The sequence below is a fragment of the Callospermophilus lateralis genome, chromosome 19 (genome assembly GCF_048772815.1).
Source record: "Callospermophilus lateralis isolate mCalLat2 chromosome 19, mCalLat2.hap1, whole genome shotgun sequence".
In the NCBI taxonomy this organism is placed as follows: domain Eukaryota; kingdom Metazoa; phylum Chordata; class Mammalia; order Rodentia; family Sciuridae; genus Callospermophilus; species Callospermophilus lateralis.
The window spans coordinates 22,848,039-22,918,779 of NC_135323.1; the positions used below are offsets into that span (position 1 = coordinate 22,848,039).

General features: G+C 45.5%; 1 protein-coding gene and 1 long non-coding RNA gene across 5 annotated transcripts; one reads left to right on the top strand and one right to left on the bottom strand.

The window, feature by feature from the left end:
* Nucleotides 1–808: 808 nt before the first annotated feature.
* LOC143638342 (uncharacterized) lies at nucleotides 809–2,118 on the bottom strand. Its single transcript, XR_013154592.1, has 2 exons — nucleotides 1,831–2,118; nucleotides 809–1,500 (listed from the first exon to the last, which is right to left on the bottom strand). It is a non-coding gene; the product is annotated as an uncharacterized LOC143638342 (long non-coding RNA).
* A 94-nt stretch (nucleotides 2,119–2,212) lies between these two features.
* Nucleotides 2,213–60,597, top strand: Rabgef1 (RAB guanine nucleotide exchange factor 1). Of its 4 annotated transcripts, none has more exons than XM_077106130.1 (10): nucleotides 2,213–2,279; nucleotides 26,603–26,785; nucleotides 29,451–29,617; nucleotides 42,700–42,869; nucleotides 49,135–49,216; nucleotides 49,887–50,019; nucleotides 51,026–51,117; nucleotides 57,430–57,504; nucleotides 57,899–58,155; nucleotides 60,017–60,597. In XM_077106130.1, exons 2-10 carry the CDS (start codon nucleotides 26,607–26,609, stop codon nucleotides 60,413–60,415), a joined length of 1,554 nt encoding a protein of 517 aa, XP_076962245.1. In that variant the 5' UTR covers nucleotides 2,213–2,279; nucleotides 26,603–26,606; the 3' UTR covers nucleotides 60,416–60,597. The 4 variants fall into 4 exon arrangements, with proteins under 4 accessions (XP_076962245.1, XP_076962246.1, XP_076962247.1 ...); XM_077106131.1 differs by having other exon boundaries at nucleotides 42,703–42,869; XM_077106132.1 differs by lacking the exon at nucleotides 57,430–57,504.
* Nucleotides 60,598–70,741: the final 10,144 nt, after the last annotated feature.

The following is a 70,741-nucleotide window of genomic DNA, read 5'->3' on the forward strand; positions in this document are numbered from 1 at the left end:
AGAAACAAAAAGAACTGGCCAGGGAGACAGAACAACGGAAAAATAACCAACTGCTCAGCACCAAACTACTTTAGTGCTAGGACGGGACCCAGGGCCTCAGGCATGCTGGGCAAGTGCTCTGCCACCAAACTTTTAAAAGTTTATATTTTGAGCTGGGTGTGGTGGCACATGCTTGTAATCCCAGTGGCTTGGGAGGCAGAGGCAGGAGGACCACAAGCTCAAAACCAGCTTCAGCAACTTGGTGAGGCCTTAAGCAACTCAGTGAGACCCTGTCTCTAAATGTCTCAATGGTTGTGTGCCCCTGGGTTCAATCCCCATACTAAACATACATAAATAAATAAATTTACATTTTTAGACAGGTCTAAGTTGCTGAGGTTGGCCTCAAGAACCTGTGATCCTCCTGCTTCAGCCTTCCAAGTAGCTGGGTTTGCAGACATGTGCCACTGGATTCAGAAATTTTTTTTAAAATAAGGATTAAAACAGAAGGAACTTCATTATTATGCCAACTGAAAATGGCCTGTTTGGGAAATTTGTTACTTCTTTCTCCTGCTTTCTCAGGTCAGATAATTTCAGTTTGGTGTCATGAACTTTAATATGCATGATCTCATTTTGATTTTAGTCAGGTATGTTGGTGAAACCAGAGTTTTGATATGAAATTGGATTCTCTGTTCCACTGGCAGTTGGGGCATGCACAGCTGCAGCTTTTAATGGTGAACCATGCCCTCCAGTACTGCAGCTGACCCCATCAACTTCTTTCTGGGTTCTTGTCTGGTGAATTTGGAGAATGAAATCCCTACCCCAGGATAAGTGAGTTTAAGAACAGGGTTTATTAAGATTAGAAATAGATAAGTACATGTAGGAAGACATGAATGATGTGAAAATACTTGTATACAATCAGTGACTTGAAAAATTGTGCTCTATATGTGTAATATGAAACGAATTGCATTCTGCCACCGTGTATAACAAATTAGAGTAAAATAATCGAATAAAAAACAACTTTGAAAAGTTAAAAAAAAATTAGAAACAGGAACTCAACTCTTGTAATGGAAGAGGGCACCAGATAGCAGGTGTCCTCCATCCAAGTGTAGAGTCTAGGGGTTTACCTAGCACTTGCTTCACTGCTGTTGGTCCAAATTTATGCTAATGAAGGTTTGGAAATGTACCAACGCTATTAGTCAATTCTTGAGTCTCAACTTTCATTCAAGTCTGCTTTACCTCAATTTGGGGGGACACGGGTCAGAAATTGGGAGGTTAAGGTCATCAGATGCTTCTGCGGTGGGCATCCCGGCGAGTACCCAGGCAGGGCGCCTGGATGACCTCTGTGTACACCATGCCTGCTGGGAGCCCCACGTGGCGGCTGGCCAGTGCGGGACACTACGTGGCCATCACTTTGCTGCCGCTCCTTGGCAGGGACCACTACGCCGGCTTCCGGTCCAAGAGCTTCACTAGCAGGCAGACAAAGGCCAAAGCCACCGCTCGTGGGTTCTACTCAACATCCTGCTGCAAGGTGACAGGGCAACAACCCCAGTGAGGCAGCAGCACCACTGCCCTTTCTCACTGCTAGAAACCGGCCACGGCAGCTCCGCAGGGTGCCACCCGGGCGGGTCTGCTAGACGCGGCGGCAGACAGCCTTCCGTGCCTGCTTTCCCAATACCTATCAGCGGGGAGGCGTGGGCGTAAGCTCTCCGTTATCCCTGGGATGGTCCCTTCCCCTCCCTGCCACGCACTGGGGTCCCACTAGGACACGCGGACGCGGGTGCAGCCCCGGAGGTGAGGAGGGGACGGGCAAGGTGCTGCCGGACGCCGTCACGACCCTAAGGAGAGCCCTACCTGGACCACGGAGCTCTCCGTGCCGGACAGCGGGGTCCTAACGGACCTCAAGTGAGGACGAGCACCGAGCCCCACCCCGAGTGGAGCCGGGAAGGCCGGCTCCGCAGGGCGCTCTCCGCCCACGGTCGCCAACCACCGCTCCGGCGCGGCACCGCCCCCTGGTCCTTCGCCCGCCCTGCCCGTCGCCCGGGACCCTCGCCCGGTTCCGCCGCAGCCTCGCGCCGGCCGGCGCCGAAACCCGGACTGCGGTCAGTCGCAACCGGGAGGGCAGCGCCGCACCCGTCCCAGCCGGGGCGTCGCCGGAAGTGACGCGCGTGCGTGGCGTGTGCGCCGGGAGGGCGGGGCCGGCGGCCGGGGCCGGCGGCCGGGGGCGGGGCATGCGCGGGCCGAGCGCACCTCCGGGAGCAGCGCGGGCGGCGGCGGTGCGGACGGCGGCGGCCGCCGAGTAGGTAGGAGCGGGTCGCGGCCGTCGGTTCGCGCCGCGGGTGGGTTGCCCGGGCCGGGCCGTGGGTTCCGTCCCGCCGCTCGGGGCTCGGCCGGGGCGCCGCTGCCGGGTCGAGGCGGGCCCGGGCCTCGCCGCCTCCGGAGCGCTGCTCGGCGCCGGCGACCGAGGCCCGAGCGGCGGGGCTGCGGAGGGGGCGCGCGGCGCCCGGGCGGGCTGCGTCCACCGGCCTCCGTTTATCGGCCTCCGCTGGCCCCCGCCGGTCCCCCGGGGCCGCTCGGAGTCCCTCCCGGAGTCGCGGAGCCGCCCAAGTTTGCGGGCAGCGGCTGGTCCTGCGCCGCCCTGCCTGACGCCGCCGCGGCGCCGGGCGACCGTGCGGCTGCCCCCGGGGACCGGCGTTGGCAGGCCTGGGCAGGCTCTCGGTCGGCCGGTCCCCCGTGCGGGTGTCGCCAGCTCCTCTCCAAGTTCCGCAAACGGGGACGGGCCTCGCCGCCCTCCCCGCTCTCTGAGCCCCGTCCTCGCCGGGCTTCGTGAGGGTCCGTGGAGCGCGGCCGACTAGGGGGCGGGACGGCGCCGCGGCCGGGGCAGTGTTCAGTGGGAAAAGTGGAAGAAAGGGAGAGGGACAGTGAGGGAGAGGGAGAGAGGGATAGAGAGAGGGTCTGGGAGAGAGGGGGACAGAGAAGGAGAGGGACAGAGAGAGAGGGAGAGAGAGAGGGAGTGAGATGGAGAGAGGGACAGAGGAGAGGGAGTGAGATGGAGAGAGGGACAGAGGAGAGGGACAGAGAGGGAGAGGGAGAGAGATGGACAGAGGGACAGAGAGGGAGAGGGAGAGAGGAATGGAGAGAGGGAGGGAGAGAGAGGGACAGAGAGGGAGAGGGAGGGAGGAGGACAGAGAGGGAGAGGGACCGAGAGAGATGGATAGGGAGAGAGATGGAGAGAAGGACAGAGAGGGAGGGAGAGGGACAGAGAGAGATGAAGAGAGGGAGGGAGAGAGGGACAGAGATGGAGAGAGCCAGAGAGGGAGATGGAGAGAGGGAAATGGGTAGGGAGAAGGAGGGAGAGAGGGAGGGAGGGAGAGAGATGGAGAAAAAGGAGATGGAGAGGAAAGGGAGATGGAGGGGGAGAGGGAGGGAGGGAGAGGGAAAGAGATGGAGAGGAAGAGGGAGAGAGAGGGGAGAGTGAAGGAGATGGAGGGAGGAAAGAGGGAGGGAGGGGGAGGGAGAGAGATGGAGAGGGAGGGGGAGACAGAGAGAGAAAGAGGGAGAGGGAGATGGAAGGGGGAGAGAGAGGGAAGGAGGGGGTAGAGAGGGAGGGAGGGAGAGATGGATGAAAGGAGGGAGCGGGAGAGAGAGAGGGAGATGGGGGGAAAGATGAAGAGAGAGGGAGATGGAGAGAAAGAGAGAGGGAGGGAGAGGGACAAGGGGCACAGGGTAGGGAGAGAAGGAGAGAGAGAGATGGTCCTGGGGATCAGATCCAGGGCTTGGCTGGCAAGTGCTCTACCACTTAGTTAAGTCAGTTGCCCGATCTAGTTTCCAGCTTGTGATGTTCCTGCTTCAGCTTCCTAGGTAGTTGGAATTACAGGTCTGAGAAAAGTTTTCAATCAATATGAAGAGCTAAGATCCTATCTTCATTTATGTATGTCAGTCTTTGGCTATAGACGTAGAATTGCAGTCTTCACTGGGTGAGTTTAATTTCTGGCACATGTGTTTTTATTGGCTGTAAAATAAGCATCTCCAGCAGAGATGATCCATTCCTAGGATGTAGGGGAGCTACCTATGTAACCTAACACTGGTGACTCAGAGTACAAATGCTACTAAGTGGGTTTTAGATGGTCAATAAAGTTGTCACACAAAAAACAAGGCTTTCACGGTGGAGACCAAGCATTTTGCAAGTCTTATTAGATGCTCATCTGTAGCATGAAGCACTTCAGAAAATTATGTGGTATTTCACATGGCTGAAACACCCTGAATAATCTAGACCGCTGTTAAATATGAGAAGCAACAAGAGCTGACCTGTCTTTATCCCTCAGAATATTATTTAACTAGTGTTTTGTTTGATGTTTGGACAAAGCTCCTAAAATGCTTTTTAAAAAAAGGCTTGTACTTTTATGATGCTGTTTCACCTTCTCTGTGAGATTCCTGGTTGGTTGGTTTTGATATCTGGGATTGAACTCAAGGGCACTTAGTCACTGAACCACATCCCTGGTCCTTTTTAAATATTTTATTTTGAGATAGGGTCTCACTAAGTTGCTTAGGGCTTCACTGAATTCTGAGGCTGGCTTGAACTCACAGTCCTCCTGCCTTAATCTCCCAAGCTGCTGGGATTATAGGCATGTGCCACCATGCCTGGTGAGATTCCTGTTTTCGATGACGATGAAGTTACTGCCAAAGTAAATTTATAATAGAACACTTTTTACTTATTTCTGGTAGCACAGTTCGCTCATTTGTGGTCACTAGGAGGACCAGTGACCATGATTATGATCAACTAATAACTTGTAGCTAAAGGTCAGGAGTTTTAATCAGAATGACAAGCATATGTACATTCATGAATAGATAAAATATTACATACTGAAGGAATCTTGCGTTTTTTTCTTTAAAAAAAAGTTGTGTGTGTGTATGGAACTGGGGATGGAACTCAGGGTCTTTCAAATGCCACACAAGTGCTCTACCTCTGAGCTGCATCTCCAGCTCTGCATCTTAAGCTTTTTAAAATTTACTCCAAATGGCTGTAAGGAGATTGTTGAATCCCTGAGCCTGGACTCTAAATTTTGTGCTGCCTCACTCACTAAGGGTGGTAGCATCCTCTGTGCTAGGTATGGGCAAAGCAGAAGAAGTTGTACAAACATTTTATGAGGGCTAGGGTTGTATAGCTCAGTGGTAGAGCACTGGCCTAGCATGTGTAAGACACTGGGTTTGATCCTCAGCACCATACAAAAATAAAGGTATTGTGTCTATCTACAATTAAAAAATATCTTATTTACTTATATTATTTTTTGTGACAAGGTATCATTCTGTTGCCCAGGCTGACCTTAAACTTGTGATTTTCCTGCCTTAGCCTCCTGAATAGCTGGGATTACAGGAAATGCTGCAGCACCTTGCTTTATAAACCACTTCTTTTTTTCTTTTAAATTGGTACCAGGGATTGAACCCCTGGGGGTGCTTAACCACTGAGCCACATCATCAGTCCTTTTTATTTTTTGTTTTGAGGAAGGGTCTCACTGTGTTGCTTAGGGCCTCAGTAAATTGTTGAGACTGGCTTTGACCTTGTACCTCCTGCCTCAGCCTCCTGAGCCGATGGGATTACAGGCATATACCACCATGCCAGGTTTATGAACCACATTTGAAGCTAGCTTGTTCCATTCTCATTCAAAATAAGTACTCAATTTTAATTACATTTATGATGATTTTTGTCTATTTAAAAGTTAAGAATGGTTTTGGGGGCATTTTTACGTAAGGATGTAGCTACAGTTTTTTGTGTATTAAGTTAAAATGCCTAATGTGAGGGCTGGGGTTGTGACTCAGTGGTAGAGTGCTTACCTAGCACACTTGAGGCACTGGGTTCAATTCCCTGCACCACATAAAAATAAATAAACAAACAAACAAAATAAAGGTATAAAAAATGACACCATGTTTTATTTATTTATTTTTCTGATTTTATACAAAGTATATTCACACTAATTTGTGTCTTCATACATGTACTTTGGATAATGATGTCCATCACATTTCACCATCATTTAAAAAAATGCATAATGTGAAAGTTTTTATTTTTGTAGTTTATAATAGTTGTTCATTTTCTAATTTTAGACATAACATTTGCTAAAGTAGTTTTTTTTTCTTTAGAAAGCACTTTGGAGCACATTTAAAAAATGCCTTTAGAACTCATGAAATGCTTATTGATGGAAAACAATGTCTTCTTGTGCTATAATTTTTCTATCACTTCTACAACATCTTGTTCCAGAAAGGATTCAGAATGACTACAAGGGTATATACAGCATACTGTTGGTGATGGACAGACAGCGGGGTGATACATTCAAGGCTGAGGGGAAGGTATGGTGGAGTGGAGAGTGAGCTCTGCATCCAAGGTACTGGGACTGAAACCCTGCTTCCTAATAACAGTTCACAGAGAAACAGTCATTAAGTGGTTCAGTGACCAAGAGGGAAGAGATGCCCATTTCTCCTTCGGGTTCCCAAAGGAGAATAGCCCGGAAACTCCTTAGCTGCATTCTCAGCAATGTAGCCCGTGTCCCCAAGGGCTGTGTTGCATTTTAGTAAATTCTGCTTTACCTCATTGTCCGTGTTGGTGACATGATATCAAAATGTAATTCAGTGAGAACAGTTCTGTGTGGCAAAATAATGGGATCCATGTGTTTAGATCTAGAGATTGCTGAAGGATCTGGTTTAGATTACCTAGATAACTCTTTTCAGACTACTGTCCATAAATATATAGTTTCCCAGTGGAGCTTCTATCATGAATTTATCAGCAGTGGGGCCTGAGTTGGTGCTTCCTGACAGTTCCTTGAGTATGTCTTTTTACTTTGTTAGTGGATCATAAAGCCATGGTTTATTATGCATTATCACCAGGGTTGTGGGGGGTGGAATGGAAGAGGCTGAAAGAATGTGTTTTTGAATGGAAACCATCTCAAGTCCAGAGAGATGGGCTGAGGAAGTACTCAACAAGAGACCTAAAACTCATTTCTAGAAATAGGCCTGGGGATGTTAGCTCTAGCACAGAGCGCATTGGCGTGGAAAGCCTATGGACCTATCATTAAAATGAGAACAGATTTATCCATCTTAAAGGAAACACAAGGCATTGGGTTTGTGTTTGTTCTGACTGAGGAGCTAGCTGCCTTTCAGGTGAGGATAGTTCAAGTTTGTAGAATGCTGGCTTCACTCATTCTTACTCAGTGAACAGCGGGGTGGGACGGTCCCTGCCTAAACCTAGCTATGGAACCTTGTGATTCCTTAATTGCATTTCCATAGAGCTCTTAATATTTTTTTTTTAAATGTGTTCCTGAAAAAGAGCTGGGCTTGTGACCAAAGTTTTGAATAGGATCTTATAAGGAGAACACAGATAAAAATTACCAAAAGAGGGCTGGGGATGTGGCTTAAGCAGTAGTGTGCTCGCCTGGCATACGCGGGTCGCTGGGTTCAATCCTCAGCACCACATAAAAATAATATAAAAATGTTATGTCCACCAAAAACTAAAAAATAAATATTAAAAAATTCTCTCTCTCTCTTAAAAAAAATTATCAAAAGAAAAAAAAATTAAAATCAAAATTGTCTGCTAAGGAAATAGGTTGACTACAATTCTTCATAGGGACTGGGGTGTAGCTCACTGGTAAATTGGGTGCTTAGCATGCACAGAGCCCTGAGTTTGATCCCCAGCATCACATAAAAAGAAAAAGAAAAACAAAATTCATCGTAATCGGTGTCTCAGGGTATAATATGTCAGGCTTCTGCTTAGCAGATTGGGTTGTGTTTTTACTTTTGTAAATATGTTAGCCATGGTAGTTGAATAAATGTGTAGGTTTTATCTAGAGCATCAAATGTACAGTCTTAATACTGTGAGAAATAAATGGCCGAGTGCTTTCACACCCACGTGTTAATTGTTGATGTTCCTTCCCCCTGGAAATAGAATGTTTATCACAGAGGCAGTATTGACATTGCCTTTTTGGTTTTTTTGTGGGATTGAACTCATGGGCACTGGACCACTGAGCCACATCCCCAGTCCTATTTTGTGTTTTGTTTAGAGACGGGGTCTCACTGAGTTGCCTAGTACCTTGCTTTTGCTGAAGCTGGCATTGAATTCCTGTCTCAGCCTCTCCAGCCACTGGGGTTATGGGCATGTGCCATCATGCCCTGCTTTGACATTGCCTTTTAAAGTCTTTTTAATATCATCTGTATTAAGTAGATACAACTTTTTCCCATGAACCTGCTTTTATTCTTCTACGTATTTGGAAAGAAATTAATTTTTTGGTACTCATAAGTGTATCTGTAGGGTGTAGGCTGTTGCCTTAAAGAGTTTTTGCCTTGTCAATACTCTAATTAAAAATACATGTATTTCTCAAACAATGTTATATATACTATAAACATGAGTATACAGTGTATGTCTAGACCCGTGTATTTACATACACGTAAACAACCTTGCTTGAGAAATAGGTTTAGATTTTTGAAGTTAAGGTTCTCAGATTTTGATAGAAAAACTAATCAGCAGGTTGAATTTCAAGTCTAACCAGTTGTAGCCCCAAACATAAGCCAATAATGGTAATGAGTAGTGATTTTGCCATTTAGGTCAGGGGACACGTCAGTTTTAGTGCTTTAGCTGTACAACGCATGCGAGGCTAGCGTTCTACCACAAGCTATGTCCCAGCCTCCCAGTAGAATATATGCTGCATTCAAGGTGGATAGTTCTTTTCTTTTTGGGATAGGGAGTACTGGGGATTGAATTCAGTCAAGTACTACTGAGCCACATCCCCAGCCCTTTTTGTATTTTATTTAAAGACAGGGTCCCACTGAGTTGCAAGCACCTTGCTGAGGCTGCCTTTGAACTTGCAATCCTCCTGACTCAGCCTCTCAAACCACTGGGATTACTGGTGTGCTCCATTGCGCCTGGCTCCACCCCATTTTTATTTTAGGCAGGGTCTTGCAAAGTTACAAAGGTTGGCCTTGAATTTGCCACCTTCCTGCCTCAGCTTCCTGAGTTGCTGCAATTATGAGAGGACACTTCCCCCTAAACTCCTGAATATTGTGTTAGTTTTTCTCTTTCCTTTAGTTTGGATACAATTTAATGACTCCTGTTCCAGTTACTAAATCTCTCTTTTGCTATATCTGGTCTGCTGTAAGTGTGCCCTTCGAATTAAAAAAACAATAATTTTTTTTAACTTCTATGGATTAAACCCAGGGTCTCAAGCATGCTAGGTAGATGCACTACCACTGAGCCAGCCCTGAATTCTTCATTTTAGTTCTTGTTTTTAGATCTAGAATTTCAGCTTGATTTTTGTGAATTCCAGTTCTCAGTTGAAATCCTTAGGACTTTTCCCCTATTTATTTGCAAGTTATACTAATCACTGTGGTTTAAAAGTCTTTGTGTCTGTGGTAGATTGAGCATTTTTCCTTTGGGTTTTCATTGTATGGATGCTGGACACTGGGGTACAGTGAGGCTCTAGATGATGCCATTTCTTTTTCAGAGAGGAAACGACCTTTCCTCTTGCCAGCCAGACAGTGAGGTTGATGGTGATAGTACTGTTGGGGACTGAGCTGAGGTTGAGTTGTCGTGGATCTGATCGGGCATTCACTCTGGTTTTCCCTTACCACCTAGCGAGTACCCCTCCACTTCAGCTGGCAGTTGGTGGGTTCACAAGGAGACTTCCCTTGGTGGCCTTGGTACTGTAGCTAATCTTTGTTTCCTGAGAATCTGAGATTGCTGGAGATTTCACTCTTGGTTTTCAGACTTTCAGTTTGGTTTTGAAGCCTTCCCTGTAGAGCTACAGAATTTGGGTAAGTGCTTTCAGGGGAAAACCAGCTTGTATTAGGGTCAGGTATTCTATTTCTCTTTCCATTGGGTCTTGAACTCCTGAAGTCTTGATTTTTCTCTTCTAAAAGCTTTAGTCTGGATTCTCAGGTTTTGCCCTGGAGTCAGTAGTCATCCTTAGGGTGGGGAAGTGGCTGCAGAGTGTCATCTGGTTTCTTTGCAGCCCCTGTCTTTCTGGAATCCAGACCCCTCTGCTTTGGTGGTTTCCGTAGCACTCTGGTGCCCTTAAACACAGGTTTCTAAAGTGTATCTAGTTCCCTAGTTCTCAGCAGGAGTGCAGGTCTGCACAGCTCCTATCATTTGCAGAAAAGGGAGTCTCCTAGAAATGAAGTCATGAGAAGAATCAAAGTTTGTCTTAATGTTGGTGCTTTCTTTTTAGCAGTGATTTTTATCGGTGATTCCCAGTAGCATCCCCTGGAAACTTGTTAAATTCAAATCCTCAGATCCACTGAATTAGAACTGGGGTTGGACGAAGGGCTGTTTAAACAGGTCTTCCAGGTGTCAGTGATAATGGTAAAGTTTGAGAAACCACTGCTTTATGAGTTCATTGCTAGAAAACATATTGAGTGCCCACTCTTCCTGGCACCTCTGAGTGCCTGTGAACACAGTCGACCTGTGAGCGGGTGATGGTGGTGGCGCATGAGTGTTATAACAGCTGTGTTCATAAGCACTGTAGGAACCAGAGTGAAGTATTCTGCCAGCGAGGAGAACAGCTAGATGTTATTGAACAGGGTGGGGTTTGCAGGTGGACAAACAGAAAGATATTCAAGGTGTATTCGTAAGTAAGATGGCCATGCAGTTTATTATCTAAAGGAGGTCACTTTGGAGGCTCAAAGGAGGGATAGCTTTAATTGGGAGATATGATGGCCTCATTGTGAAGATTAAGTGATGCTGTGAATCCATAGTTGTATGGAAAATTGTGGAAGACTTGTTTATTTTAATTATTATTATTATTCTAATATTTTTAGTTGTAGGTGGCCACAATACCTTTATTTTATTTGTTTATTTATATGTGGTGCTGAGGATTGAACCCAGGACCGCACACATGCGAGGCAAGCACTCTACCACTGAGCAACATCCTAGTCCTCTTAATTATTGTAGAGTCCACAGTTCCTATTGGATGGTGTATTATCTTCCTAGCATTACCATAACAGGTTACCATAAACTGGTAGACTTAAAACAATAAATTTATTATTTCATAGTTCTGAGGGTTAGAAATCTAAAATTGAGGTGTTAACAGGGCCATGCTGCCTCTAACAGTGCTGGAGAATTGGTTTCACCACAGTCTCTGCCAGCAGGGACACATGACCTTCTCCTCTCTGCGTCTGTGTGCCTCTTGCGGCCTTCCTATAAGGATATCAGTCATTAGAATTGGGGCCCACCCTTATGCAGGAAGGCCTTACTCATAGGTTCCTAGGGTTAGGACTTAAGCTTGTCTTTTGGGGGGACATAATTCAACCACAACAGATGGGATAGATTTAGCAGCTCTTGATGGTTTCTGCAACTTAATTGGTGTTAAGTCTTCATAACTTTCTTCATAGCATTTAAGGAAGTTTTTTTTTTTTTAAAGAGAGAGGGAGAGGGAGAGAGAGAGAGAGAAAGAATTTTTAATATTTATTTTTTAGTTTTCGGCGGACACAACATCTTTGTTTGTATGTGGTGTTGAGGATCGAACCTGGGCCACACGCATGCCAGGTGAGCGCGCTACCGCTTGAGCCACATCCCCAGCCCTAAGGAAGTTTATTTTACTGACTGACTTGTGTATTTAATATTCAGAAAAGTACATTTCTTGATCATTAATCAAAATGTCAACATTTAATATAGATTACTTTTTCAGTTTTAGTTTTGATTGTATCATTTTGTATTGGCATGTTTAAGTCCAATTTCTCAAATAGTATATCAAACTTGGTTTTTTTCATGTGTAGTAATTAGTAGTTCATAATTCATAAATAAGGTGGTAAGTATGGATTGTAGTGGGGCTTTTTTTGTGTGTGTTGTTACTGGGCATTGTAGGCAGGCATTTACCACTGAGCTATAACCCCAGTCTATCTTGCTATTTCCCAGGCTGGTCTCAAACTTGGGATCTTCCTGCTTCAGCCTCCTGAGTAGCTGGGATTACAGACATGCACCACTGAGCTAGCTCTTGATTTTCGTTTTGTGGTAGCCCTTTTGTAGCATGGTTGCCAGTCCAGCTTAGAAGAATGTCATTTTGCCGTCTGTATTTTGTGTATTAGATACAAGGCTGTTCTCAGCAGCTTAACACACAATATGCATATTTATTTGATTGTGCCTTCTAATGAATCTGAATAAGTTCATTTCGAGTCCAGGGCGTTTTGTACGTGTGTGAGATCTGTATCACTTCACTGAGCCATAAGGGTGCTTGTAATGGTGGAAACCCCTTCATGCATCCCAGTTTGTTGTTACTGTGGGTGGGGTTGAGAGTCCTGCTCTGAGCTGTTCTGCCTGGTACTTGGTGTGCTCAGCTTGTAGCCAGCCTGCTCAGCTGAAGAGGGCGTGGCTTAGCACCCTGGGAGACTCTGGTCTGGAACTCTTCAAGAATGCTGTGTGCTGGCTCAGCTCCTTCCAACAGCAGTGAACTCTGCAGCAGGTTCATTATCACTGGAAATTATTGGGGTGGACTAGTATTTGGATACTTTGTTTTGTTGTATTTAATGTTGAAACTCTAACAGGATTCTCCTTGTGATAATCAATGTAGTTTTGGAAGCAGTGCCTTCAGTGCTATGAAAGTGGGTAAACTTGGATACAGATTTGAAACACCAAGTCTCTTAAAACAATAAATTAAAAAATTCATGATATAGAAAAATGAGCAAAGAGTATGAACAGTTAATTTATTTGAAGAAAGGTACTGGCTCTAATAAATATCAATAAAAGTTGCTAACCTTTGTAGGAAAGTGCACATTGGAGCAGTTGGCGGTGGTGGGATGCAGCTCAGTAGCAGAGCACTTTCTCTGGATTTAGTCCCAGCACCCACAGGACAGAGGGAGCCCAGGAACAGGACTACTCGGAACCCAGGAGCCAGTCAGACCCTGTCTCTTTAACACAAAAGCAGCCAGGTGTGGTGGAGCAGGCCTGTAATCCCAGCAGCCCCTGCAGCTCTGGAGGCTGAGGCAAGAAGATCATGAGTTCAAAGCCAGCCTCAGCAAAAGCCAGACACTAAGCAACTCAGTGAGACCCTGTTTCTAAAATAAAATACAAAATAGGGCTGGGGGTGTGGCTCAGTGGTCCAGTGTCCCTGAGTTTAATCCCTAGTATCAAAAAAGAAATAAGAAATTATATATATTTATATACATATATATTTTTGCTTGTCACAGTGGCCCACAATTAAATTTAATAAAGCTACATTTAGAAGATTGTAGGAAAGTGTACATTGTCTCCTATACTGTCTGATTCACTATTTGTGGGAAAGTAATTTTGTCAGACCAATTTGGTGATGTATATCAAAATTCTAAATGTACATTCTCTTTACACTTCATTTCTATTTCTAGGAAGTTATTCAAGTTTTGTGACTGGTTTGTTCATATCTTTGTCCTGCATCACTGTCAGAGATTTATAAGTTATTTTGTTAGCATTATTTCTACATATAATTAGATGACTTATCCTATTTGTGTGTGTGTTTTGTTGCTAGTCTCCTTTGCCTTTATTTTTGGTTACAGGTGGGGCCTTTTTAAAATTAGACATTTCAGCTTATGTATTCAAATTTCATTTCCTTCTTGATTTTCCTGCAGCATGTAAGTGTAGATAATCTCACTCTTAGGAAGTTTTATGAATATGTAATTATAGTTCTTTCCATCATTTTGTTTGTCTTTAAAAATTTTTCTTCCTTACGAAAACTGCAATTAATTTTGGGAGTATCAGTTTGCTGAGCAGTTAGGCCCAATTTGTTTTTTTTTTTTTTTTTTTTTCCTGGTTTTGGGGTTAGAACCTAGGGGCACTTAACAAAGCCACATCCCCAGCCCTTTTTATTTTTTATTTTGATACAGGGTCTTGCTGAGTTGCAGAGGCTGACCTTGAACTTGCACTCCTCCTATCACAGCCTCTGGAGTAGCTTCCGTTACAGGCTGTTGCAGCCAGATCTGGCTGATCTTGAATTTTTGATCCCACTGCCTCAGCCTACCAAATGACTGTGATTACAGGCATGAGCCACTGCCACTAGCTAGCATGCCAGACTGTTTATTGAAAGTTTCCCCTTTTCCTCCTTCCTTTAATATTATATTGCATATTACAGTACATTAGGATTCATTTTGGGGTAATCTGTCCAGTAGTGATTTCCCAGGTCTGTTCCTAAGTTCGCACTATTTAACTAGTTTGCAGAAAATAAAAATTCAGGGGTAGAGAGGAAGAGCATGAGAAGAAGATTACCACTAAATAAGGAAGAGAAGTGGGAGGGAAAGGGAGGGAGAAGGGGAATTGCACCAAAGATGGAAGGAGACCCTCATCGTTATACAGAATACATGTATGAACACTGTGAGGGGGGAAAAAAAAAGAAGTGTATCATATTAGATTGGGTAGAGAGAAGTGATGGGAGGGGAAGGGAAGGGAGGGGAAGGGGGGAAAGGAAGGACAGCAGAATAAAATAGACATTATTATTGCTATATGTATATGCGTGACTGTATGACCAATGTGATTCTGCAACCTGTACACTCAGAAAAATGAGAAATTATACCCCATCTGATTCAAATGTATGATATGTCAAGATCATTGTACTGTCATGTGTATCTAATTAAAACAAATAAAAAAATTAAAAAAGAAAAAGAAAATAAAAATTCAGAAAATAAAATTAACTGAGAAAATTTCTTTAATCTGTTTTTATTGCTGATGAAACATGGAGTCATTTTGTCAAGTTCCAAAAATTCTGTGGGATTTTCATTTTTATTGTCATTTGTAGTACTCTACATTTTGGATTTGTCTTTTTTTTTTTTTTTTAATGTTTATTTTTTAGCTTTTGGCGGACACAACATCTTTGTTTGTATGTGGTGCTGAGGATCGAACCCGGGCCGCACACATGCCAGAGGAGCGTGCTACCGCTTGAGCCACATCCCCAGCCCTGTCATTTTTTTTATAACAGTTTTTTCAGACTATTATGGTATATCTTACCATTTATTCAAGTCTTCTTTATATCAATATTTTTAATGTAGAGCACAAAATTTCCTCATATTTCTTGGGGCTGCATGCAGTGACACATGCCTTTAATCCCAGCAGCTCTGGAGACTGAGGCAGGAGGATCCCAAATTCAAAGCCAGCCTCAGCAACTTAGCAAGGCCCTGTATCAAAATGGGGCGGGGGGGAGAGCTGGGAATGAGGCTCAGTGGTAAAAGCACTCCTGGTTAAATCCCTGGTATTGAGAAATTAATTAATGAATTCTTGGGTGTTTATAGATGCTAGAGTGAATGAGATCTCTATATATTCTCACTTGCTATCCGACTATTTAAAAAATCCCATAGATTTCATGTACACATGTAGTATATTTCTCATAAACATGAATTCATGACATTTAGCAATTTTAAAATTAGCTCCTCTTTGCTAATTTTTAATAGTGTTTCTTTTTTCTGGCCTTCTAGAGTCATATCCCCAGTACTGGACAGCAAGCTCACAAGGATTGAAACTTGTGTGTGTGTGTCCCAGCTGCTGCCCTGTAGTAGTAAGTTAGTGCACAGACATTTGTGGAAGAACATGGGGGCCAGTGTTAATAGTGATTGTCTTTTTTTTTTTTTTTTTAATTTTAATATTTATTTATTGGCGGACACAACATCTTTGTTTGTATGTGGTGCTGAGGATCGAACCCGGGCCGCACGCAGGCCAGGCGAGCGCACTACCACTTGAGCCACATCCCCAGCCCCAGTGATTGTCTTCAATTTTTCTGTATTTCTCAGGTTTTTTTAATAGTGTCATTTTTTACTTATATAACTGGAAAAAAATAAATTTAAGGAAAAAACTTTTTTTCATTTCTTAACTGAGATCAAAGGATGATTTATCATGTTGCTAGAGTTGATTGGATGTTTTCTGTAAAACCCAAATGAACTGCCCAGAGGAATGACTGTGACCATCTGGTAGTGAGCCCTGGAACAGGAAGCAGGACTCACCTGGAAGGAAGGACGGTGGGAAGCTACAGAAACCCACTGCTTCTTTTGTTTTTGTTTTTGTTTTTTAATCATAGCCTGTCTATTGGAGAGTGTGCCAAACTGGAACTGGATGTAGCCTCTGTGGCCTCCTTTTTGGAAGCAGCAATATTAGTAGTTTACTTTGGATTGTGATCCTCTGACTAGATCTACCTGCCCAGAAAATGAAGTTGACTCATCTGGTTGATCCCAGTGTTTTTTCTCTGGCTTGACTTGGTCAAAGACAGAAGCAATACTGTGTTTCTTTTTGAAGAAGTGGGTATGCTGTGTATCAGCTCTGAGCTGGGTGTCCTGACTGTCTGCTCTTCCCCACCACAGCTGAGCTGACACCACCACTGCACAGCCTTTCAAACGGTGGCATGCACTTTTGCTGGTAGCCTTGCTCTCTTTGTTTTCCATACTTTGAAGCAACAGAGTGATTGAGTGGTATCACTGGTCCAAATATTGGTATCTACCTACTATCTATCTACTTATCTATCTATCAATCAATCATGGTGCTGGGGATTGAATCCAGGGCCTTGTACATGTGAGGCAAGCACTGTACCAACTGAGCTATATCCCCATACCCCTTTATTAAGGAAAAAAAAAAAAGTTTTCAGTGGGATTAAAAAAAAAAAAAACTTGCAAGTTTAGGATAATTGCAGATTCATTGGAAGTTGCAAAGATCAGAGAGAGTTCCTGTGTACTCTTTGACCTAGTTTCCCCCTAGGGGTCAAATCTTACATAACTGTAATACAGTACCAAAACCTAGAAGTTGAACCTTGTGCAATAGATGTATAGTTTCTTGCACATTTTTTCACATGCAGATTCTGTAGCTACCACCATTGTCAAGATATAGAACCGTTTCAATACCGCAAAGACCCCTTTTGCCTTCATACCCCATGGTGTTGTTGCCCAGACTGAAGTTCTCACAGATTGTTCCGTTCCTGGCTGTGGTTTGTTGCAGCGAGAGGATTCAAAGGACCGACAATGAGCAGTGTGCACTGAGCAGTCTGGAGGATGCCCATCATGAGATTCATAGTCTCCCCCAGTGGAGGAACCCAGGGCTTATGCACTTTCCACTGGGGAAGCTCAAGTCCACTTTTATTAGAGGTTATGCCTTTTAGGACAGATAATAGACTCCACTGGAACTAGCTTAAGAAAAAATGAAATGGTAGGGGTTTAGAACTAGGGATTGAAACCACTCAGGTCCTGCAAAGTTGTTTCCTTCTGCCATTTTTTTTCTGTTTCTTGGCATGTGTCTCTTCACTCTGCAGACCAGCTATACTGTTACTCAGTTGTTTGGTGGAAGATGGTCATACTACACAACACTCCCATCACTCAGGAGAATAGCTGCCACTTAGTCACACTGCTAAAACTCCAAGGGAATAACTACCCTAGTTTGACTCAAGTGTCCACTTCTGTTGTATTAAGCTGTTGCCCTGAAGTGCGGGCTGGGTGCCTCACACAGACATGCCTGCTGGTGGCTTATCTTTGCAGATTAGAGAACAGTTTCCTGGTAAAAGGGAGGTTGTTGGCACATGTGCTAAGCAGATTCTCCCAGATGTGTCCATTTTAGTGACATAGACCTGTGCCATGGTATATGTAGTATAAAATTTAAAACTTTTTTTTTAAAAGGTAACCTTTTTAAGTTGTCAATGGACCTTTTTTTAAATGCAGTGCTGAAGATCGAATCCAGTGCCTCACACGTGCTAGGCAAGTGCTCTACCAGTGAGCTACAACCCCAGCCTAAAATTTAAAACTTAACGGTATAAGAGAAAAATAGATACTACCTCTGCCCATTCTTTTTGGAAGGGAAAAATGGGACCACAGGATGACAGTGGTGAGATTTGCTCAGACTTTCAAAATGCTTTGATGGAACTGAAGGCTTAGTATCCTAAGTTTAAGTTTTAGTGATATCTCTGCAACTTACTACTTTGGGGGTTGGATAAGCCATGACTTTTCAGTGTCAGTGTCTTCCATCAGTTATCATATAGGATAAAGTGGATTTTTTTTGAGGGTCATGAATCCAGGGCCTTGTGCATGCTAGGCAAGAGCTCTAGCCCTGAGCTACATACCCATTCCTTTTAATTTATATTTACTGTGAGACAAGGGTCTCTCTAGGTTGCTCAGGCTGACCTCTAACTTGCCATTCTCCTCTCGTAGCCTCCAGAGTACCTGGGATTATAGACCTCCACCAACCACCATACCTGACTAAGTAAATGGTCTTTTAAGTTTCTTCAGCTTAACCTAGTTCTCTATTCCATTTTCTTTCTTTCTGCCTCAACTTAATCTATATGTGACTTGTGTGTTAGGTCTAAATCCTGTCCTTGGAGAGCTTTAACCTCCCAAGTATTTGTAAACTTGAATATTCCCCCTAATGAAAGGAAAAGAAAGGTGTGTGGGAGAATCTTGTGAAAATTGAAGGGATATCAGTAGAACAGAGGGAAGGAAAGGAGAAATACTGGGGAATGTTATTGGTCAAATTATATTATTAAATTGTGCATGTGTATGAATATGTAGCAACAAATCTCACCACTGTGTACATATGTAATGCACCAATAAAAAGTGTGTGAGGGAAAAATCACTGGTGCATTGTATAGAGCATGCATATATCAGTAGAACTGTTATCAATAAAACTGTTCAAATAAAATCTAGAAAAAGTTCTCCGTTGTGCCGGGCACATTGGCCCATGCCTGTAATCCCAGCGTCTTGGGAGGCTGAAGCAGGAGGATCATGAGTTTAAAGCCAGCCTCAGCAAAAGTGAGGTGTTAAGCAACTCTTTGAGACCCTGTGAGTTCAATCCCCAGTACCAAAAAAAAAAAAAAAAAAAAAAAAACTCCTTTGCTCTGCCATGTCTCATTAGCTAATTTACGGATCCTACCTCCAGAGTGGGTTTCCATTCCTCCATTTCCATGCCTAATTGTATTACCTCTCTTGGTTACAGTTGCTTATTAATCAGCATCCCTGTTTCTTGTTTGATACATCTCTCCAATCCAGAAATAGCCAACCAAGGTTTTTAAAAAATTATAGTATAAAATTGATTTGGGGGACATATATAGTCTATCAATTTTTAAAGAATGTTCTTTTTTAAAATATTGTTTTAGTTGTGAGTGGACCTTTACTTTATTTACTTATACACGGTGCCAAAAATCGAACCTGGTGCCTCACACATACTAAGCAAGTGCTCTTCCACTGAGCTATCACCACAGTCCAGTCTTATCAATTTTAAAGTACAGATTTATGTAAACACTTCCACGATAGATACAGAACAGTTCCATCATCCCAAAAGACTTTTTGTACAGATTAGTCACATCTTCCTCCAATCTTAGTTCCTAAATGGAGTTGTAAAGTATGCAAACTGTTTTTCTTTTTAGTAGAAGAGATTGAACCCAGGGGAGCTCTACCACTGAGTCACATCCTCAGTTCCTTTTTTAATTAATTAATTAATTAATTTTTGAGACAGAGTCTCACTAAATTGCTGAGGTTCTTGCTAAGTTGCAGAGATGGTCCTTGAACTCTTGTGATCCTCCTGCCTCAGCCTCTGAGTCTCTGGAATTACAAGCAGGTGCCACCAAGTCCATTAGTATATAAATTTTTAAAACTGGCTGCTATGGTCTGAATTTTTTTTCATTTTTAAAATTTTAATTATAAACAATTTTTTGTAGTTGTGCACAATATATTTATTGTTTATTTTTTATGGTGCTGAGGATTGAACCCAAGGTCTTGCAGGTGCGAGGTGCGCGCTCTACCGCTGAGCCATAACTCCAGCCCCTTAATTTGTTATATATGACAGCAGAATGCATTACAATTCACGTTACACATATAGAGCACACATTTTCATATCTATGGTTGTATACAAAGTAGAGTCACACCGATCGTGGCTTCTACATGTACTTCGGGTAATGATGTCCATCTCATTCCAGTGTCTCTCCTACCCCCGGGCCCCCTCCCTCCTTCCTCCTCCCTCCCCTTTTCCCCTTTGCCCTATCTAGAGTTGATCTAATCCTCCCATGCCCCACTATTATGAATCAGCATCCTTAAATCAGAGAAAACATTCAGAGTCCTAATCCTTAAGGTGATAATAGGAGGTCTTTGAGAGAGAATTAGTTCTCAAGGGCCAAATCCTCAGAATTAGGTTACCTTTGTGAGACCCCTAAGAGGTAGCTGGTGTCCTGTCTGCTATGCAGGGGCACATTCAGAAGCTCCTTCAGTGAGCAGACAGTGAATGTGCAGTGCAGCATCGTGACCTCGGCCTTCCTGGCTTCTACTATAGAAGTAAGTTCAGTTAGTTATGAGCTCCCAGTTAGTGGTGTTTGTTATAGCAGTCCAAGTCTCAGTGTAAAGCCTTGAGATTCTTTCAAATTGTTGAGTGCATTGTTGTTCTTCATTTTATGAGCAGCATTCTATTGTATGGATGTTTACAGTTTATCCTTTGAAGGATATTTTGGTTTCTTCTATTTTTTATGATCATAAATAATGCTACTATAAACATTTATGCACAAAATTTTACTTTTATTTATTTTCTTGAGGAAATAGTAACGGGATTGCTTAGTCTTATGATAAGTGCATGTTTTCCATAGTAGCTATAATATTTTACCTCCACTAGGAATGTGTGAAAGTTCTAGTAGCTCTTTATCTGTGTCACCACTTGGTATTGTCAGTATTTTTTGTTTTAGCCATTCTAATAGGTGTGAGTGAGACCTTGATTTTTACTTTTTTAATTATTTTTTGTGTTCTTTGTACCGGACCTAGGGCCTTACACTTGCTGGGTGAGGGCTCTACCACTCCCCAGCCCCATGATGGGTTTAATTTATTTCTCTGATCACTCATAATGTTGAGTATCTGCCGTCCATATTGTAAAGAACAAGGAAGGGCTGGAGTTTATCCCTGCTTACCAGGAAGGGGTTGGCCTGCCAGTGTTGAGATGCTGGGAGAGACTGCTGGTCAGGGACATAGGGCTTTATCACCCACAGGACGTCAGAACCAGCTTCTGTGTACAGACCCATGTGGGCAGTGTCACAGCTACGCAGCCTTAGGGAACCCTCATCTCATAGTGCAGGGCAGATGGACCCCCAGACTCTGGCCTGAAGACCCTGCGTTTGCTGTGCTGCAAGCAAGCGCCCTCTGCCCTGGAAGGAGATGCCTGGGTCTTGTAGGGAGGCTGGAGGAGAAGCTCTGTACAAAGGTCTCTCTCACAGAAATGCAGCAGGAAGGAAACCAATACGTATATTTATTTGGTAAAGTATCTAATTTAAGTCTTTTTTGCTCATTTTTTAATTTAGTGGCTTGTTTTCTTACAATTGGAGTTTGAGGGTTTTTTCCTTTTGGTGGTGCTGGGGATAGAATCCAGAGCCTCCACATGCTAGGCAAGCCCTACCAGTGACTTGCATCCTCAGCCTAGGTTTGTTGTTGTTTTTTATCATGTTCTGAATATGGAAGTTCTTTGTCAGATCTGTGACTTTTCTCCCAATTTGTACTGTGTCTTCATTTTTCTTGGCAGCATCATTCATATAGCAAGAGAGTGTGTTAGACCATGACGCAAGAAAAGACCACTGATTCCAATTAAAATCAAATTAAAGCAAGCTTATTATTTAGACCGGCCGGGCTGCCTTGCCCATCAAAATCGTGGGAGCCAAGGACAGCGGCGAGGCTTCTTTGCAGCCCAGTTTTATAGCCCAAAAAGTTACACAAAGGGGGGTTACAGATAACAACACTCTGAGGAGTATAACACAAGTTTACATTTTTGCTGGCCCCAGCATCAGAATTTATGGAGATCTTAGAGACTCAGAGAGGGTCGTTATCCAGACAGGTAAGGCCAGAATTTATGAGACGTTACTAAGGTTTAAGAAAGGGTTGTTACCTGGTCCGGGAAAACCGGACATGGGTGAGTTCAGGGCACGGGCAGGCATTCCAATCAGCTTTACAACATCAACTAATGGCCAGGCCATACAGACATCCTAATATTTTTACAGAAAACAGAAATGAATCCTTTATAACTTGTGACAAGCTGGCTTCTGATCTAATGAGAAAACTAGGCTAGGTATATCAAGTGTTGTTTTGCTCTCAGGTTTGGGAGGTAAGCTCTGTGTATTGTGGCTGTAAAACCCTGCAGTGCTCTTTCCATCTAGTTCATACATGTGCTGGGCTGAGACCTTTCTGTGTGGTCTTTGTGTGACTTCCAGTTTTGAAGTCTTTGATACTGAATGGCATCAGATCCATAAAGTAGCTTAGGGCTGAGCCCAGAAATTGCTTTCTTGAGTTCTTTGTCTCTGCAGTTTCTCGTGTACTTTTTTTTTTTAAAACTGTTTTTGTAGCTGTAGATGGACTGCATGCCTTCATTTTACTTGCTTATTTTTGTATGTGGTTCTGAGGATCCAGCCCAGTGCCTCACATGTGGTGGCAAGCGCTCTGCCACTTAGCCCCAGCTCCAGCCCACTTGTGTACTTTTTAACTCCCTATGGGCTCATCTTTTTTCCCCCTCTGTCCATAAAACTGTGAATTTAATTATCCCACTCTTCCATGAACCTCTGCATCTGTCTGCACTTCTGGGCCTAAGCAGTGGAAAGACAGTATGTGAAAATCCATGTTCTCCTTCCCCAGGGCTGCAGCAGCCACTCACCTGCGGAAGACACGCCACAGGACTGTGTGGCTCTGTGGCTCACTAGGGGGACTGACAATAAGATGAAAAGCTCTCCTTATTTTCTCTGAATGTTTGGACTTGGCTTTCTCATGCTTATGTGGTGCTGAGGATCCAACCCAGGGCATGCTAGGCTAGCGCTCTACCACTGAGCCACAACCCCAGCCCCTGGTGAAACTTGGTCTTTATCCCCAATTCATCTCCTTTTTGCTTTTGAGCAAACCCTACAGGTTTTCTAGCTGGTCTAAGTCTGTGAAATCTCTCTCTCTCTCTCTGTAGGCACTGATATCCATGTTCAGTTTTCTCCCCTATTCATTTGATGCCTGTTTCTTCTCGAGGGTCACCCCTGAGTCTGAATACTTTAATGAGTAGCCAGTGTTTGTTGTTTGTGCAGACAAACATTGAGCTTGTGCTCAAACATCTCTAGCCAGGAAGGCTTCCAGTCTGACGAGCAGAGCTGTATGTACACAGAGGAGATGAGGAAGAGCCCAGGAAAAATGGGCTGAGGGCCTCAAGTTTGAGTGCATTCCTGGGCTCACACACAAGTCATGAGCAGAGGGCGTTTGACTCATCTTCACAGTTGTCTCGGAGAAGAGGCTTCTTGGTCCTCACTTCATAATGCTGGAAGATGAACTCCATGTGTAGTTAGCGTCCCATCACTGCGACAGAATGCCCCAGACAGACAGCTTGTAAGAAGGAAAGGCTTATTTGGGCTCACAGGTTTGGATGTTTTCAGTTCAGGTCAGCTGGCCTGTGGCAAGGTAGTACATCCTGGCAGGAGGGTGTGGCTGCCGGGAGCAACAAAGGCGGGCAGCCAGGGTCCCAGAGGCACACTTCAAAGGCACACTCCTAATGACCTCAGTCCTTCCCCCACTCTCTACCATCTGAAGGTTTTGCCACCTCCCAGTAGTGCCACAGGCACATGGGCCCTTGGAGACATTCAAGATTTATGTTTCAGCATCTGTCTCTTGAGGTTCATGTCTTAAAATAGAGCGATCCTCATGCTTTCCTCTTTGCAGGAGACAGTAGGTCCAGGCTCTTCAGCCTGGGTTTGGAAGCCTGCAGTCCGGCTGCACTGCTGACCTTCTGTTCACCTCCTGCTTAGGCCACATCACTCGTGTTCCACTTGGCTTTCCTGTCTCTGAGCTCTATGTGAAAGATGTCCTTCCTGTCAGGATGTCCTGTCACTTACGTCACCTTTCCAAGACCTGCCAGGGTTCAGTTCAGGCTCTTCAAGGTCTGCCTCAGCCCCCAAGTGCTGTTCTCCTGAGGTCGAAGTGACCTCAGGGTCTTTTCTGCCTGCCTGTGACCTTGAGCTTGGGAGAGCAGGGTCAGGGCCAGCAGGCGACTCTGCTGTGTGCAGGGTCGGTGCGAGGTGAGGGAGCCGGAGCGCTGGTGGAGCTGGGCTCTGGAGCTCCACTTGCACCTGTTAGTGCAGGGAAAGGGACGGCCACAGGGTCTCGATGGCACCATGCAAGTGTGAGGCTCCGCACAAACAAGTCAGAACATGGTGTGGTTGGGGAAAAGCACTGCGTTTGGAACTTCAGATTTCAAATTATAACCCCAGCACGAGTGATCCTAGATGAGCACCTGACCCCATAAGCTTTGTTTCCTCAACTTCAAAATGGGAATGCTGTTTCCTTCGTTTTTTGTTTTTTAAGTACATGACACAAGTAGGTTTTCTACAACTATTTCTCCTTCTTTCTGAAGATCAGTTTTATTTCTTCCTGTGTGTCTGAGGAAGAAAAATAGCCCCCATCTTTAGGAATTCTTCAGTGGTCCCTGCTCACCCCCCGATACTGCTCGCATGGTAACAGCAAGAAAAAAATAGGGACTGATAAAATGAATCAATAAAACAGCATTGGTAAGATCCAGTTGATTCCCAAAGGAGAGTGCTATGTGTTATGTAGGTTATGTTATAACCTACTATTGGGAAATAGTAGCCAGGCACATGGCACACGCCTGTAATCCCAGCTACTAGGGAGGCTGAGGCAGGAGGATTGTGATTTCAAAGACTGCCTCAGCAACTTAGGGACGCGAGTTTGGACAAACGTACGGTATAGCACAGGAATTTGGAATCTTATCTGGGTCTGAATCTTCCCTCCTGCTTATTGTTGGTAGCATCTGTGTACTTCTGAAAATTTCTCATAGCCTCAGTCTCTCAGCTGATAACATGGCGATAAATGCCTACCTTGGTTTTTGTGAGGCTCAGTGAGAAACTGCTGCCACCATCCTGGGCATGTGGTGAGAGGTGGCCAGAGTGGGCTCTAGTGCTCACCCGTGGCTGCCTTCTTTTTAACTCACGCTCTTCTCTGGCGTGCTGGGCGACTTCAGCCAGGCAGCGTTCATGCTGAGGAGTGACAGGAGGTTGTCCTGCGCTGGGTGGCATGCTGTGCCAAGGGTGCTATCAGTAGGTGCGGGGCAGGGGGAGACTGTGCTTTGTCCCTCAGAGGGAAGCATACAAGTTTCTTTCATTAGCAGCTGACGTTGATCTATCAGTTCTTTCCTTTAAAATATTATTTGCAGTGGGTTTTTCTTGTGAAGAACAGTGAGATTCCCTCTCACTGGGTTTCCGCCTGCAATGTGGCTCACGCCACGCGCGCACCCCATGATGCAGGTCTCTGAACCCTTCCTGCAGCAGGACTGAGTGCCCGCCTTGCCTTGCCACCTCCCAGCCTGCAGCCACCGCTGCGCTCTCTGAGACCTCACGTATGTAGGTGGCCTTTGTACCGGTCACTTGATTTAGCACTACACCCTCCAGGTTCGCCCAGCTCTGGCATAGGGCGAGGTCTCCTCCTGGGCTGCGTGGTGCTGCCCTGTGTGTTCTGTCACCTGGTGTCCCCCAGGTGCTGCTGCTCCTGACTGCTGTGGGCGTGAGCCCCCTGAAGCTCCTGGGGTCTGTCTTCTAGTCCTTCCAGATAGCCTGGGAGCGGGATTGCTGAGCTGCCTAGTGGTCTTCAGAGCTGGGTCTTGCTGTGTGGCCCAGCCTGGCCACAACCACCCGGGCGCAGGTGTCCTCCTCCCGCAGCCTGCCAAGTAGCTGGGCTCAGGTGCTTGCCCCTGCGCCCAGCCTGGCCTCCGTGTTCTGAGGAAGGACCCGCTGTTTTCTGCAGAGGCCTTGCACTTGGAATCCCCCAGCAGTGCACACGCATGCCATTTCTCCACGTTCTCACCACACTGGTCTCCTGAGGGCTGTTGAGGGTGTTTGTCCTAAAAGGTGAGGTGTGAGGTGTCACCAATGCTTAGTGATGGTAACTTAGGTTTGTTGGACCATTTCTGTCTTTGGAGAACTTTTTATTTGACTCCTTTGCCCATTTTAAGATCTGGTGTTTAGTTGGTTATGGAGCGTGGGAGACAGCTTAATCCTTAATCCCTGCCTTGCAGACCTCTCCTCCTCCCAGCTCTAAGTTACCTTTTTATTTGTTTATAGTTTTCTTTGGCGTGCAGAAGTCCCCCCAACTTTTTTTTGTTCTGATAATGAGGCTTCACTCCAGAGGTGCTTAACCACTGAGCCACATCACCAGTCCTTTTTTAATGTTTTATTTTGAGACAGGGTCTCACTAAGTTGCTTAGGGCCTTGCTAGGTCACTGAGGCTGGCCTCGAACTTGGCGATCACCTGCCTCAGCTTCCTGAGCTGCTGGAATTACACTACCCAGCCAAAAGTTTTGGACACAGTCTCTCTTGTCTGTTTTGCTTTTGGTGTCTAGTGTAAGAAAGCATTACCACGTCCAGTTTCAGGTGGATTTCCCTGTATTTTCTTCCAGGAGTTCTATAGTTTCTGGTCTTAGGTTTAGGTCTTTAATCTAGTCCTAAAGTGTTGTTTATACTTTGGGCGGGGAATGAGATCATATGTTTGGGAATTTGCTGTATTTAACTTTTCTTTTTTCCCCAATCCCTTTCTTCCTTTCCTCTTTTCCCTCCTTCCCTTCTTCCTTCCCATGTAGCTTAAAGATCATGGACTCACCCACATTCATAAATGCTTTTAGTTATAGGATGACCGTGAATTCCTCTTTACACTTTCTCATTTGTTCCATGATTGGCAGGAAGATGAGCCTCAAGTCGGAACGCCGAGGAATTCATGTGGACCAGTCGGAACTCCTGTGCAAGAAGGGATGTGGCTATTACGGCAACCCTGCCTGGCAGGGCTTCTGCTCCAAGTGCTGGAGGGAGGAGTACCACCGAGCCCGGCAAAAGCAGATCCAGGAGGATTGGGAGCTGGCTGAACGGTAGGATGCCACCCGGGGTGGGTTAATGGGGACAGAAGTGGGTACCAAGTCCTGTCATTGTCCAGATAGCATTTCTCTCTTGTTTTGAGCTATGTCAGCAAGTCAGCATGATGGTGGGAGAAAGGGTACTTTTCCCTTCTTTTTCTCAGCTGATGTTGAACACACTTTATGTTGGTGTTCACTTGTGACTGTTTTGTCTTGGGGGCATGGTTCTCACCTGGACACCCTCACACAGGACATGCCTTGAGCATCCTTCCCTCCCTCTTCTGGTGCATCCAGTGTGGCGTGGCAGCAGACTTCTCAATGTGTGCACCTGGGCCTTGCCTTGTGGGAATCAGGCTTTTCCTTAGGTGGGGTTTGTTAGTCTCAGGTAGTTGGTATTGTCTAGAAATATGGTGATGGTGAAAGATAAAAGGTGGAATAGCTAGTGAGCTGTCATTGAGCAGGCACAGCGGCCCAGGCCTGCAATCCACTGCTCAGGATCCAGGGTAGGCATCAACCTGGGCAATGTAGCCAGACCCTGTCTCCAAAAAAAGGAAGAAAAAACTTTAGCACACCTATAATCCCAATGGTTCAGGAGGCTGAGGCAGGAGGACTGCAAGTTCGAGGCCAGGCTCATCAACTTAGTGAGGGCCTGAGCAAGTCAGTGAGACCCTGTCTCAAAAAAGAACTGGGTTATGGCTCAGTGCTTAAGCACCTCTGGGTTAAATCCCTAGTACCCAAAAAGAAAAAGATAAAAAGGCTTAAAGGATGTTAATCCCATGCCAGAGCATCCTGGAAACTGTAAAACCGTCTCCACGGAAGAAGGTCCAACCAAACTGACAGCCATTACTATCAGTTTGTCACTTGACAACCAGTCTTGTTAAGCAGCTGCGACATCGGCTTCTGGTGAATAAGAAGAATACAGCACCTCCTGCTCCCAGTGGCTGTGGTCAGAGAAAAAGCAGAGATGCAGAACATTCATGGTCACCTTGGGCTTCCTGCTGAACTGGGGCTCTTGGGATCTGATCCCATTTCAAAGGGAAAGTAGAGGTCACTGGGCATGAATCTCCCCAGATTTCCTCCTTTCTACCTCAAAACATACTAATGTCTTTAAGTTGGCTTCTGTCTCAGAAAAAGACGAGTTCCTCTTCTGTCCTAGGACACCTTCCACCTGTGACTGCCATTTCTGTTTCTTGACTGCACGCAGTTGTGACCTGGCTTGAGATTTCCTGAGCTATATTCCCCAGACTTACACTGGCGTCAGGGTCTTCGAGAGGGCTGGAGGAGGCAGTGCTGGCCAGACCCCTCTGGAGACTGATGACAGGAGGAGGGCACTGGAAAGTGCCAGTCTCCAGGGTCCTGGTGACACTGACACCGCTGTCTGGGGACCTACACTGAGAACCACTGTCCTGCAGCACAGAGGTCTTCAGATGCAGCTGACCCCTCGCCAGAGCTGTTGCCCTTCTCTTCCCTCTCTAGCTCCTCCTGACCTTCCTGGGTGGATCCTTATCCAGGCAGCTCGAAAGTCCTCCTTGACCTCTCCTGGGCTGCCCTTGCCGCCTGCAGGCGCTTGAACAGGTTCTATATGCTCTAGCCCAGAAAAGTCTTTTTCAAATTTTATCTTTTGAACTCCTATTTTCCAGACCTTTATTTTCTTTCACTTAAACCTTTGTAATATGTTTTTTTCTAATGTTTTTATGGGTTCCTTTTGACATATTCATAATTTTTTTTGAGACGGGCTCTCGCCCAACATGGCCTCAAACTTGTGACCCTCTTGCCTCCTGAGTAACTGCGATTCTAGATGTGTTGCCACCACATCTGGCTTTTTTGAGGAAGAGGCCTCACTTGGGACTGAATCCAGGGGCACTTTACCACTGAGCTACAGGCCTAGCTCTCTTTATTTTTATTATGAGACAGGGTCTTGCTAAGTTGGCAGACTGGCCTCAAACTTGTGATCCTCCTGCTTCTCCTGCCTGAGCCTCCCAGGTTGCTGATATTATAGACATGCAGCACCATGGCCTGCTGTAATACCATCTTAATATATTGTCTCTGTCTCTAATTTCTCTACCTCTCAAGTTAAACTGGGGTACCTGCAGTTCTTTCTGATAATAACTGATAATAACTTTTGGGTTTATAGTCTTTCTCGGTTCTCTGCCACATAATGAACCCAGAAAATAGCCTTCTGAACTCACTCTGAAACAAGCCACATGGGCCTCTCCGAGTGTCCTCCATGGCCTCCGCTCATCCTTCAGAACCTGCCCCAAATGTCCCATGGTTTAGCCTCCTCAGATGCCTGCAGTGTCTTTAGTTGTCCTGTCCTGGGTTCTTGTGGCCCTTGTGGCTTCGCTCTAGTTTAGGAAGCGTCCCATTCCATGGCAGTGATGCACTTATTTCTTCCTCTGTTCCAGTCTTGAACTCATTAGGGGAAAGGACCAGGCTTTGTTTCACGGGACCCTAATGCAGTTGCTGAATGAACACCACCCAGAGAGGAGGTCCCATCTGGAGTTTGTAGACGTGTATAGAACAGTTTTGTGCTGTAGCCTTCCATCAGAGACCTCAGAAGGACTGTGTGTATAGCCTGTGTTACAAAGTGTCTGGATCCTCCTTGATTAGTTGAGTGATGACCTACAGATATGAGGAAAATTGGAGAATACAACATCCGTAACCCTCTCTTGAATTTCAGACTCCAGCGGGAGGAGGAAGAGGCCTTTGCGAGCAGTCAGAGCAGCCAGGGGGCCCCGTCCCTCACGTTTTCCAAATTTGAAGAGAAGAAGACCAATGAGAAGACCCGCAAGGTTACCACAGTGAAGAAATTCTTCAGTGCTTCTTCCAGAGTTGGATCAAAAAAGGGTAATTTTCTGATGCTTTCTTTCTTCTGTATCTGAGGGAGATGCAGAGTGGATCTGTGATGTGTATGGGCTCAGCTTTCTGTTTTTTATAAGCTTTTGAGAATCTGAGCCCAGATTTGAAACCAAAGTTACATTTGAGGGTCAGACTGTATGTGAAAGTAGTCCTTTCTCTGCCCAGAGGACGCAGTGTTCAGAGACACTTCTTTATGCCGCAGGAGAACAGGGGTTGAAATGTGGAGTTCTGTTTGTAAAACCCTCTCCCTTCAGGGGACGTCTCTTAAGTAGTTACACTTTCTGTGTCTTTATTTGTTGGATCCTTGTTTGTTTTCCTTGATATCATGCCTTGGTGAGAGGCTGTCTCCAAGAGTTTCTCTGAGGGATAGCTTATATCTCAAGGAAAGACATGAGGAACAAATAGGAAAAGGCTCACTTTCGGCCCTTAGGGTGCATGAAAGTAATGCATGTCAGGTGTTTTCTCGTGTATTGATTTATGTATAGATATCTGTATTCATCTTACTTTATTTCCTTTTTGACACTAGGGATTAAGCCCATGGGTATGTAACCATTGAGCCACATCCCTAGCCCTTTTTATTTTTTATTTAGAGACAAGATCTCAGTAAGTTGATGAGGCTGGCTTTGAACTCGAGATCCTCCTGCCTCAGCCTTCCGAGCTACTGGGATTACACGTGTGCATCACTGCCCCGGCCTATCCTACTTCTTACGCTGTCTAACCAACAGGAGGATGTTACTAAAGTCACATTTGTTTTGCCAGGGAGTAGACTAGTTGAAGTGGCCTAGTGTGAAACAGGAGAGTCTGTTGCTAGGGCCCAGTCTTGAACCCTGGATGTGAGTGATCAAGGTCCCAGTACATTTGAAATGGTGAGAGACCAGGAATCAGCACTGAGGCTTGCAGAAGAGTTGTTCTCTCAGCACTCCTTCTTGGTTCCCCAGTGCCACCCCGAGTACTTGGTCTTCCTACAGGTAGGGTGTTGAAAGAATAGCACCCCTAGGGCCTTTGCTGGCCTTCCAGATGTGAGGGGTGTTGCTGCTTTCTTTATCAAAGGGAAAGGTGGCCTGTAGCCAGAAATGCAGATCTTGCTGAGGCTGAGGCAGGTGGACGCAAGTTCAAGGTCTCTGCAACAGCAGGTCCTGTCTCAGACAGCAATAAATACCCACAAAGAAATGTGCACCTTTAATCTTTTTGTTCACATGATTAACATGGAGTTGTTTCCTGGTTGGCTGCCAGTTGTAGCAATTTTCTCTCTAGTTGGTAAGAAGGGTAATAATCAGTACCTGCTACAGGTTAGTAAGAGTGCGTCTGGTCATGGCTTATTTATTTATTTGCAGAAGGTGTAGTCGGGTGGTTAAAAGCGTGGGCTTTGGAGTCACTCTTGGTGTTCGTCTGGCTTTGCCAAGTTCTAGCTGTGTGACCTTAGGCAGACTAATCGCTCTGAGCCCTAACTGTGCTGAGGGACAAATAATACTTATCAGAGCATCAGAGCATGTGATGAGGATTAAGTGAGTCGATGTGTAAGAGCTTAGCACAGAGCCTGACACACTAAGTCTCCAATATGTGTTAGCTATTTTAAAATGCAGGTTGTTTTTCTTTTGGAATAATCTAGTGTTAAGAAGATCAAGGGCATCAACCAAAGCCATTCCCTCCTTTTTAACTTAAGTTCTGTTTCCTGCTGTGGGAAAGTCTTGTTAACTTTATGACATATAGTGAAATGGCATGTATTAATTACAACAGACAAAATAGTGAAAAAAAGTCATAAAATCATTTGCTCAAACTGCCTCTTTTTAACAAATGGCATTATGAAAGTCCCTGAAGACTAATTGAACAAGGTTGTATAATGAATTGGTATATCAAAACTTAGATATCCTAACTCCTGGTTCAAGTTTTTCCCATCATATCCCTTTACCTCAAACATGTATGTGTCTTAGAAACCCAGTCTGTTCATTCACACATATACAAACAAAAAATTTTAAACATACACATAAGCGTATATACATTAAATGAGATTCCTTTTACTTTAGTACATAATAGTCAAACATTTCTCCTGATTCTCCTTGGAGGTTTTTAAAAAAAAAAACTCATGCCCTAAAAGCCTGTGAACAAAGGGCACAGTGGTGCATGCCTGTAATCCCAGCACCTTTGGAGGTTGAGGTGGGAGCATTGCAAGTTCAAAGCCAGCCTCAGTCATTTAGAGAGGCCCTGAGCAACTTAGCAAGACCCTGTCTCAGAATAAAATATATAAAGATATGGCTCAGTGGTTAAGCTGCTGGGTTCACTCCTCAATGCCAATATATACATACACACTCTTTAAATATTTATTTATTTATTTATTTTTAGTTCTAGTTGGATACAATATCTTTATTTATTTTTATGTGGTTCTGAGGATCAAACCCATGGCCTCGCACATGCTAGGTGAGTGCTCTACCACTGAGCCACAATCCCAGCCCTTTTTTTTTTTTAAAATTAAAAAAGGAAAGCCTCTGAACACAGTGAATTGTTCTATGGAAAAAAGATTCGTGATTCAGCACAGAGCCTGTACTTCTGAGAGAAATGATTCCAGGAAGCTTGTATGTGAATAGCTTTAGTCTCTTTCTTCTTTATTCTAAGAACGTTTTCTGTCTTTGTTTATAAAGGGGAGGGTTTCTGCAGCGCTGAATGTATTCATCAGCAGGAGTGCTCCTGTCTTGTTACATGGGGGGTTGTGATGGCAGTTCTGGCCATTGGCACACATCTGCTACAGGGAATCCTGTCCATTTTGCCTGTCTTCCTTCCTTCCTCCGTTCCTCCCCACCATCCATTTTTTTCACCAGTGATTGAACCAGAGACATTTAAGCACTAAGCCACAAATCCAGCCCTTTTTATTTATTATTTTTATTTTTTGGTGGTTCTGGGGATTGAACCCAGAGCCTTGTGCATGTGAGGTAAGCACTGTACCAACTGAGCTCTATCCCTAGCCCTGCCTTTTTATTTTTGGTAGAGGGTCTTGCTAAGTTGCTTAGGGCCTCACTAAGTTGCTGAGGTTTTCTTTGAACTTGTGATCATCCTGCCTCAGCCTCCTGAGTTGCTAGGATTGCAGACATGGACCACCATGCCTGATCCATGTTCCTTCTTTAATATGCTTAGTCTTGTCTTATTTCATTATCATGAAGGTAATCTGTAACCCTAGTGGCAGTGTTAACAGATTTCTTGACTATCAGGGAGTGATGGCTGGGAATCCTCTGGGCTAGCTCTTTACCTGTCAGTTTACGTCCATGCCTTTCTAGCCTCTCTAGGAAAGCACTGCTACTTACAGGCTGGGAGTTTCTTTCTTTTTTCTTTTCTTTTTGTATGTTAGATTTGTACTTCAGATTTTTAGCTCATCATTTTTTCTGCTTTGTTTTTGTATGTAGTATTTTCTGATGGTAAATTCTTTGTTAGTAAAAAGAACACTGGTAGGCATGGTGGTGCACACCTGTAATCCCAGCCAAGACAGGAGAATTGCAAGCTGGATGTTAGCCTGTCTCCTACAAGGGTTGGGGGCTGCCGGGGATGTGACTCAGTGGTAGCACACCTCTGGGTTTAGCCTTAGCAAGAAGAAAAACATAGGATGCTCTTGGGTCCTTGTTTCACAGATTACGCTAGTTTGATAGGTGAGCTTCCTGTTTTAGCCTGATGGGTTGTCTGTCTGTGTGTGTGGGGAGGGATAGCCTAAGCCAAGTGCAACTTCAGCTTACTGAGTCAGGACTAGAAATCAACATTCCTGCCCTCAGAGTTTGCTTGTAGACAGAGCACAAATACCCTTCTGAGGAATTTGAAGAGTATTTTAATATCTTGTCAGAGTTGAGCCCCCTTCAGAGAAAGTGGCCCTCAAGGCACAGTCTACTCGTGGCTGGTCAATCCCCAGTATCTGGTACGTGAACTAAGCTTGTGCAGGAGTCAGATAGGCTGCCGTGTCAGGGTGCTTGCTGAGAAGTTTCAGATGCCCTTTTTTTTTTTTTTTTTTTTTTGAGCTCACATGAATGTAGTCCCTGAGCAGAATTCAGAAGGCCTGATCTAAAGACAATGCTGTAGGAGGAATATCTTTTCTTTTTAAAAAAATTGAAATATCAGTCTATCCACTGAGACCTTAGATTCTAAATGCTGTTTTTCAGTAGGGTGTGCCAGGGCTTCTTGGAGAAATGACTCACCTGGAGCTGGATCTGGGAAGAACTTTGGGAACCCGTCAAAAGTTAGCTTGAAAGCATGCTTACTGCCCACTGGCCAGACCTGGTATAGTTTGAGCATCAAAATAATTCAGGACAAGAAACAGAGCAAATTCAGTGAATAAGTTAATAACCTGCAAGTCTGTTCCACAAATAAAGTAGAAAAGTAGCTGCACAGGAAAGTCATCGGAAGCGCGGTCTAGGTGAATGTCCTCAGAGGTGCTGTCCGAGGGTGCGGGGGTTTGCTGAAGAGGAGTTTTGGAGCATGGTCTCAGATGAACTCCTCACCAGGTGTTCATTAATTCCAAATAGAGAAGCAGTGACTATGAAACTGGGGAGGATGGGCCTCATGTGCCTCCAGGTGGACACTCAAGACCAGCACAACCCTTACAAAATACACAAGCTATAAATCTGTAACCTGATCACAGCTGTGGAGAAGCAGCAGAGAGATGTCGAGGGCATTTGATGAAATAACTGGCCTGTCCTCTTAAAAAATGTCACATTATAAAAAACTGAAAAGAAGGGGCTGGAGTTGTGGCTCAGTGGTAAAGCGCTTGCCTCACTCTTGTGAGGTACTGGGTTCAATCCTCAGCACCACATAAAAATAAATAAATAAAAGTATTGTGTCCATCTTAAAAAAAAAACTGATAAGAAAGTTGGGGAACTTTTCCAAGGAACATCTTCAGGCATAAGCACCAAGTGCAACCTGTGTCTTTGAATTGGATCCTATGTCAGAGAGAAAAAAGCCCAAGACTTGTTTTCAGAACAGTCAACAAACCTGGAGCATGGATTTTAAATGAATGTGACTTTTCCCTGAATTTGATAATTATGCTGTAGTTATGTAGTTAATATTCTTAACTACAGTATAGTTATGACAGTAGTAAGTATACTGTAGTGAAGAATATTCTTGTTAGGAAATATGCTCCTAAGAGATAAAGATCATGTTTTATGGAAATCTAGTCTGAAAGGGTTTGGAAAAAATAGTGCACATAGGCATTGAGATTATTTCAGAATGAAACTTAAAAGGAACAGAGCTGCGACCTTCCTACAGGGAGGGAGGGAGTCACAGTGCCCTCTCAGGGTGGCTGCTCTCAGGACCAGGGCCTTGAGGCTGATGAAACCCAGGCAGCTCGTGAGTCCCAGCGCTGAATTTGGAACCAGTTTAATTCTTTATTGTTTTCAGTTCTGTCTTCAGTAACTCTGCTTGATTGCATTTTCCTTTTTTATTCTGAGTGTTATTTATCTTGTAAAACCACCTTTTATAACATATGACATAAAATGTCCACTTCTTCCTTGGCACCCAGGGGCTGGATTCCACACCCTCTTGGGTGTACCCCAACCTGCCTGTGTTCAAGGACCTTAGATAGAATGGCATGGTGTTTGCATGTAACCTAGGAATATCCTCCTGTATATGTACATCATCTCTAGCTTATTTATAAAACCTAACAGAATGTAAGTAACTTGAAAATGGTCGTTACTGTATTGTTTAAGGAATAACTACAAGAGAAAGAAGTCGGTGGGCATCTACTTCAGTCATCACTGCCCCCAACTGCTTTCTCTCTGAGGATTAAGGATCTGTGCCTCTGGAGGGACAGTTGTATTTGGAACATAAATCTTCATTGCCTAGGTAGGACTAATAGGTTTTTTGTTGTTTTTTTGTTTCTTTCTGACACCAAATATGTGGTATCTTTAATTCTCTGACATCAGTTGGTATCCGACAGTTTGATCCTGTTCTTTGAACTAACTACCCAGAATTAGCATGGACTCCACAGATTAAGGGTCAGTCTCACAAGACTGCCCCACTTTAGCACCAGTATCCACCTGGTGAGGGTTGTACCTGTATTTCTCACCTAACAGATAGGAGACAGAGAGTGGTCCCTACAGCCTTCTTCCTCAGATTTGATTGTTTGTTACAATGACTCACGAATCTTGGGAAAACACTTCTGTTTGCCAGTTTAGTATAAAGGATACAACTCAGAAACCACCAAAGGAAGATTTGCATAGGGCAAGGTCATGGCAGGGTCTCTATTCCAGGCGTACCATTTTCCTTGCACATTGGTGTGTTCACCAGCCTGGAATCTGCCTGAATTTTGTCATTTAAGGCACCTTTTCTTTTTTGAGATACTGGGGATTGAACCCAGGGCTTTGCACATGCTAGGCACTCTATCCCCAAATCTTAAAAAAAAAAAAAATTGTTTTTTAAGACCTGGTCTTGCTCGACTGGCCTTGAACTTGTGATCCTCCTGGCTCAGCTTCCTGAGTTTTGGGAATACAGGTGTGTGTCACTGCATCTTGCCTTGTTTATAAGGGTTTTTATAGACGTAGCTCGATTGGCTTGTTAATTGACCATTGGTGATTTAAAGTCTCTAGCTCCAAGGATTGGGAGGGATGTTACACTTGTACACCTTTAAGGGGACTGCAAATTAGCACAACTACTTTGGAAAGCTACTCGGGAGGTTCCTCAAAAAGCCAGGGGAGTGGATGGGGCTGGGGATATGGTTCAAGTAGTAGCATGCTCGCCTGGCATGCATGAGGCACTGGGTTCGAACCTCAGCACCACATAAAAATAAAATAAAGATATTGTGTCCACCTAAAGCTAAAAAAATAAATATTTTTTTTAAAAAAAGCCAGGAGTGGATCCACCATATGACCCAGCTGTTCCACCATTAAATCAGCATGCCCTATTGGTACAGTCACAGTATTTAGAGTAGCACAGTTCACGGTAGCCAAGCTATAGAACCAGCTCGATGTCCATCAACAGATGAATAGATAAAGAAAATGTATATATACCCAATGGAGTTTTACTCAGCCTAAAGTAAATGAAATCATGGCATTAGCTGGTAAATGGATGGAACTAGAGAACGTTGGCCTAAGTGAAACAAGAGATTCCTGAACGCCAAGGGCCGCATGTTTTCTCTCATATGTGGAAGCTGGAGAGAAAAAAGGGGATCTCGTGAAACAGGAGGGAGGACAGTGGGAGGGAGGAGGGAAGGAAAGGGGAAGAACAAGGGGTTGAAATCGACAGATTATGCTGTGTGCATGTATGAATACGTCACAGTGCATTCTGATTTTATATGTAACTACAGTGCACTAATTCTACAAAATCAATGGAAGCCCAATAAAGGATAGGGAGGAGTGGGGAGAGGAAGGACGGGAGGGAGAGGTTAAATAGTAGGGGTTGAAATGGAGCAGAGTGGGGTTGGGGATGTGGCTTAAGCGGTAGCGCGTTTGCCTGGCATGCGTGCGACCCGGGTTTGATCCTCAGCACCACATACAAACAAAGATGTTGTGTCCGCCGAGAACTAAAAAAAAAATATATTTAAAAAAAGAAATGGAGCAGAGTATGTTTTATGCATTTATGAATATGTTAGAATGAACCCCACTATTACGTGAACGACCGATAAGGCACTAATAAAAAAGTGAGATCTCTAGCCCTTTTCCCCTCATCCTGAAGCTGTTTAGGGGCCCACAAGAGTCCTTTCATTAGCATGAATTCATATGACTGAAAGGTGCTCACTGTGACTAACAAATGATAGTCCTGTCACTCATAAACTTTGTTATACTACAGACCTTTTTGTCCATGTCATATAACAATATTCAGAGCAACTATAATATTCTTCTGAGTTTTCCTCTTTCTGTACAAGATCCCAGAAATGTGTGGAGTTTAAAGCACATTTTTATTTATTATTTAACCAGGAATCGAGCCCAGGGGCACTTTACCACTGAACCAAATCCCCAGCCTTCTTTTTATTTTTCATCTTGAGACAGTGTTTTGCTAAATTGTTTATTAGGGCCTCACTAAATTGCTGAGTCTGGCCTCAAACCTGTGATTCTCCTGAGCTGCTGGGATTACAGGCATGTACCATCATGCCCAGCCTAAGTACATTTTTTTTTTTTAAGATTTTAGTTGTTAATGGATATAATTTCTGTGTGGAATTTAGCTCAGGTGGTAGAGTGCTTGCCTCACATGCACAAGGCCCTGGGTTTGATCCCCAGCACCACAAAACAACAAAACCATATAAGATATCTTTTCACTAGACTAGAAGTGCTGTTGACCAACTTTACTACTGGTTATGCTCTTTTTTAACAGTGACATTCCAGGCTGTCTACATTCTTTCAAAACTATTCTTGAAATAAACTTTTAAGTGAGGGTTTTGCTTTTACAGGGTTACTTTGTATAGAAAAGATTTAGGTACTCCGTTGATACTCTTTGCTTGGTTTTATTTTTATTTTGTTTTTGAGACAACATTTCTCTTCTTGCCCAGTCTAGCCCCAAGCTCCTGGGCTCAATAATCCTCCTGCCTCAGCCTCCTGAGTAGACGGGCTAGAGGTGCCCATTGCCACACCTGGTGTGTTGGTTGACTTAAGTAGGAATAAACACACATTGTAGTAATTAGTGAGTAATGAGTGAGTTGCCAGCATGGTGGCCATACCTGTGATTCTAGTGGCTTGGGAGGCTGGAGGCATGAGGATCACAGGTTCAAAACCAGCCTCAGCAATTTAGCCAAATCCTGTCTCAAAAATAACAAGGGCTGGGATGTAACTCAGTGAATAGTGTTCCTGGGTTCAATCCCAAGTACCAAAACAAAAAACCAAGAAACTTTATGTGATATGGCCATGTAGAACTCAGGCTTGGGGATAGAGCAAGTCTGGATTCAAACCCCCGCTCTTCCCCCACTGACTCACTCACTGCTTTGGGTACTGCTTTGGGTTCTTGGGTACGTAGGTGATCTGATCTCTCTGGTCTCAGTGCATTGGGGTATAATGAAGGAAGTGAAGACAGTGCCTGCCTAACCCCGAGGATAGTAGTTGGGAGTAGGGATCCTGAGAGGGCTTCTCTCTGGGCTGGGTGGTGGCTGGGCATAGTTCTCACTGTGACTCACCCGCTGGCTGTCCTGCTGGGGAAGGCTTTGAAACTGGTGTTTACAGTGGGACCTGGAGTGCTTCCTAAACCTGGTCGACTGGGTATACTTGAAATGCAAGCTTCCTTTCTTCATTCACAGCACACAATGGTTTTAAGTTGAGGGGCCAGTGTTGCCACTTGGGCCCTGGCTGTGACGTGGGCGAAGTTGTTCTTTTGCGTCTAACCTTCTTCTTCCCTTCTTTGATCTCACACACCAAATACCCTTGGTTGATCAAAACTACCTCACCTGTTCCCTGCCGTGACCTGTGCCTCTAACCAGATTTCTATTCTGTTAGTAAGATTGACTTTTAGGATAGAGAAACAGCTACAGGGGCTGGGGATGTGGCTCAAGCAGTAACGCGCTTGCCTGGCATGCGTGCGGCCCGGGTTCGATCCTCAGCACCACATACAAACAAAGATGTTGTATCCGCCAAAAACTAAAAAATAAATGTTGAAAGTTCTCTCACTCTCTCTTTAAAAAAAAAATGACTTAAAAAAAAAAAAGAGAAACAGCCACATGACAATTTTAGTAATTTATAAAGAGTTAACAGAATTAATCTTTATTTACTTTTTTTTTTTGGTGCCAGTGATCACCAGGACCTTCCTCTACCCTGAACCCCTGCATTTACATTTTAAAAGAGGTGTTTTTTTGTTTGTATGTTTTGTTTTTTAACAAACAAATGCCTTCTTTTGGGAAGGCATTTCCCAGAGGGGAGTATGCACAAGTAAGACAGTGAAGCCGGTGGTTGGGTCTGTGCACCTTGCCTGGCTTTGGAGTTAGTGCAGAGCTGAGTTCCGCTCCAGCCCCTGCCATGTAAGCAGCAGCAGCAGCAGCAACAGCAGCAACAGCAGCATGGTTCAGTCCCTGCACACCGGGAGCCTCAGCTGCTCACTTGTGGACACCACTGGGAACCCCCAATGGATGAGAAGTGCTGGTGCTCAGCACACAGTAGCCTTCACCCTGGGTAAGCCATTTTCAGGGCAGGTAGAGGGCTCTGTGGCTGGCACTGTAGTCAGATTCAAGTGCTCAGTTCCCCATGGTTTTCTTGCTCTTATTCCTGCTCCGTCGCTTAGGCAGAATGTTGGGATCACCAGTCTTAATTTGTATTTGCTTGCCTCCCCTTCACTTTGCCAGGTTTTGCTTTGGATTTTGAAGCTATGTTATTCAGTGCATACATACATTTAGGGTTGCTGCATGGTGAAGAATTAACCCCTTTCTCACCACGAAACGCCTCTTTATTCTTAGTGTTGTGGTCCAGGTTCTGAGATTGATTTTTGTCTGATATTGATAAAGTCACTTAAGCTGGTTTGATCATTTGGATGTTTTGTCTTTTTTCCCTTCTTCAATTTCAAACATATGGGTATCTTTAAAATGACAGCATACAGTGGAATTTTATTTTTCTTCTGCTTTTTTTCCATGTGGGGGATTGAGCCAAGGGGCACTTAACCACTGAGCCATACCCTCAGCTCTTTCTATGTTGTTATTTTAAGACAGCCAAAGTTTAAGCTTAAGAATGTTTTACAGTAAGATCTTACAATAATTTTAATTAGCATATTTATTACCCTGAGTGAAATTGCACATCTTGCCTGTGTTAAGATCCACCTAGCTGGGCATAGTGGCTCACACTTTCAAGCCTAGCTGTTCAGGAGGCTAAGGCAAGAGGATTGCAAGGTCAAGGCCAGCCTGGGCAATTTAGTGAGACCCTGTCTCAAAAAAAAAAAAAAAAAAAAAATCCATCTGTGATTCCTTTCTGTGCACAACTGTCTTGGAATTCTTTCTCTTGTTGGACTACTGGATTTATTTATCTTTGTATCTTTCTAGAAGTCTTTCAGGAGAGTAGCCTTAGTCTGTAATGTTGCTTGCAAATATTTTTTTCAGTTTTCTCTGACTTTTGACTTACAGTGTTCTTTGCCATACATACACTGGGTTTTTTGGTGGAGGGCAGGGGCCGGGGATTGAACTTGGGGGCACTAAACCACTGAGCCACATCCCCAGCCTTTTTTGTATTTTAGTTTAGAGACTGGGTCTGCCTGAGTTTCTTAGGGCCTTGCTAAGTTGCTGAGGCTGGCATGAACTCATGATCCTCCTGCTTCAACCTCCTAAGCCACTGGGATTACAGGCATGTGCCACCATGCCCAACTCTTATGCTGGTTTTTGTGTGCTTCTTTGCTTACTGGGGATCGAATCCAGGGGTGCTCTATCATGGAGTTACATCCCCAGCACCTCCCTCCCCTTTATTTTTCAAGCTTGGGACACAGTTTCTCAAGCCCTGGCTGGCCTCAAATTTGCAATTCTACTGCCTCCTGTATAGCTAGGAGTATAGGGTGCACCACCATACCCATCTCTTTTTTCCTGAATAATGTAATTGAATTCTTTTCTTTTAGAATTTCTGAATTTTGAGTCATATGAAACACTTGATAATCTAAATATAAACAAATATTTGACTTGGGGGAAGAACTAACTATAAAATACAGTGCTGTTGTGCTACCTACTCATAGTTCAGTGGGTGGGGGGAATACTTTTGCTTTAGTTTCAACATCACTGAAGTCAGTAAATACTACTTAGCTTAATAACCAATGATGTAATAGTAAGTGGTGGACTCTTTAGTTTGCCATAATTAGTAGTATATTTTTTTGGATAATTGTCTTGTCTCATCAGAATAAACCAGTCACCCTAATAGGAATTGTGCTTTCATTCTCTTAAAATTTTATTACAACCACATCATTAAAATGTACCAAGAGTTTAAGTATTAAAGTTCAAAAAACAAGGTGAGAAGTTACTCTAAGAAATGTGTGTATGTAAGAGGCTGGTTTACCTTTCTTTTGTTGTTTTGGTACTGGGGATTGAATCCAGGGGCATTTTACCACTGAGCCACATCCGCAGTCCTTTTTTATTTTGACACAGGTCTCACTATGTTGATTAGGGCCTTGCTAAGTTGCTTAGGCTGGCCTTGCACTTGTGATCCTCCGGCCTCTACCTCCCAAGCTGCTGGGATTACAGGCGTGCACCACCACACCTGGCTTACTGACCTTTGTTTTTGTGTATGAATGGAGATTGTGGGAGTATGAGAGACTTGCATTCCTTGCAGATTTTGACTTGAAAGTGCTGCTCAAGCTTAGGTAGTTCAGGTAAGCTAGACCAGGTGTAGCTCACACCTTCTAAAAGCATTTGCTTTCTGTTCTGCAACTTGTTTCTGTTCTGTGGAGTCCCATTCTCCTTTCAGTGTAGTGTGCATCCGGTTATCAGACAGTGTGCTCGATTTCCTCACCTCTTTGATTGTGTGCTCCGTCGTGTTCTTCATGCTGCTTTGAGTGCCTTGTTTCACTTTGATCAGTGAGACTTGAAAACTGAATGATAGGTAAAATAGTTTTGTTTCCACATAAAGAAGTCAGCCTTTGCCTTTTTTCCAAGTACAGTGGGATTTGAAAAGCTGTTTTCCATGTCATCTTATATTTCTGTGCTTCTACTATTGGTTACTTTCCTTGTTGACTAGGCAGTCTTTTTTTTTTTTTTAATTTTAATATTTATTTATTTAGTTAGTTTTCGGCAGACACAACATCTTTGTACGTGGTGCTGAGGATCGAACCCGGGCCGCACACATGCCAAGCGAGCGCGCTACTGCTTGAGCCACATCCCCAGCCCAGACTAGACAGTCTTTGAGAAAGCTGTTTAAGATAGTGGCACATTTTCAGTGTTGATGGATAAATACATAGATCAGTTCATGCTGTATTTTGGTCAAGAAAATCCTATAGAGCAATTTTTTAGTATCTTTTAGATCATGTCACTTTGTTTACTTTTACTTCCTGTTCATAAAATAGTTTTCTGCTTACTTTAAGGAAAGTTGTCAAATATTTAAACATAAAATGATTTAAATTTGAGTTTAACTTTGATAAAACATAATCTAAATAATCTTAAAGTTAGATACTTAATGATTCCATGCATAGATCTTCTGTGTGATGAAATTTACTGTTTATTTTCCTAGCAGAAATTCAGGAAGCAAAAGCTCCCAGTCCTTCCATAAACCGGCAGACCAGCATTGAAACAGACCGAGTGTCTAAGGAGTTCATCGAGTTTCTCAAGACCTTCCACAAGACTGGACAAGAGATCTATAAACAGACCAAGATGTTCTTGGAAGGAATGCATTACAAAAGGGTAGGTTGAGAGTACTCACTGCTGTCAGAGGCTTAGTTTCAGGAAAAGCCATTGAGATAATATTAGAGTATAATCTTGTGATTTTACCCTGGGAAAATCAAGACCAATTGTTGACCTAAAAAAAGCCTCAAAACCAAGTTAAAACCTGGCTCTGGGCAAGTACTTTTCCACTGCAGCTCAATGAAGTTTAGATCATCTTTGTAGGGAAATTCTGACTTTGAAGCCACTTGAATTATGTGCTTGAGTAATAGCCCTGGTAGCTTGTTACCTCGTAGGGAGGATAAACTGCAAGCAGCCAGATACCTTCACTCAGTCTCTAATAATGACTAGACTGGTAGGTCTAGGCAGTGACATTGTTTGTTTTGTCTTCTGTATTTGTGTTTTTAGTTTTTCTCCTCTTGTTCAGGTAGGGAAAGATAGAATTTAAACACTGAAGGGGACTTCAGCACTGTCTAGTCTCAATCCCTGTGTTTCATAGATGAGAGAGCTGAGAGCCATAGAGGAGGGAGGGACCTGTTCAAGACTACAGAGCTAAATTTTTACCAGAGTAGGAACTGGAGCTGTGACTTCCACACCTGTCTCTTGAGCCCCTGATTTCTAAACCATAATTTCAATTGCAGAATTCATAAGACTACCCATGAAGGAATTCATTTTGTAAAAAGGGGTTAATTCTACTTTTAACATTCTTTAACCTTGTCAAAATTAACTCTAAATATCTCTTCTGTGACATGAAGAGGTCTTAAGAGAAAGGAAAAAGGGAATTTTAAAAACAGCAGAATGTTGAACTGCTTCACGGTTTTTAAACATCACTAGACCAATAAACAGTAGACTTCTCCCAGCTGGGGATTGAACTCAGGCCTCATGCATGCCAGGCTTTACCACTGAGCCACATCCTCAGCCATTTTTATTTATTTTGAGACAGGGTCTTACTAAGTTTCCCAGAGTGGCTTTGAACTTTCTGAATTTGTGATCCTTCTGCCTCAGTCTCCCTAATAACTGGGATTACAGGTGTATCCAGCTTGTCAAAATATTTTTTAAATGTCAAATTCAGTTTGTAAAGGAAAAACCTTTCTTTCTTGCTCTTTAGGAATATAATGACATTGTAAGTAAGCAGTCCTCTTTTCCTTTTTAGGTATTTTGAGCAAATAATTACATTTGGAGTTCAGGCATGGAGGCAAGCCATTGTTTTGTTTGTTTGTTTGTTTGTTTAATGTTAGAAGCAATGATAGGCTTCCTTAATGAAGAACTCAGAGTTCATTTGACATACAGCTCTCCTTTTCTAGCAGAATTAAAAACTGAAATTTTATTCTTTATTCTTTAGCCCATGGTCTATGACACATATAGCATACATACTGTTTCATACTATATTTAAGAAAGCTACTCAATTGGGTTTGTTTTACTTTTGCTCAGAAGTGTGCTTTTGTGACTTTTTATTCAGTGTACTAAAATCAACAGGTGTAGGTACCACCATGCATAGCTCTTTTCAGGGCATTATTAATTGTTATCAGAGACCTGGGTATGGTCTCAGTTTCCTCCTGTTTTAAGAGTTGCTATGCAGCCCAGTCTTCATTTCTGCACTGTGTCTCATGGTTATGTGGGCAAAGCCTATGCAGGCATCTTAGGAATCTTCGGCATGTGACACAAGGCCTGGCACACACCCGGTAGTGAGCAGATGTGGTGGTGGTGGTGTTTGGTACTGGGGATCAAACCTGGGGCATTTCACCATTGAGCCACATCTGCAACCCCCTCCCCCCCCCCCCCCCGCTTTTTTTTTTTTGAGACAGGGTTTCCCTAAGTTGCTTAGGACCTCACTAAGTTGCTGAGGCTGGGTTCTTCTTGCCCCAGCCTCCTGAGACACTGGAATCACAAGTGAGCGCCCATACCCAGCAGAATAGGTTTGTTTGTTTGTGGGTTGGTTTGTTTGTTTTTTTTTTTTTTTTTTTTTTTTTGGAGCTGAGGATTAAACTCGAGTACTCAACCACTGAGCTGCATCCCCAGCCCTATTTTGTATTTTATTTAGAATCGGGGTCTCACTGAGTTACTTAGCGCCTCACTTTATTTAGCTGAGGCTAGCTTTGAACTCCTGATCCTCCTCCCTCACTCTCCCAAACCACTGGGATTACAGGCCTGCGCCACCATGCCCAGCCGTTTATTTATTTGTTTGTTTATTTGAATTTGGTGCCGAGGATCAAACCCAGTGCCTCACATGTGCCAAGCAAGTGCTTTACCACTGAGCCACAACCCCAGCCCAAAGTATTTTCTTGATTAAAAAAAGTTTATTATAACCTCTACAGATGACATATATGAGTTTATTTATAGCCAGGTACTACCTAGCTGCTAAAAATGATTAACCTAGCTCTTCTCTGGGAATGTGAGAATGGGAACATACCTGAACAGTTCTGGCCAGTAATTGAACGTGAATAAAACAGAACAAAAACAATTTGTACTCTCTCATTTCTCTGGATGTAGAAATACTTAAAATAATGAACCTGGTGTGACTGCCTTTTTCAGGAGGACTACATACATGGTATACTTGAAATGAGTATGCTTAATTTTTAAATTTTATTTAAAAGGATTATACCTCTGGTGTGCTTATTTTCCTGAAAAATCATTGAAGGCAGCAGAAATAAGCAATTAAAAAATATGAGGCTGAGGATATACAGATATATAGAGTGGCTACCTAGTTATGTAAGAGGTGGGTTCAATCCCTAGCTCTGGGGGAGGAAAAAAAATTAAAACCTAAGTAGATTAACAGCAGTACAAAAGAGATTTAATGAAGGCAGGAGATGTAATTTAGTGGTAGAGCACTTACCTAGCATGCATGAGGCCATGGGTTCAATCCCCAGCACCATAAAGGAAAGAAAAGAAAAAAGTTAACCCGAACAATAGGAGATCTAAATTCTAATAATGGGAGTCTCACATGAAATACATAGAAAACTTGATTAAGGAAATAGTCAGTTGCATGTTTTCAAAACTGAAGGTGAAAAAAAAAAAGTTAAACAGTACCTTTCAGTATTAATATTGAAAGAGATATGCCCATTTCTGTTTTAAACTATAAAGAAAAATGTTTTTACGAAAAATAATTGATTTTGTACTTAGTCATTATAGAAAGGTAATTCCAGGTAATAGTTAGCAAATACTTGAGGAAAAGGGTTTATTTTTATATTGCTGGACTATTTTTTGTGGAAAAACCTTTTGGAATTTTGTAGAGATTAAAAGACTTTATGAGCACAAACCTGTCCCGTAGGTCTTGTGACAAGTACTGTGAAGGTGCAATCACCTTACTTGCAGCCTGACTACTGAGCCAGCCATGGTTTCATGGATTCTGGCGGAAGACATGAGTCTCCTGGGTCAGAGATAAAAGGCCAGTTTATTATTGATAGCAATAGCCAAATTATCAGCATTTGCACTACTTCCTTCAGTATCAAGTCCTACGGGCAATGCAAAGATGACAGGTAATGCTGGTAGTCACAGTTGCATTAGAGAAGAGGAACCTTGAACTTAGATCCTGAATCTTTCACATGGACAGTGAGTCAGCCAGATCTTTGTTCTAAAAGGAATCATTGTTTTTATTGTATTGGGACAGTAAACAATCTATCCTTTCCTCTTTCTCTGCCTCCTAGTACTCTATATAAATACCCTTGAAAAGAGTGCAATGCCAAGGCCCTCGTTGCCTCTGTTGTATGGAAGAGATGAGGGTTATTTCCCAGTGTTTTCACAGTATTACAAAGGGGGATGATAATAACAGATCACATTTACTCCTTCAGAGTAAATACTGGCCTGAGGTATAATGGTGAACAAAGCCCTCTTGGCCATGAGTTTTAGTTGGGGGGTTGGGGGTGGGAATAAGCAACAATCAGATCTATTAGAAAAAAGTGTTTTGAATTATAACATAAAATTTTAGTGACTGTGCAAAACCGGGGATGGTGATTCATTATCACCAGTACAACAGGACACTTAGGTCTTGAAAAGGTCAAAGTGTTTCCAGTTAACTGAGTCGAATAATAATCCTATGAATGACTACAGTTTGTTCATAGTTAAGCTGGGCATGGTGGCAAGCACCTGCATTCCCAGCTGCTCAGGGGGCTGAGGCAGGGGAATCTGCCCAGGAGTTCACAGCCAGCTTGGGCAACATAGTGAGACCCTGTCTCAGAAAAAAGTGAGAGAGTTACATGTCCTTCTTGTTTATGGTGATAATAGAATAGCAGAATGCTGGCCTTTTATCTTCCCCTTTAGACAGAAGGCTCTGGGAGCATTTTATTAACCTTTTTATAACATTGTTGGGCAGTTTTACTATTTATGTATTAAGTTTCTTTCTAAGTGGATAGAAATATGATTTTCAGAAAATTTTAGGGGGAAATAATCTTTGGGAAAACAGAATGATAGAAGTATAAAATTTTTGTGAAGAGGAGGGAAGAAAAATTCATGGAAAGGAGGCTTCTAAAATCTAGCAGCCTTTGAGATGTATTCTAAAATGAAAGTTGTCACAACCAGATGAGATTTTGGTAAAAATCAATGATACCAGAAGCAGTGTGAGTTCTTCAGGAGTAAATTGTACGACAAGTGGAGAGAAGGGGAGATAGAGCCCCGTCTTGCTACCAGCTGCTGAAAGACCCAGCTTATGTATAGACTGTTCTAGATGCGAGTTTCCTGTGGAGGCTAAGCGGGAACATCTCAGAGGAAAGGATTGAGGCTTATCACAGCTGTGGAGAGAAACTGAGCTGAGCTGCTGGCGCTGTTTCAGTGGCCAGGGGAGGTGAGTGGGAGTAACTTGTAAAGTGGAGCTCGAGGAGAGTGGGGGCGCTCAGTGCTGCGTTGTGTGTGAACCCACCAAAGCGGGAGGCCAGGATTTCCTGCTGAGGATTGATTCTAAGCCAGCCAGGGCTCCTCTGTGGATGACCAATGTAGCCAGCATGGGACTGCAGGCAGAGTGACCCCAAAGTGCCATGGGGCTTACTGACTTGGAAGGCTGGGCTTTCTAGGGGAACTGAGGGGACTGGTGAGAGTGAGGCCAGTCTGCACAGAGAACAGTGTAGTAGTGTAGAGAAGTTGAAAGCCAGGAACAGGGCCTCGAGCAGCAGGGCAGTCAGGAGGCAGCGGCGTAGCTTGGGCCGAGGGCACACCATGGACACAGAGAGAGTCGGTGTCCAGATCCTGAGCCGGGACCACCAGTTCAATGCTAGTATCTGAAATAAATTGAAAAGTGGGAAAGAGCAAAAGTTGGGGAATAGCTGAGTGCAGATGGGCAGTGAGGAAGGCCCTTTTCACATCAGCTTAAAGTTGACATTGACATTGGAGAAGGTGAGCAGTAAACACACACAGTATACCTGTATAATCACTAAAAGCAAATAAAATCACAGAGCCCCACGTTATAGGAGTGTGGTGAAGTCAGTGACTGCACTCGGCTAATGGCAGTGCACATTGGGTTTCTGAGGATTGGATCCAGCAGTAGATACTTGGAGCTATCAAGGTGATTTAATTCCACTTTTGGAATAGTTACAAAAAATAATAGTCTCAAAAAAATTGTACATAGGCCAGGCTCAATGGTGCACAGCTGTAATCCCAGCACCTTGGGAGGCTGAGGCAGGAGGATCGGGAGTTCAAAGTCAGCCTCAGCAAAAGCAAGGCACTAAGCATAGACTCTGGCTCTAAATAAATAGAAATATTTATAAACAAAATACAAAATAGGACTGGGGATGTGACTCAGTGGTCGAGAGTTCCCCTGAGTTCAATCCCTGGTCCCTGTCCACCTCAGCAAAAAAGAAAAATTGTTCATAGCTACTATACATAACAGTAAAAAAAGGGAAGCAGGGGACTGGGGTTGTAGCTCAGTGGTAGAACAATCACCTAGCATGTGTGAAGCACTGGGTTCAATTCTCAGTACCACATTTTAATAAAAACAAAATAAAGTTCCAACAACAACAAAATATTTTAAAAAGGGGAGGTGGAAGCAGGCCAAATGCACAGTGATAGAGCATGGTTAAACAAATTGGCTATGCCATCAAAGATGATTAAATAGATTAGATGGATGAAAATGTACATAAGTTATGTTAAGAATATGTATATAGATTGAAAAATTAAAAGGTCATGACATCATAAAATATGAATGGGTATGTTATTGTTCCTTGCAGAATGAATATAATTTGTAAGTACTTTTCAGATGAGCACCAGTGCAAGGAGTTGGTTTGGAAACCTCTCATGGTTGAGAGCTCTGCTTGGGTGCTTTGTCCAGCTGCCAAGCAGCCTTTTCCTCCTTCTGTTTCAGGATCTGAGCATTGAGGAGCAGTCAGAGTGTACTCAGGATTTTTACCAGAATGTAGCAGAAAGAATGCAGACCCGTGGAAAAGGTAACTGTGCTAGCCAGCCATTGAGGGTTGCTGGTGTTGGCCCAGGCTGCCCCCCACCTCCTGACAGTGCCCTCCTCCTCTGCCAGCCTGGCTGGTTGGCCACAGCCTCCAGTGAACCACTGCATGATGTCATGGCCACTGGCTCATGCTTGGCAGTGCCTTCCAAGACAACCAGAGCAGTGGAGCATTGTCTGAACAGGTGTTGCCATCTCTGTTGTAGGTGAAGGGGAAGTGGATTGAAGCCCTTTTGTCCATTGGAAAGCTTTTCTAAATGAATCCCCATTTTAGAGTCACCATTTTGGTGAGTCATTGTTCATGACGATGATGTCCTTAAGGGAGTTCGGGCATCCAAAAAAAAACATGAGAATCATGGACTTGGGATTTTAAAGATTCTTCTGAAATTTGACCTGCTTTGCTGTTGTAACTTAGGATGTACTCAACACACACGCCTATCCTAGAACCTGCCCCACATGTACCTCGGGCATCTCAGTGGTGTTATAGTAACCCTCTGAGAGATGAAAGGAAGCTGGCCAGTGTCCCTGGGTCTTGGGAATTCAAGTGCTTGGCTGATGACCGTGCTGAGGTTATGTAGCAGATAGTGTGAAGACGTTCTCTTAATTTAAAATGTCTGCCCTTCTCTTGAGATTTTTGTATCCACCGTGTGTTTCAGTGCCTCCAGAAAGAGTTGAGAAGATAATGGATCAGATTGAAAAGTACATCATGACGCGCCTCTATAAACACGTGTTCTGCCCAGAAACCACAGACGATGAGAAGAAGGACCTCGCCATTCAGAAGAGGATCAGGTATTCATCTTGCTTTCTTCTGTTTGGAAGAACCTGTTGTCCGAAAGTAAGGCACCTGCGCTTCAGCCCTCAGGAGACTGGGAAAGCCACACTGCCTGCCTGTGCCTGAGCACAGGACGGCTGTGGCCCCAGAGGAAGGACCTGGGGTAGTCTTGCTCGTATGTCAGACTCCAGCAGTTTCAGATTTGTGTTTGAAATTGATTCACATCACCAAGATTTCCAGGGAACAGGACTGGTTTTTGTGTTTCTGTGCATTCTTATCTGGCAGGGGCCGTGAATACCCCCTCAGGGTAGCGGTGTCACCTTCCTTCGCACCTCTGTGCCCACTGTTCAGCCGTTCCTGCAGTCACTCCTTTCCCAATCTCAGGACCAGTGGAGTGAGCCACAGTGCTCTGCAGTCCACTGGCGGTGGCACGCTTGGGGACAGGCCTCCTAGGTGTGGGAATGGTTCCAGGGCTGGGCCCTATTGTGTGTGGAGGAGAGTGCCCTGGGAATCCCAAACAAGGGCCACACAAGGGACTGGTAGCTCTTTACCCAGGGGTAAGCAGTCGGTGCTGGACCAGGGGAAGGTGGAGTCCATGGTGGGAGCCAGACGTAGCGAGTGGCTGCTAGACTGAGGTGCAGGCGAGCATTAGCTACACAAGTAGAGAGATCCACAGCAGTCTTGGTAGGGACTTGGGGAATGTAAAGGACATTGAGTATGCAGAGCAGCAGTTGTTCTCAGATCTACATGTAGAGTGCTTTCCAGTCTCAGTAGTAAACACTCCTTTCACCCAGTGTAATGGTCTCTTGTTCTTCCTGTGACAAGCATGGAGGAGACACCTCGTTTTAGCATTCTCTTTACTCGGTTAGGTCAGTTGAGCTCCTGATGCATGCAGAGGTGTTGCTCTTGGGCCCAGGATGGCCTGATTGCTCAGCGATGCCCCTTTCCTGTAGCTGAAGGGAGGGCAAGACAAAAGACCACCTCTTATTCTTGGAACTCTCTTGACTGTCTCTCTCTTTGTAGAGCCCTGCACTGGGTTACACCTCAGATGCTTTGTGTCCCTGTCAATGAAGAAATTCCAGAAGTGTCTGACATGGTGGTGAAAGCAATCACAGGTCAGTGAAACAGGCTGTTGGTGGGTGCTCCCCGGTGGCTTGACATTGCTGTCAGTCCAGTTTTCAGTGAGCAAAAGTCAGGAAAGTGTTTGCAAGAGTGTTTTCTGAATTTGATGCATTCAGAATAGCTGATAAACTCCTTTTCCCCTTCATTTTTAGAGATCAGAGTCTTATTGTTTGAGCATTGAACTAGGGGCAAATAGAGCTAAAATGAATTTCTTAAGACTGAGTTGCATTTGTGTATTCAAAATAATTTTGAATGCAAGCAGGGAATTGGTGAGGCACAGTAATCCACGAGCTGGAGAACATTAAGAAGGTGCCTCTGGTTGGTCATTAACCCGAGGGAGAGGTATGCTTGGAATGATTCCCTGGTTTGATCAGGAAGTAAACAAAGTGCCCCAGATGGATGTGGCCCTATCATTCTGTGCAGGTACAGGCATCTGATGCCGGGTCTGTCCATTATTCAGAGGAGTGACCACTCCTGCTAGGAGGTGGTGCAGGATGGCACAAGTTCAGCACAGTCGTTAAGAGGCCTTGGCCAGCCTCCCCTCCACCAGGGAGGGAGTTGGAAGTCTCCTCCCCTGGCTGCTGCTGCTGCTGCTGCTGCTGCTGCTGCTGCTGCTGAAGTCCTGTTGGGGAGCAGAGGGGGTCCCTAGGTGCTACAGTGCTAGAGGCAGGCCACCAGCAGGCTGCTTCAGCAGAGCCACCGGGAGAGATGGTGGTTTCATGAGGGCTGTGAAGAGGGGGTTCCCACATACTAGGTTCCCACGGGAACCTGCTTGTCTCGGTGCCTCTGTGCATGGGTCTCTCCAGATGTTCTCTGCCTCCTCAGGCTCTGTGCCCTTCAGCTCCTATAGTTAGGTCGGCTACTCTCATTTTCGTGCAGGTTCTGAGGACTAAGTGTAGCTGGTCTAGCTAAATACTGTTGTCTTCATTGTGCCAGGCTTTCTCACTAGGCTTTCACAGGTCCCAGTACTGAAAGCTCGGTCCTTGTCCCCGATGCCCATCAACAAGGTCAAGGTTTTGAAAGGGATAAATTCCATTGTTCTGCCAGCAAAGGAGAAAGATACTGGACTCAGGTCTCAGAGACTGCCATTCTAGCTGTGGGGACAGATACTGTCAGAGGATGTGGCCAATATTCACTTCATCCTTAAGAGGGCTGTTGTCCCACCTCCAGGTCTGCAGTCTCTTTGTTCAAATGGGCAGTAACTTGAAAGGCTGAGAGCTCAGCTGGGCATAGGAGGAGTGCTATTCCCTGGTGTTGTGGAGGGAGGGGGAAGGGGAGTGGGGGGGAGTGGACCTCTGCTATAGCGCAGTCACCCAGCCCTACCCTCTGCTCAGGGACCCCGTAGGAGATCAGAGGTGGGCTTGGACTTGGTGTTTGGTTTTTCCAGAGACTGAAAACTGCAGGGCAGACCTTGTGAAACCAAAAATCGCAAGTGGAAAAGAGTATTGCAGGATGTCCAGAGTTGAACAGCCTTTGTAAGGCCACACTTTCTCAAGGCAGCTGAGATAGGGTTCAAGAGATCTTTTGATAGTAGGAATTCAAAAACAAACCTTCAAAAAGCCTTCTTGGTCTTTCTCTCCCATCTTGGTCCCCATGTCTTGTCACTTTCTAATCTAAAATTGTCTGTCTGAGTACAAGAGTCATCAGAGTGGGTACTAGCTGTAAACAGTAAAATTAGGAGTATTGGCTGGATTTCCCCAGGTCACCCCATGTGCTCCGAGTTGGCCCTGTGAGTCTTGTTTGTTAACACACTAGTTGATGTCTGTCTCTAGAGGAAGGTAGATGGGGAAGGGTCCTCCTGGTCCCAGCCTTGGCACTGGGACTCCTGGAACGGGCTTCTCTGCTTTGGGAGGCCTACTGTGATGAAAGACTTTGAGACCCTTCAGAGGACAGTATGCTAGAAGAGCTGGTCATAGGGCTGGAAGCAGCTCACATGTGCAGATGTGCAGCTAAGTCAAGCATGCAGAAACAGCCTCGGGAGGATGGGCCCCGAAGCTGCAGGGAGAGATGGCCAGTCTACCCCTGTGTTTTTTCTCTGATAGCTAGAGGAAAGAAAGTTTAAAACCACTAATGTGAAAAACCAGAAACCAAAAATCTTTTGAAATCTTAATTCTACAAATTTGATCTTAAAACTCCTTGAGAAATGCTCCAACAATAATTTTATCTTTTAATCAAATTCAAGGAGAAAAATCTTATTCATTGAAAAACTTTTCCCAAGGGAACCACTGGATCTTGAAGCCTGGCCACGGCTGACCAGGTCTGAACCACCCATTTCCCATGCAGTGGTCCTGAGACCCAACTTGGCAGCTGTGGTGTCCTGGGCCGTGGACTCACACCTAAGTAGGGAATGTCCACGGGGGCCTTGGCTGGTGCCCAGGGTTCATGTGAGGCTTCCGGTGTAAGGAGTCAGGGGCAGTGAATGCAGCCATCCAGGGGATGATGGGGCAGGTAGGAGATGCAGCCAGTCCCTCCGCACGATGTGGTTCGTACACTCCTGGGCAGAGGACCCATTTTCAGGGCAGAGAGGTAACAGCTATAAGGTCTGCTGCAGAGCTGCAGAAATGGGGAGAATCATCCAGGCCCATCAAACACTCTTCAGGAGTCCCTTTTCTTTCTCTCACTCTTCTCCCTCCCTCGCTCCCTCGCTCCCACCCAGTCTTCCTTACCTCCTGCAGTGGGGTCTCGCTGGGTGCCCAGGATGGTCTGGAACTCTGGGCTCAAGTGAACATTCTGCCTCAATCTCCCGAGTAGCTGGACTACAGGCGTACCACCTTTCCCAGCTTCAGGATTTCTTAAAAGAAGAATGTGTCCCCCGAGGGAGGAGAGGGAGGATCCCATCATCAGCTTCTCTTAGCTCCAAGAGTTTGGGTACAAGGAGATGTCAATGCCTTTGGTCAGTGTCTAAAGTCCCTGTTCTCATTAAGTGGCTACTCTTACGACCTCTGCCTGACCTGGAGCCATCTGCCTAGAACACTAGTTCTCAGCTGGGCACCTCTGCCTGACCTGGAGCTGTCTGCCTAGAGCACTGGTTCTCAGCTGGGTACCACTGCCCCCAGGGAACATTTGGCATCATCTGAGAGAGAAAAAAAGTCATTTTTTTCCTGGTGCTGTGGATCAAGCCCAGGGCCTCAAGCATGCTAAGCAGGCACTCTACCCCGTCCCCATCTGGAGACTATTTGAATGCCTACCACATCTACAGAGGAGCTGGTGGCTCTGGAGGGTGAGGTCAAAGGTGCACATCCTCGGGACAGTCAGTCCCCTACAGCTAGGTAGGTGCTGGAGTGAGAAAACATGACTCAGAGATCTGACCTGTGCTGCTGTCAGAACTCCACGAAAGATCAGCCTGGACGTTGGGGTGGGCTAAGGTAGGAATACTCAGCCCTACTGGTTGCCGGTAAAAGCCCTGGACAGAGACCTAGTGCAGTCATCCGACAGCTTGAGTGTCAGTCACAGTAAGCAGTAAGGGCGGGAAATCATGACTCGAGTAAAACAAAGGCAGCTGTGAGTTTCTTGCTTTTCAATTTTTCCTCCCATTTCATCCAGTGAAGGGCTGTGTGAATGAGGGGACTGCATGCTGGAGTTGGGTTCCAGAAGGACTCAATTGGGGGCGGAGGAGCCAAGGATGACAAAGGGCAGAGGAGCAGCACCTGGGAATCCTCCTTGTCCCATCCGCCTCCTGCTTCCCTCCCCTCCCCTCCCTTCCCCTCCTCTCCCCTCCTCTCCCCTCTCCTCCCCTCCCCTCCTCTTCCCTCCCCTCCCTCTGCCTGCCAGTTCTGCCCAACAGTGGCAGCCAGACACACTTCACTTGTTACTCACTTTGGAAAGGAAAGACTAATGAGCAAGAGGTTGAAAGTTTGATAAAAGTTAAGACTGGGACGGAGCTCAGGGGAAGGGTGTGCAAGGCCCTGGGTTTGATCCCTTTGAAAAGGTTTAAAATAGAGTCTCAAAATCAACAGTAAAAGGTAGAAGGCTAAATAAGATAAATGAAAAAGTAATGATGGAGCTGGGCACAGGGTGCTCCCTGCAGTTTCAGCAGCTCTGGAGGCTGAGCAGGGGTTGCAGGTTTGAGGCCAGCCTGTACGATTAGTAGGACCCTATCTCAAAAAATTTTAGGAGAAAAAAGTAGTAAAACTGGTAATAAAGAAAAAAGGAGGTGCAGCGACTTACTCCAAAGTAGGGGTGGGGGGAGATTGGGACGTAGCAGTGATAATTATAAGCCAGAATTGAAAGATTAAGGGAGCCTGACCACACACGTGCGTTATGTAATTCACACACCCCAAAATTTGAGTGTGGCGAGTAAACACATTAGGCAGTTAAAACAAGGCCCCTGCGCTGTCTGGCACATCTGACCCCACACCTTGTCTTCCCAGCTGGGGTCCTAGGAGGCCCCCAGAGAGCAGGGCCCAGCGCACACCGCCGTCTGCCATGGCAAGTATGCGTGGTCAGGTTGAGCTACCTCCCGCCTTTCCTTCCCCGAGGCCCAGCTGAATCAGATGTGTGCACATTGACACACATTCTCTCCTTGTGTTATTTGGGCCATATTGACCGTTGTACTTAGTCCATCCTTCAGCCAGGCACATGGCCCATGCCTGTGACTTGGGGAGGCTGAGGCAGGAGGATCACAAGTTTGAGGCCAGCTTTGGTAACTTAGCAAGACCCTGTCTTTATTTTAAGACCCTGTCTTAAAATAAAGAGGGCTGGGGATGTGGCTCAGTGGTAGAGCACCCACCCCTGGGTTCAATCCCTGGTAACAAAAAAATGTAAAGATAAAGAAAAAAAAATCCTTCATAATCTCTTCTCCTGTATGTGTGTGAGAGTCAGACCGACACTGAGGATCAAACCCAGGGGCTCTCTTCCACTGAGCCACATCCCCACCCTTTGGTTTTCTGATTTGTTTTTTTATTAGACCATTACAGTTACGCAGAATATTTGGGCTCCTTTTGACAACATGTACATGCACGGAATTTGGTTTCAATCCCTCTCCCCTCCCTTTTCTTCCTCTCTTCTCTCCCCCTATTTTTGATCTTCCTTTCACACCTTCATTTACCCATTTTTTTATTGGTACTTCACATGTACATAAAAGTGGTATTTCCTTTGGAGCTTTTATGTGTGTATATAACACGATTCTGTTAGATTCTGTTAGAGACAGGGTCTCACTACGTTGCTCAGGTTTTTAATAGGTTGCCAAGGCTGGCCTGAACCTTGGGACCCTCCTGCCTCCTGAGTCCCTGGATAGCAGGCGTGAGCCGCCCTGCCCAGCTGTCCTGCTCTTGTGCACTTCTAAGAGCCCATTAGTGTGGGGCATGTGGCTCACCCCAGTGATCATTGAAATTCAGGAGGCTGAGGCGGGAGGATTGCAAGTTCAAGGCCAGCCTAAGCAACTTAGGGAGATGCTTGTCCCAAAACAAAAAAAAATAAAATAAAAGAATCAGGGGATATGGCTCAGTGGGGTCAGTCCCTAGAACTGCAAAAAGAACCCCCTCGTTGGATTTGGTGGTAGTCACAGGCAGTTTTCTGAGAGAAATGAAGAATTATTTTGAGGTAAATTTATACCCCTGCTTCATCCCTTCTGCCCGCAAGTGGGTTGTCAGTGTCCTGCAGCTTCTGTGGACACCTTAGCTGATGGAGATCCCAGCCACGGGGACTGGCTTCTGTGGGCCTGAGCGGGCTGCATTCTGAGAGCCACATGAGGGGCTTGGTGTAGTAGCCATGTTGCTTTCTTTCTTTCTTTCTTTCTTTATTTATTTATTTTGAAGATGGACACAATATCTTTGTTTTATTTATTTATTTATTTTTATATGTGGTGCTGAGGATGGAACCCAGTGGCTCACGAAGCATGTGAGGCGAGCACTCAGCCACTGAGCCCCAGCTCCAGCCCCATGCCACGTTGCTTTTTACTTTATTTTTAACATGTTAACTGTACACATTAGTGGGGTTTGACGTATGGCCACACATGCAATGATCCCATCAGGGTCATTTCCTAAGTGCTTGTGAGCTGTGGCTGCCCCTCTGCTGTGGAACCCCTGGGTGGAGTCCCCACTGTCCAGCTGTGTTGTCCCTGTGACCAGCTTCCTTCTTCCCCCTAGGAGTCCTACTGTGCTTTCAGGTCAGCTTTAGCACAAAGTGGGCACCTTGAGACCTTGAGACGGAGTCTGAGACGCACAGAGAAACAGGCAGTGGGGAGACTTCTTTAAACCATCTTCCTCCCAGTCTCCCACTGTGACTAGAAGCCAGCAGTAGACGAGGGCACGTTGTGTAGCTTCTCTCTCTTTTTTATTTGTTTATGTAGCATATGTGTATTTTAGTTGTAGGTGGACACAGTGCCTTTATTTATCTTTATGTGGTGCTGAGGATGGAACCCAGTGCCTCTCCTGTGCCAGGCAAGCGCTCCGCCCTGAGCCCCAGCCCCAAGCCCCAGCCCCAGCCCCCGTATGCAGTCTCTCGGACCTCTGTCCCTCGCCCTGTGTGCTCTGAGCTCCAGGCAAAGCCTGTGGAAGCACTTGTGCTGCCTGGTGGGGCGCCTGCTCTGTGGGCAAACCCCAGTCACATTCATGCGCTGAGGGTGCAACCCAGTGCCTTACATGTGCCAAGCAAGCACTTCACCACTGAGCCCCACCTGTTGCGCTCTTGGGCTCTGGGTTTTTCATGCTAGGTGACCACTGGGGTGGGAGTCAGTGAGAACACCTGTGTAACCTGACAGATAAGGACAGTTACCCTCTTGCTTCTTGGGCGTGACTGTTTTCCCACGCGTAGCACTATCTCTCTGCCCTGTAGACATCATTGAAATGGATTCAAAGCGTGTGCCTCGGGATAAGTTGGCCTGCATCACCAGGTGCAGCAAGCACATCTTCAACGCCATCAAGGTCACCAAGAGGGAGCCCGCTTCTGCAGATGACTTCTTGCCCACGCTCATCTATATCGTGCTGAAGGGCAACCCCCCACGCCTGCAGTCCAACATCCAGTACATCACCCGCTTCTGCAACCCCAGTCGGCTGATGACCGGGGAGGATGGCTACTATTTCACCAACCTGGTGAGGGATGCGCTCAGTGTTGTGCAGGAGACCAGGAAGGGGGTGCTCCAAGGCCGTGTGGGTCGCTCACAAGGGAAGAGTAGGCATGGCTAGGGTGCTCACTTTGTGCCACAGAGCCCTTGTGACCCAGAGTGTGTGACTCTACTACAAACAGAGGGCACAGCCCCACCTCTATAGGCATCACCAAGGTCCTGGGTGGACTGGGAGTCACTGCACTGAGCTGTTTCCACCCTGAGAGAGTCCAGTCTTCAACAGTAATCTTTTTATTTATTTATTTATTTATTTATTTATTGAAGGAAAGAGGAGAAAGGAAAGAGACTTTGTGTGTGTGTGTGAGTGTTTGTAGTGCTGAGGATTGAACCCAGGGCCTTGTGCATCCAAGGCAGGCAGGCCACCAATTGAGCTGAATCCCCAGCCCTGTATCCCTTTTTTTTTTTTTTTTTTTTTGGTACCATGAATTGAATTCAGGGTCACACCACCACTGAACCACATGCCCAGCCCTATTTTTAGAGTCAGTGTCTCACTGAGTTGTTTAAAAACACTTGAAACAGTAGAATGAAATTCACCAAATTATACTGTGTACATACATGAATTCTACCCTTATGTGTATCTATAAAGTACTAATTTTAAACAAAAACTATAAATAAACAGAAGGAAAACCAGTAGAGAGGAGGAACAGGGAGGGAAAGGGGAAGCACCAGGGACTGAGTGGAGCGAATTCTGTCCCATGCGGGTGTGACTGTGTCGGGTGATCCTGCTCCTGTGTGTGCCTGTAGTGCACCAAAGAAGCCCCAGGAAGCCATGGGGGTCACTCGGCCTGCTCTGCTTCCCCCGGCACCCTGATGCCGCCTTTGTCTGGAGTTGGTTTTGTCCCTTGGCTCCTACCACCCACTTCCCCTTGTCCCTGTGTGGCCTTGGTGTTTCCCCCTTGAGTTCCTCCCTGGCGTCTGTCCTCCACTGTCCCCTGTGCTGTCTTGCCTGGTCGCAGAGCTCTGCCCGTCTTGGGCTCACACGATTTGCTGAGAGCTGAGACTCTTTCTCTTCAGTGGCCTTTTCTTTCCCGCCCTGTGTCCATTCACACTCCAGGAGTGTCAGGATCTCCTTGGGTTCCCTCCCCGGGCAGTAGGGGAGTGGCCACACAGAAGTCAGTTGTGAGGGCGGCACATGCTCCTTAGAGGGGTGACTTGCTCTACTTGCTCTGAGCAGTAGTGTAGGAGTTTCTCAGAAGATGTTCTGAAAGTCATCTGTTTCTCTCTGTTTTGTCGTACATACTTTTCTTGTGAAAATAGCTTTTTCCCTACTTCTTTTTATTGGCGCATTATAATTGTATTGAAAATAGCTTTTTAAAAAATATGCATCTAGTATATGTCCCTTGTAGAAAATTTTAGTCAGTATGAGAAAGCAGCAGGCTTCTCCTAACTGGGCCTTCTGTGCTGGCCACGGCTGCCCAGTTGCTCCCCGCTGCAGAGCCAGGAATGTTAGAGCGCCAGCAACTCCCCCAGGGTCACACACCACTGCTGTTCAGGGACAGAGGTGACAGCTGACCACTGATGTTAATACCTCTCCAAGGATCAGAGGTCTATGTGCATCAGGACTTCCAGGATCCACAGGCACCAGCTGCCCCTGCCTGACCAGAGCTCTGCAGGGAGTGGCTGGAGTGGCTGCACACAGGCCTGGACCTCCTGAGAGAATGAAGGAAATATAGTTGGTGGTTTTTGAAGCTGATGTACATGGAGGTTCACTCTTCTGTGTGTTTACTTTTGCTTCCATTTTAACTTCTCTGTGACAAGGTTTTAAAAATCTGTTTGAATACTTACAGCTTGTCTAATCTGACTGTAATACCGTCCTTCTCTTCCTGCAGTGCTGTGCTGTGGCTTTCATTGAGAAATTAGATGCCCAGTCTTTGAATCTGAGTCAGGAGGATTTTGATCGCTACATGTCCGGCCAGACCTCTCCCAGGAAGCAAGAGCCCGAGGGCTGGTCTCCTGATGCCTGCTTAGGTGTGAAGCAGATGTATAAGAACTTGGATCTCCTGTCTCAGTTGAATGAAAGACAGGAAAGAATCATGAATGAAGCCAAGAAACTTGAGAAAGACTTAATAGATTGGACAGATGGAATTGCAAAAGAAGTTCAAGACATTGTGGAGAAATATCCACTGGAAATTAAGCCCCAAAGTCAACCATTAGCAGCTATTGACTCTGAAAATGTTGAAAATGACAAACTCCCCCCACCATTGCAGCCTCAGGTTTATGCCGGATGAGGACCTGACGTGGGAGTGTTGCTCTAGGCCTGCAGCCTGCGAGCGGGGTCTGGAGTTCAATTCCATTGCTTATAGATGCCAGAGCATTTTTAAGGTACAGTTCGTGGGGGTGGTTTGTTTGTTTTGTTTTGTTTTTCTGGGTAAGAGAAGCTTAGTTAATAATAAAGTACTATTTATTTGAATTATTAAAACAGATTCATTTAAGGCTTGTGTGGAAACTTTGCCTACACCTTCTTTTCCTCCATGATTTTCTGTGGGCCTCCTCCTCAGTTCGCTGTGGTCTGGTTTTGGGGAATAACTGCCTTCTAAAGGGTAAAACAAGCAAATGCTGTCAAGTTGTGTTTAAGAGAGTCCTCTGTTACCACTGTCCCATGGTTTGAAGGAGTTTGTAATTGTAAAGGCAGAAGAAATGTTGATAAGTAAATATGTAAAATTGTAAATATGTATAAAAAAAAAAGAATGGGTGTCTGCTGCACGTGGCATTTCATGTGTTTTTTTAATTTAGTTTAAAATGAACTCTGTGGGGTGTTTGTCTTTAGCACCATCTTATTTGGTTTGCCCACCCAGAGGAACCCAGGAGCCTTTCTGTGTGCCCCTTGCACTGTGGACCTCATCTTGGACAGTGAGGTCAGTGTAGCCGAGGCTGTGACACCAGTGAGGTGACACCAGTTGTCCTGAGTCATGGCCACTTGCTGGTTGTCTAGGTGGTTGGACATGAGCTGGCCCTGCTGGCACCTACCCCTGTTCAGCCAGCAAGTCTGGCTGGCCCTGGTCAGGGTGTGCCGGGGGAGGTGGGTGTGACAAGAGCTGCGGGGATCCCTCAGCAGAGCTGCGCGGGGTGATGGTGCCCCTCTGCCTCCTTTGGAAGGGTTCTCTGCAGTGCTGACTGGCCCTGGCCTGAGAATGTGGCCTAGGGCTGCCTGTGCTTTGGGGGTGTTCAGCAGTGCTCCGGCCCTCCGTGCCCACTAGCAGCAGCAGTCCCTCAGGGCTGTGGAAAACTGCCCACTGATCCCATTGAGAACCACAGGCCTCTCGTGAGCAGGGGAAGCCACCTGGTGGTCCTCGCCGTGGGGTGCTGGCTGCCTGCAGTGTGCAGCCTTCGTCCCTGACCAGTGATATCTGTAGGTGTCAGGGTGCTTGTGAGATGGTGAGTGGCCCCAGGGCACCATCCTGAACAGCGTCCCCCACAAGCAGTCAGGTAAGGCCCCTGCTCTCTCAGTGCCTCTGAGAGCTCACTGCAGGTCTGCAGGCTGGTGATTCAGGAATAACACAGGATGAATGTGAACTCTTTACCCTTTAACTGTACACATAGAACCTGTCCCACTTGACAGCTCCTGTCCTCAAGTGCACCGAAGACATGAAGCAATCCAGCCTCCTTGTCACCAGCTCTCAGGGACGGTAACAAGTCCATCTGTGCTGGTGAGAATCTCCCTGAGTAATGTGGCCCACAGGTTTTGGTGGAACGCTTTCCCCTTTTTCCTTTTTGTTTCGTATGTACTTTCTAGGTGCTAATCCAGGTGTACAAAGTCTTAATTCTCCAGGAAATACAGTTGACGGGTTATACATGATGATCGTTAAATAAAATATGCAAATCAGCCTCCCACACAAGCTGATCTACTTGGGTTTCTCAAAGCTCATTAAAGTAGCTGGAGAGTCCCCATGGTCCAGCTCTGCAGGTGGGACTCGGCCACGTGCAGGAGGCGTGGGTTGTCTGGAGTCGGCACCATGGCACCAGGGTTTCCGCTCTCCACGGGAAAGTGTGGTGTGTCATGTCCTGTAGCTGTCGTGACTGGAAGAGCCTTCGATAAAGAAGTCCTTCTCCATGGGTGTTCACCGTCCGTCCCTCTTCCATATAGGTCGACTTTGGCTCGGTATTAGGAAGACACACATTATTACTGACATTTTCAGGTGATGAAGGTGTCCTTTTTGAGCTATAGCCAACCTTTATCATCCTTAAAAATGGAACATTAGAGAAGTTTTCCAGCTAAAACTTAGAATGAGACAGGAATATCTGCTGTTTCAGTTGACATTGTGGAAATTCTGAGGCAGGATAAAAGAAATGCAAAAGAAAGGAGACAAAGGGCAGAGAGCCTCGTGAACATGAAAGCCTCAAGCTGATGCACCCCCTTCCTCCAGGCCTCTCACTCCCACACTTCTGGGAAATCTGTAAATGTGCAGTCCCTGGAAGTTCACCCACTTGTGAAAGTCACCTTATGCACCGTTGGTCAGCCTGTGCCATGAACAGATGAAGCAGTGGCAGGACACTGGCTTAAGAACCCTGTTGTCCAGGGGCTTTGAAGTGTTGCCTGCTGATCAGGTCTCGAAGACCATGTGAGCCCGAAGAACCTGAAGACACATCAAGCCCCAGGACCCTGGGCGATTACCAGACCAGGGCACCGCACTCTGCCGCCAGGCCCCTTGTCCCTCAGCGCACATCGCCTGCCCTCCTCAGGTGGTCTCTGCCTCTGCTGAGGGTCCTTAAGCCCACTTCTGTGCACTTTGTTCAGGACCTCACTTGCCCCAAGCTGAGTTCCCTCTCCAGCCCTCCTCCTGCTGCTGACAGCTCTACCCAAGGTCAAGTTTTCAAACAGAAATGAAGGGAAGGTGGTGGAGGGATGAGAGGTCAGCAGGTGGGGAGGACCTACGCTGCAGAGCTGAGAGGCTCGCCTTTGGTTTTGGGATTTTTGTACCATTTTACAACCTTCCATGAATTGATTGGCATGAAGGTGGCCAAGGAATTCCAAGTTGTTGCAGAACACGATATTCTTCCTGCATCAAAATGTTCTCTACATGATAAATTAAAAGCAAAAACTATTAGAACTCTTTAGATAGAGGGGTCTCCAAATTAAAAGGATTTAGTCAGCCATTATGTAACAAGAACTTTGAGGCTGCTTTGCTGAAAACACGGGACTCTTCCCTTGGGTCTGCAAAATGTGGAAAGAAATTTACATTTCTCCCTCTCTTTTGCTTCTGTCTCCTCTGTGCTGAGCCAGTCAGCTTGGATTCCAGGAGCAGCAGGTCTGGCCAGAAACATCTTGTAATGAGCAGAAACTACCTGGCTCCTCCCACCTGCCACAGCCACCTTCTCATCCCCAGACAGTGGTCAGCCAGACTGCCGTAGTCGGGAGGCTCCTGTCAGTACCCCAAGGACAAGACTGAGGACGTGGTTCCCCTTGTCTTCCTAATGTGGCCATAATGACCAAAGTTTCTTTCCTGCTTTAACTGTTATTTTTCCCATTTGGTAAAGGACAAGTGCCAGATGTGACTAGGACCCTGGCATTGGGGCTCCAACCTAGGACGAGTACAATTAGATACTAGCTAGAAAGGACCAGGTCTTCTGACACATTCTTGCAATTAGCAGCCGCAAGATAGGTAGCATCTAAGTGTCTGCCAAACCTACAGTCAGGAGCTGTTGGTGATGACAGTTTGGAAGGGAAAGCATGAGCTGTTTACTCTGAACTTGTGCTGGCCACTGATGAGGGTCCCAGGGCAGCTGGAAGCAGGAAGGGCCATGGGTTCGTACCGTCACTGAAGAGAAGTGCTTGTTTCTGGATTGGGGAAGTAAACAGGAAGGTTTTTGAGTCAAGATGTGCAGTCACAATGTGGATAGCTTCTCTCCTCCCTCAATTCTCTAGCCTCTAGTTGAATTCAGGATAGCTCAGACTCCTTCTGTGTCACTTTCTGATGGAGAGATGCAGGGTCAGGAGCAGTGGCACCACCTGTGATTCATTCTTGTCAAGAACAATCAATTGCCATCTAACCAAGTTCTCCCTGACGTCCAGTCCATGATGTCAACCGGAAATACAGCAGGTCCTTGTTTCCAACAAGACACCTGCATCAGGCCCTGGTAGACCAAGCTGCGGATCATGGAGTCATTTATACTCAAGTTCCCCATCATCAGCCTGGAACTGAGTTCTCATCCGCCTCCTGAGGAATCAGGATGTGGGGGCCCATGGCTCCCAGCCAGTGTCCTTCCTGCCCTTAATCATCACCGCTCTTGACCCTTAGGAAGACTGCCCTGAAATAACCCTGAAATAAATTTTCTATTACTCTGTCTCCCTAGACCTGCAGCTTACAAGAAAGTAAATTCAAAATGACTAATCTTTTTTTTTTATCAGAATTCTCTTTAATACCTCTATTTTATTTACTTTGTGTGGTGCTGAGAATGGAACCCAGTGCCTCACACGTGCAAAGCAAGTGCTCTACCGATGAGCCCCAGCCCTGACTCATCTTGTTGGTGGTTATTTTGCTTTTTACAGCCCTTCTCTGTCTGTAGAACCCACCTCTTTTGCTTAGCAGCCTGTTGGTACTCTGATTCTATCTCATGGAGTATTGCATACGATTCTAAGGTCATAAAACCACTGAAATCTTTGGGGCTTTTTTTTTTAACCAGGGATTGAACTCAGGGGCACTTGACTACTAAGCCACATCCCCAGCCCTGTTTTGTATTTATCTAGAGACAGGGTCGCACTGAGTAACTTAGCACCTCACCTTTGCTGAGGCTGATTTCAAACTCATGATCCTCCAAAGCCACTGGGATTACGAATGTGGACCACCATGCCCAGCTTAAAATCTTAAAGTTTGTTGCAATTTTGACAACATATAGGGAAGAGAAAAAAAAAAACAGAAAAGAATAAAAAATATGGGACATTTTCTGTGATAATTGTCCTGGTTCTTTAAAAATGACATCTTTATGGGGAGAAAAAAAGATGAGGGGGGGACTGTTTTAGAATCAAAAAGATTTAACAAAAGGGGGAAAAAAGTGACCCACAATTTAGGACAACTTCATACGTCTGGAAAGGAGCTGATTAGCAGGTAACATAAGTGCGACATTTTCACTGTTTCCAGGGGTGATACCTGGTGTTGATAGCAGTTATGGGACTCCCATGAGGCTGGACAGAGGGGAGTGCGGGCAGTCTGCATGTTTTCAACTGTAACAGCAGAGGTCCGTGGGTCACGGGTTCCCGTGATGCTGGCTGGAGGGGCAGTATGTTTTCTGTTTTGCTAGACCATGCCTTCTCTCTCCTCTTTCCTCTGGCTGGAGTCGGAGCTTTACTTGGGGCTCTTTGGTTTATTCTGTAGGCTTTTCTTAGCTGCGGGTTTCTTTTGAACCCAGTCTGGGAAACACAGGAGCCTGGCTTCCAACACAGCTGGGTGGTGACAAGACACCCCTCCATCTCTGCGGCAAGGCTGGTTCCGCCTGGGAGACCAGCTGTGCAAAGTGAGCTCCTAGGGCTGGTGCAGGCAGAGTGGGGAATCTGAACTCTGCCTGCAGAGCAGGAGCGTGGCACCCTGTCCTCTCTGGGGTGGTGTGGAGGCTGACTGGAGACCCAGGACTCCTGCCAGGCACCATGGCCACGCCTGTAATCCTAGTGACTCGGGAAGCTGAGTCAGGAGAATTGCAAGTTCAAAGCCAGCCTCAAAATGAGACCCTGTCTCAAAAAAAGAAAGAAAGGAAAAAAAAGGACTGGGGATGTGGCTCAGTGGCTAAGGACTGCAGGGTTCAATCCCTGGAACAACAACAACAATAAAAAGCTTTTAGCCAGCCTAGATGTCCATCAGTGGATTCCTGTATTAAAAAAAAAAATGTGGGTGGGGCTGGGGCTCAGCGGTAGAGCGCCTCCCTAGCATGTGTGAGACACTGGTTTGGATTCTCAGCACCACATATATAAATAAAAATAAAGTTCTATCAATAACTAAAAAAAATAAAATTTTTTTTAAAAATGTGGTATAGGGCTGGGGTTGAGGTTCAGTGGCAGAGTGCTTGCCTGGCATGTGTGAGGTCCTGGGTTCTGTCCCCAGCACCAAAATTTTTTTTAAATGTATTCAATTATGCGATAGGAGATGGTTCTCATTCAGCAGTTGTTCCACTTAGGATTTTCAACTTTACAATGGTGGGAAAGTGATATATGTTCTGTAGAAATGTCAAGTTTTAGACTTTGATCTTTCCCTGGGCTCTCTCCATGCTGGGCAGTGGCCCCCAGAACTGTTCCCAGCCGGCCACCGATCCCAGGGCATAGAGTCAGGCGGGTGCCATGCTGCCAGGCTGGGGTACTCAGGAGATCGGGTATCTTCTGTGCGTCCTTGACCTACGATGTTTTCCTCTTACAGTGGGTTGGCTCATCAGGAGGTTACCCAGCATAAGTCAAGAAGAGTCTCTATCAGCATAAACAGGTGGAAATAAAACGTAAAACACAATGCCACTGGGGCGGGGGCTGGGCTCAGGCAGAGCACTTCCTAGCCCGCGTGGGGCACTGATCCTCAGCAGCACATAAAGACAAATAAGTAAAATAAAGGTACTGTGTCCATCTACAACTAAGAATTGAAAAAATACAATCCATTTACAAATGCTTGACGTTAAATATTAGGGTATAAATACTACTGGACATTTATGCTGACAGCTGCACCAACTGCCAATGATGAAGCCAAGGAAGAGCTGGACAAGCGGAGGGGTGCACTGGGTTCGTGTATTGGATGATTCTCCCTGAACTGACCTTTAGATTTAATAAAATTCCAGCAATTTTTCCTTTGGTAGTTCTTGATGAGCGTATTCTAAAATTCATGGGGGAAGGCAGAGAAACTAGAATTGCCTAAGCAATTTGGGGAAAAAAAGGGGGCAGGGGACATAGATCAGTGCTGAGCATGTGTGTGGCCTTGGATTCAACCCCTGGCACTGCAAAAATACCGAATGGAAGGAGGAAGGGGTGGGGGAGAAAGGGAGGAGGACTCCTCAACTTGAGGTCCTTCACTGGGGGGCGGCTGGGGCTCGGTGGTAGAGCACTCGCCTGGCAGTGGCGAGGCTCAGGTCCCACTCTCCAACCCTGCAGGGAAAACAAAAGCAGGATTCAGTTACAGCGATTGAGAGGGCCCTGTAGTCGCATAGGGGATGGATGGATGGATGGACATACCTTAGGACCGGTACAAAAGCAGCACAATGGAAGGGTAGACGCTCAGCAAACAGTGCTGTAGAAATTAGACATCAGTAGGCCCAAGAAAGAGACTCCTCCTAGGAACACTTTGACTTCTATGATTCCTGCAGAGAGACAGTCTTGGGTAGGACCAGGTCAAAGGGTCTTAGACTTGACACTAGAAGCATGATACAAAAAGGGGAACAAAACAATGAAAAATCACTTAATCAAAATCAAAGACATTGTTCTTTGAAAGACCCTGTTGATCGAGTGAATGATGGAAGAGAGAGAGAGAGAGTATCTGCAAAGCACATATCCAACCAAGGGCTAATATCCACGCTGCATGAAGAGCTCTGTCAACTCCCTTATTAGAAAGAATCAAAATGCTACTGTCATGTATAACTAAAAATAAAAAACAGAAATAGTTTTTTAAAAAAACAAATAAATGTGTTGAATTTATATTTTTAAAAAATTAGAAAATGAGCAAAAGATTTGAACATGGAAGAGCATATGTGAGAGCGCTTAGTGGGGAAAGTACAGTCTTCTCACAAATGGTTCTGGGAAGACTGGACAGCCAAGTGCAGAACCGATGGTGTTGGACCCTCACCTCACACTGTACTAACTCAAAATGGGTCAAGGATCTGAAACAAAACTGTGAGACCCAGAAGAAAACATGGAAAAGTGTGCTTGATGTTGGGTGTGACTGCTGTTTTTTGAGATATGACACCAAAAACACAGGCAAAAAAAATAGAAATCAAAATTTAAAACTTTTGGGGCTGGGGATGTGGCTCAAGTGGTAGCGCGCTCGCCTGGCATGTGTGCGGCCCGGGTTCGATCCTCAGCACCACATACAAACAAAGATGTTGTGTCCGCCGAGAACTAAAAAATAAATATTAAAGGATTCTCTCTCTCTCTCTCTTTCTCCCTCCCCCACTCTCTCTCTCTCCCACTCTCTCTTAAAAAAAAAAAAAAAAAAAAAAATTTAAAACTTTTGCAGGACATAGTGGTGCATGCCTGTCATTCCAGCAACTTAGGAGGCTAAGGCAGAGACTGGCAAGTCAGAGGCCATCCTCAGCAACTTAGTGAGGCCCTATCTCAAATCAATTAGTAAAAAGGGAACTGAGGCTGTAGTTCAGTAACAGAGCGCTTGCCTCTGTGAGGCACTGGTTTCGATCCTTAGCATCACATAAAAATAAACAGGCATTCTGTCTATCCACAACTACAAGAAAATTTTCTAAATTCAAGGGGCTGGAGGTGTGTGGCTCAGTGGTAGAGCACTTTCCTAGCATGTGGGAGGCCCTGGTTTGATTCCCAGCAAAACACACACACACACACACACACACACACACACACACACGGTAAATGGATTGCTCTGTGGGAGGTTACCATGGCTCAGCCACGGCTTCCTGACTGCGCCCAGGCTGAAGCCCCCCCTGGTTGCCTGCTGCTACCTACAGGTCATAGGCTGGGGCACCTGTGGAGATGTGATACTCGTGTGGCACCCTTGGGATGGCAGGCAGGTGGCACAAAGCACTGCAGAGAATAAACCAGTGAGACCCCACCTCTGAGGAGGAGGCCCAGTGCCTGTCTTCACCTGCAGGTGTCCTGGGAGGGGGAGGCCATCTGCTCTGCCCAGTCCTGGGCTTCTCTACAGAGGGCACCTGTAGCTGGAGTAGTAGAAGGGGACACTTCTCTCTGCTGTGCTTAATTGAAAAACCCAACCTTCACCCAGATCCAAAAACTCAAAATGGCAAAAGACCTCAAAAATATTAGTAAATATAAGTAAATAAATGTGACTCCAAATCCAAGTCTTGCTGCAGTGGTTTCCAGGAGACTAGATGAAGCCACAAAGTGATCCCCTTCCAACCACTCTCCTCTGAGGCCCCAAGACATCTAGTGGGCAAAGCTGAAAGCCTGGGCATTGGTCCCCTGAAGACCCCTGTCAGACTTAACGGCCACAGAGCAACCCAGACCTGGTAACACTGCAGAGTCACCAGCCACGGTCAGTAGGGTCAGTGTCAACGTCCGACCTGTGGGAAAGGGACTCAACCCAGGAGGATCAGCCAGAACCCTCAGGGACTTCTAACGGACCAAAGGGAAACGCAGTGAAGGGAAGACCACAGGCTCAAGCCAAGACAGTGCTCGACTGCAAGCCCTGTTCTCACAGGAAAGGAGTGGCCAGTGTAGCCTCTGCAGCCCGTAAGCCAGGACCAAAGGCTGTGATCTAGCTGCTGGTGAATGGACGACAGAAAAGCAAGACAGGGCTGGGAGTGTGGCTCAGTGGCAGGGCACAGGAGAGGCCCTGTCCCACCCCAGCACTGCAAAAGAAAACCAGGACGAGGCCCAGCAGGACAAAGCCCACCGAGACGAGGCCCACCGGGATGAGGCCCACTGGGACAGAGCCCACCAGGTGAGCAGCCACACGCTGTGCTGCATCTGAAGCTCCCCAGCTCCTTGGCTAAGGCAGAGGAGAGAGCAGGTTGGTCACCATGGGGAAGAGTCCCAGGGATCTTCCCAGGGGTCTTCCTCTCCTCTCGCCTTCTCTACTCTCCATTGGGCACAGGTATCTGTCTCATCAACATGACGGTGCAGAGAGCCCAAGCCAAGTGCCAGCGGATCTGTGGGCGGTTCACAGGGTGCTCAGATGTCCTCATCAAGGATCCACCTTCACCAGCAATAGTGTCACAGGAAGAGACATCCCCCTGGGCCCTCACCTAGGAAGTTTCTCAGAGTAGCCACAGGAGGAGGCCAGGCCATCCCTGGATGCCTCTCTTCTGACGGCAATGTTGCTCTGGAAAGGAAGCACGTCCATTGTCCCTGGAGGAGTTAAGTTCTTCCTCAGGTTCACCAGTCAGAGGGGGCCTCAGGGGAGGGAGGGATGGGAAAATGCATGGAAGGAGGGCCCCAGCGGAGCTCCCTCCAGGAGCGTGTGGAGAGCTGCCTTCAGCCACGCTGCCCGGCTCTGAAGTGGCCAGAATAGCCCTGAGCGCGGGTGCAGTCCAGGGCAGGCACAGGAGCTTCAGGAGACGTGGCGAGCTGGAGAGAGGTGTTCTGGCTGCACAGTGGAAACGTGGCAGACCGTGAGATGGCTCAGGGGTCGAAAATTTCTGAAGACAATGTGAATTTCTGAAAACGTATGCTGTCTGTCTACGGCCAGAACTAAATTCCTGTCTTCAAAGATATTTGGCTTAAAAGACAAAACCCTTAACAGAGTGCTGAGAGCCATTGCCAAGTAGGTATGACGCATGGCATGACCCAGGTCATTTGCAGTGACATTGCATGAAAGGTGACCTTGCTCAAGGACCAGGGCGGATCCAGGTTTAGGGTGTATCCTGCTGGGATTAGGGAGTATCCCACTCCTTGGGTTTAGGGCGGTTCCAGGTTTAAGGTGTACCCTGCTGGGAATAGGGGGTATCCT

What these genes read in the sequence shown, in the direction of transcription:
- Rabgef1 (XM_077106130.1), top strand. Translation starts at nt 26,607, where the DNA reads ATGAGCCTCAAGTCGGAACGCCGAGGAATTCATGTGGACCAGTCGGAA. An exon ending in AAGGAATGCATTACAAAAGG is followed by an intron (nt 42,870 to 49,134) that starts GTAGGTTGAGAG and finishes CTTCTGTTTCAG; the next exon opens with GATCTGAGCATTGAGGAGCA. An exon ending in CAGTGCCTCTCCTGTGCCAG is followed by an intron (nt 57,505 to 57,898) that starts GCAAGCGCTCCG and finishes TCTGCCCTGTAG; the next exon opens with ACATCATTGAAATGGATTCA.